The 72,089-nt window shown below is 42.8% G+C and overlaps 4 protein-coding genes across 5 annotated transcripts; 1 reads left to right on the forward strand and 3 right to left on the reverse strand.

The window, feature by feature from the left end:
* Positions 1-4,269: 4,269 nt before the first annotated feature.
* Positions 4,270-8,225, reverse strand: LOC110504390 (inositol-trisphosphate 3-kinase B-like). The gene is made up of 5 exons (XM_021583156.3): positions 8,016-8,225; positions 7,362-7,566; positions 5,051-5,149; positions 4,889-4,960; positions 4,270-4,781 (listed from the first exon to the last, which is right to left on the reverse strand). Exons 1-5 carry the CDS (start codon positions 8,150-8,152, stop codon positions 4,443-4,445), a joined length of 852 nt encoding a protein of 283 aa, XP_021438831.3. The 5' UTR covers positions 8,153-8,225; the 3' UTR covers positions 4,270-4,442.
* Positions 8,180-11,412, reverse strand: LOC149971552 (uncharacterized). The gene is made up of 3 exons (XM_090220260.1): positions 11,275-11,412; positions 9,249-11,029; positions 8,180-8,413 (listed from the first exon to the last, which is right to left on the reverse strand). Exons 2-3 carry the CDS (start codon positions 10,926-10,928, stop codon positions 8,270-8,272), a joined length of 1,824 nt encoding a protein of 607 aa, XP_090076386.1. The 5' UTR covers positions 10,929-11,029; positions 11,275-11,412; the 3' UTR covers positions 8,180-8,269.
* A 6,349-nt stretch (positions 11,413-17,761) lies between these two features.
* Positions 17,762-36,948, forward strand: LOC110504665 (cathepsin F). Of its 2 annotated transcripts, none has more exons than XM_021583434.3 (13): positions 17,762-18,688; positions 21,655-21,765; positions 22,543-22,624; positions 22,747-22,811; positions 22,915-22,996; positions 23,109-23,222; positions 23,986-24,134; positions 25,738-25,834; positions 25,944-26,144; positions 27,639-27,703; positions 27,835-27,925; positions 28,028-28,086; positions 35,523-36,948. In XM_021583434.3, exons 1-13 carry the CDS (start codon positions 18,455-18,457, stop codon positions 35,595-35,597), a joined length of 1,425 nt encoding a protein of 474 aa, XP_021439109.3. In that variant the 5' UTR covers positions 17,762-18,454; the 3' UTR covers positions 35,598-36,948. The 2 variants fall into 2 exon arrangements, with proteins under 2 accessions (XP_021439109.3, XP_021439111.3); XM_021583436.3 differs by having other exon boundaries at positions 22,918-22,996.
* Positions 36,949-45,821: 8,873 nt separating this feature from the next.
* On the reverse strand, positions 45,822-56,331 carry LOC110504664 (N-acetyllactosaminide beta-1,3-N-acetylglucosaminyltransferase 2-like). The gene is made up of 2 exons (XM_021583433.3): positions 56,170-56,331; positions 45,822-50,167 (listed from the first exon to the last, which is right to left on the reverse strand). The coding sequence occupies exon 2, from the start codon at positions 50,161-50,163 to the stop codon at positions 48,673-48,675; it is 1,491 nt and encodes a 496-aa protein (XP_021439108.3). The 5' UTR covers positions 50,164-50,167; positions 56,170-56,331; the 3' UTR covers positions 45,822-48,672.
* Positions 56,332-72,089: the final 15,758 nt, after the last annotated feature.

Raw genomic sequence — 72,089 nt, forward strand, 5'->3', positions numbered from 1 at the left:
CGCTTGAGTGCCTGCTGCTGTTATCCTTATAGAAACTATGAATGATAAGACAGCACCTGATGCACTGCAGACTGTACCATTGTCCATTAACACGGTGTGCCATAGGATCGACGTCATGGGCGTTGATATTGTTGATCAATAGGTGAAAAAATAAAAAATAAATTCCTGTCCATTTTCTCTGCGGTTGGACGAATCAACTGATGTCAGTGGGGAAGCTCAGTTGATTGCGTTTGTGCGATACAGAGACATTTCGCAAATTAATGAACACATTCTTTTCTGCAAGAAGCTAACGGAGAGAACTACAGGTGTGTTTCACGTTATTGACTGCTCTTTCTCAGAGTTCAATCAGGATTGGAAATCCTGTGTTCATGTGTGCACCGATGGTGTTGCATCAATGCACGGGAGAGTGAAATTATTAATTGCCCATAAAAAGGTCAAACCCACTGTATCATTCACAAAGAGGAATTGGCTAGCAAGAGAATGAGTCCTAGGTTACATTATGTTTTGAATGACGCAGTGAAAGTGATTAACTTTATCTCGTCCAGGCCTCTGAATCACTGACTGTTTGAAAGGCTCTGTGATGACAGTGGGACTGAGCACCAGCAGCTACTGTTTCATGCCGACGTCCATTGGCTATCAAGAGGGAAAACGCTAAAGAGGCTTTTTGAGCTGCGTGCCAAAATAAGTGATTTTCTGTCTGAGCACTCACACCCCCTTGTGGCTGTGTTCGAGGACACAGATTGGGGAGCCCTCCTTTCCTATCTTGGAGATGTGTTCAGCAAACTGCCTGCTATATTGTGGATAAAGAGTTACCTGTCTAACAGAACACAGAGGGTGTTCTTTAATGGAAGCCTCTCCAACATAATCCAGGTAGAATCAGGAATTCCCCAGAGCAACTGTCTAGGCCCCTTACTTTTTTCAATCTTTACTAACGACATGCCACTGGCTTTCAGTAAGGACAGTATGTCTATGTATGCGGATGACTCAACACTATACATGTCAGCTACTACAGCGACTGAAATGACTGCAATACTTAACAAAGAGCTGCAATTAGTTTTGAAAGGGTGGCAAGGAATAAGTTGTTCCTAAATATAAATAAAAAAAATGTAAGCATTTTATTTGGGACAAATCATTCACTAAACCCTAAACTTCAACTAAATATTGTAATAAATAATGTGGAAATTGAGCAAGTTGAGGTGACTAAACTGCTTGGAGTAACCCTGTATTGTAAACTGTCATGGTCAAAATATATTGATACAACAGTAGCTAAGATGAATGTCTGTCCATAATAATGCGCTGCTCTACCTTCTTAACAGCACAATCAACAAGGCAGGTCCTACAGGCCCTAGTTTTTACCTTCTTAACAGCACTATCAACAAGACAGGTCCTACAGGCCCTAGTTTCTACCTTCTTAACAGCGCTATCAACAAGGCAGGTCCTACAGGCTCTAGTTTCTACCTTCTTAACAGCGCTATCAACAAGGCAGGTCCTACAGGCCCTAGTTTCTACCTTCTTAACAGCGCTATCAACAAGGCAGGTCCTACAGGCTCTAGTTTTGTTGCACCTGGACTACTGTTCAGTCATGTGGTCGTGTGCCACAAAGAGGGACTTAGGACAATTGCAATTGGCTCAGAAGGGCAGCATGGCTGGCCCTTGGATGTACACAGAGAGCAAATATTAATAATATGCATGTCAACCTCTCCTGGCTCAAAAGTGAAGGCAAGGTAAAGTGACTAGGCATCAGGATAGATAATAAGAGTAAGTTAAGAACAGAGCAGCACCAGCAAATGATGAGTGTAAAAGTGTGTGTAATATATATTTATTTGTTTTGTGTCAGGTGGCAGGGAGTTTGGCCCCAGTGATGTACTGGGCTGTCTGCATCACCCTCTGTAGCTCTTTGCAGTCAAGGGCGGTGCATTTTCCATACCAAGCGATGATGGAGCCAGTCAAGATGCTCTTGATGGTGCAGCTGTAGAACTTTTTGAGAATCCGAGAATCCATGCAAAATCTTTTTAGCCTCCTGAGGAGGAAGAGGCACTGCCGTGCCCTCTTTACAACTGTGCGGGTGTTTGTGGACCATGTTAAGTCCTTAGTGATGTGGACGCCAAGGAACTTGAAGCTCTCGAACCGCTCCACTACAACCTTGTCAATGTGAATGGGGCTCTCCCCTCCCTGTATATAGCTGTACATTGATCTGGTACTGGTACTCCCTGTTTATAGCTCCACATTGATCTGGTACTGGTACTCCCTGTTTATAGCTCAACATTGATCTGGTACTGGTACTCCCTGTTTATAGCTCCACATTGATCTGGTACTGGTACTCCCTGTTTATAGCTCAACATTGATCTGGTACTGGTACTCCCTGTATATAGCTCCACATTGATCTGGTACTGGTACTCCTTGTTTATAGCTCCACATTGATCTGGTACTGGTACTCCCTGTTTATAGCTCAACATTGATCTGGTACTGGTACTCCCTGTATATAGCTCCACATTGATCTGGTACTGGTACTCCCTGTTTATAGCTCCACATTGATCTGGTACTGGTACTCCCTGTTTATAGCTCCACATTGATCTGGTACTGGTACTCCCTGTTTATAGCTCCACATTGATCTGGTACTGGTACTCCCTGTTTATAGCTCCACATTGATCTGGTACTGGTACTCCCTGTTTATAGCTCCACATTGATCTGGTACTGGTACTCCCTGTTTATAGCTCCACATTGATCTGGTACTGGTACTCCCTGTTTATAGCTCCACATTGATCTGGTACTGGTACTCCCTGTTTATAGCTCCACATTGATCTGGTACTGGTACTCCCTGTATATAGCTCCACATTGATCTGGTACTGGTACTCCCTGTATATAGCTGCACATTGATCTGGTACTAGTACTCCCTGTATATAGCTGCACATTGATCTGGTACTGGTACTCCCTGTATATAGCTCCACATTGATCTGGCACTGGTACTCCCTGTACATTGCTCCACATTGATCTGGTACTGGTACTCCCTGTATATAGCTCCACATTGATCTGGTACTGGTACTCCCTGTATATAGCTGCACATTGATCTGGTACTGGTACTCCCTGTATATAGCTGCACATTGATCTGGTACTGGTACTCCCTGTATATAGCTCCACATTGATCTGGTACTGGTACTCCCTGTATATAGCTCCACATTGATCTGGTACTGGTACTCCCTGTATATAGCTCCACATTGATCTGGTACTGGTACTCCCTGTTTATAGCTCCACATTGATCTGGTACTGGTACTCCCTGTATATAGCTCCACATTGATCTGGTACTGGTACTCCCTGTATATAGCTCCACATTGATCTGGTACTGGTACTCCCTGTATATAGCTCCACATTGATCTGGTACTGGTACTCCCTGTATATAGCTCCACATTGATCTGGTACTGGTACTCCCTGTATATAGCTGCACATTGATCTGGTACTGGTACTCCCTGTATATAGCTCCACATTGATCTGGTACTGGTACTCCCTGTATATAGCTCCACATTGATCTGGTACTGGTACTCCCTCTATATAGCTCCACATTGATCTGGTACTGGTACTCCCTGTATATAGCTCCATTCTTGTGTATTTAATTTTTTTCCTGTTACTATTTTATATTTATTTTTGAACACTGCATCGTTGGGAATGGCTCGTAAGCAAGCATTTAAGGAAAAAGTCTACACCAGTTGTATTTGGTGCTTGGGACAAGTAACATTGGATTTGATTTGTTTTTTTTTAGTTAGTGCCCAACTGACTCCCATTCACTCCTTGAAGGAGAGCTCTCCTTGTCCCGAATTGCCCAGAATGCACCGCGCGACCCATTGACGATGCAGGGCATCGTACACAATGGGCGTTAATAGAATTCCATTGGAGTTTCCCATCTCCTCAAAAGTACAGTATCTCTGATAGGGCACAGGGACATCCATTGACAAGACAATTCCTGTCAACCTTGACCTCATGAACTTTGCCAACGTGTGCCACAGATGTAATGCTGAAGAAATGTGTAATGAAAGAAATAAAAGACCCTGTTTTTGTTGGCTGCGTCTGATGTTTGGTGTTAACCTCCCTCACCTGTCCTGCAGTGATGGTTCAGGAGATAACCACCACCACAAAGCCTGGAGTATCTACTGTGGCTATTCAAATTTATTTTCCTTAATGGCACAAGCAAATGAGACAAACCAGACCATGGTCTATGGTGTAAATTTGAGTAAGAATATATTGATAACTGTCAATATGATGTCTATAGACGAGGAATTTGTACAGTAGGTTGTTTTTATTGTGAAAAATATAAAAAATATTGTCCTATTTCTAAACAGTTAAGATAATTCTATCCATTAATAGTGTCTATTGCAATTATCCACAAACATCATCCATGTAAATTAGAGAACACATTCCTGTGAATATTGTCCTGATGTGGCCTCTCTTCTTCAATCAGAAGTATCTTCATTCTGTGCTGCCTCGCCCTGACCACCCTGACTTTTAGTCTGTGTGTGTTCCTGTTCCTGCAGGGTGTGTGCGACACTGCCCAGCTCCTCTCCATGCTTCTCCTCCTGTCTGCAGGCTGCCTGGCTGATGGCCTGACCCACGAGGGAGGTGAGGGCGGCCAGCCCGATCAGGTACCCATCCTCCCGATTCCCCTCGGCCCACGGGACGTCATGCCTCAGCTGCACAGTGCTGGGCGACGGGGTGGTCTTCCCAAAGTCTATCATCCAGATGCTGGCCTTACTGGTCCAGTCGTGGACGAAGAGGAGCGAGCTGCCAATCACCTGCCAGGTGAACCCAAAACATTACTGCATGACTAGTCCTGAGGCTAAATACGTTATTATGAAGTAGAGGGAGGGTTGACATGTTTAAGTAACACATATCAACTGACCTCATGGGCTTTGAAAAATGGGGATTCCTTCAGGGCTTCATCCAGAGCCTGAAGTCTGGAATGGTAGGCCTTCTAAGGGTGAGAAACAGGAAGGGAAAGTGCAGGGTGAAAATGAGAAATATTCAGCTACATTATTAGAGCTGTTGATGGTGAATGACTGACCAGGATGTGTAGATGACTCTTGGTGAAGGAGAGGAGGGCCTCGGTGACCTGGGCTGGGGTGAGCATCTTAAAGTCCCGCTGTACGCTGCCGTTCTCCATCTAACATGGACACACAGGGACAGACGCAGACTAAGGCCTAGATTCAATCAGATCAAGTGTTAATTGGCGATAGCATACATAACCCCAGCATACATAACCCCAGCATACATAAACCCAGCATACATAATCCCAGCATACATAAACCCAGCATACATAACTCCCGCATAAAGTAGCCCAGCATACATAAACCCAGCATACATAATCCCAGCATACATAATCCCAGCATACATAATCCCAGCATATATAAACCCAGCATACATAACTCCAGCATAAAGTAGCCCAGCATACATAACCCCAACATACATAACCCCAGCATAAAGTTGCCCAGCATACATAACCACAGCATACATAACCCCAGCATACATAACCCCAGCATACATAAACCCAGCATGCATAATCCCAGCATACATAATCCCAGCATACATAACCCCAGCATAAAGTAGCCCAGCATACAGAAGCCCAGCATACAGAAGCCTAGTATACATAACTCCAGTCACAGTGCATTCGGAAAGTATTCAGACCCCTTGACTTTTTCTTAATTTTGTTATGTTACAGCCTTATTCTGAAATGGATTAAATCATTTTTTCCCATCATCAATCTAGATACAATACTCCCTAATGACAAAGCAAAAACAAGTTTTTAGATTTTTTTAAAGTATTCAGACCCTTTACTCAGTACTTTGTTGAAGCACCTTTGGCAGCGATTACAGCCTTGAGTCTTCTTGGGTGTGATGCTGCAAGTTTGACACACCTGTATTTGGGGAGTTTCTCCCATTCTTCTCTGCAGATTTTCTCAAGCTCTCTCAAGTTGGATGGGGAGCGTTGCTGCACAGCTATTTTCAGGTCTCTCCAGAGATGTTTGATCAGGTTCAAGTCTGTGCTCTGGCTGGGCCACTCAAGGACATTCAGAGACTTGTCCCGAAGCCACTCCTGCGTTGTCTTGGCTGTGTGCTTAGGGTCATTGTCCTGTTGGAAGGTGAACCTTCACCCCAGTCTGAGGGCCTGAGCGCTCTGGAGCAGGTTTTCATCAATGATCTCTCTGTACTTTGCACGGTTCATCTTTCTCTCGATCCTGACTAGTATCCCAGTCCCTGACACTGAAAACATCCCACAGCATGATGCTGCCACCACCATGCTTCACAGTAGGGATGGAGCCGGGTTTCCTCCAGACGTGACGCTTGGCATTCAGGCCAAAGAGTTCAATCAGACCAGACAATCTTGTTTCTCATGGTCTGAGAGTCTATGTGCCTTTTGGCAAACTCCAAGCGGGCTGCCTTTTACTGAGGAGTGGCTTCCGTCTGGCTACTCTACCACAAAGGCCTGATTGGTGGAGTGCTGCAGAGATGGTTGTCCTTCTGGAAGGTTCTCCAATCTCCCCAGATGAACTCTGGAGCTCTGTCAGAGTGACCATCACTTTCTTGGTCACCTCCCTGACCAAGGCCCTTCTCCCCTCAGTTTGGCCGTGCGGCCAGCTCAAGGTAGAGTCTTGGTGGTTCCAAACGTCTCCCATTTAAGAATGATGGAGCCAATTGTGTTTTTGGGGACCTTCAATGCTGAAGAAATGTTTAGGTACCCTTCCCCAGATTTGTGCCTCGACACAATCCTTTCTCTGAGCTCTACGGACAATTCCTCGACCTCAAAGCTTGGTTTATGCTCAGACATGCACTATCAACTGTGGGACCTTATATATAGACAGGTGTGTGCCTTTCCAAATCATGTCCAATCAATTGAATTTATCAAAGGTGGACTCCAATCAAGTTGTAGAAACATCTCAAGGATGATCAATTGAAACAGGATGCACCTAAGTTCAATTTCGAGTCTCATAGCAAAGGGTCTGAATACTTATGTAGTTGTGATATTTCATTTTTAAACATTTTTAATACATTTGCAAACATTTCTAAAAAACCTTGTTTTTGCTTTGTCATTATGGGGAATTGTGTTTAGATTGATGAGGGGAAAAAACAATTAAATACATTTTAGAATAAGGTTGTAACGCAACAAAGTGGATGCTTTCCGAATGAACTGTATATAACCCCAGTATATATAATTCAGAGAAGTTAGTAGCCTGAGAGACACAGGGGTCAAGAACAGTCAGGACTTTTAAAACATCAATGATGATGTCAATAAATAAAGACTTGCACAAAATAAGATTTTTTATCATTTAGCCAATCAGAGGACAGAAGAGGTTTGGGCGTTGAAGCCGTGTCTCTCACCATGATGCCCTCAATCCTGAAGCCTAGTGTGGAGGTGGAGCTGGTGTTATCCCTCCACTGCAGGTAGCGCCACTTCGTCACGCCTCGCTGCTCATGTTCCTCCACAGTGAGAGCCGTTGGATCAACCTTTACCATCTTCTGGTACATATCAGTCCTCAGGGTGGGCTTGGTGTGTGATTTGGTTAATTCCTCCTCCTGATATGTCCTGAGAGGAACCATTATGGTCAACAATAGTTCTTATTACAAACAGTTACACACACACACACACACACACACACACACACACACACACACACACACACACACACACCAGTGGTGGCTGGTGGCACTTTATATGGCGAGGACAGGCTCATAGTAATATCTGGAACGGAATTAATAAAATGCCTGTTATCAAACACATCAAATACATGGTGCTCCATGTGTTTGACACCATTCTATTCACTCCATTCCATCCATTATTATGAGCCGTCCTCCCTCACCAGACTCCTCTCTCTCACACACACACATACACACACACACACACACACACACACACACACACACACACACACACACACACACACACACACACACACACACACACACACACACACACGCACACACACACACACACACACACACACACACACACACACACACACACACAGACAGTACCTCACGCCCATCTTGCAGTCCATGATGACAGGGTTCTTCAGGCCACTCAGTAAGTCCTCCAGGCGGATGTAACTGTTACCCCCCCTGTTGACCGAGCCATGGTACTGCGGTACAAACGGACGCAGGGGGTCAGCCATGAGGGCCTGCAGACACACAGCCTCCACCTCACTGAAACGCTTCAGCACCTCGCCCCCCTCACTCAGCTGGAAGTTACCTAGCAACACAGAGGCAGGGGAGAGATGTGATAGAGTGAGTTATACAGTACATATAAAGTGCGATAGCGATGTGTTTGTGTTGTTAAATGGACACATGCCTTGATGTCCTGCTAGCTGGACCCATGAACTCTGCCGACGCACTGACCACTGCATCATGGTCAGGAAGGTCCTCCAGGAGCGACACTGGAGTAAAGAGAATTTCCATTGTCTTATTCACATAAAATAGCCTGCCTTTTGTGATCTCTCTCTTTAGCTTCATAATGGGCATAACTTGAGTCAAAATACTGTAGGTCCACACTAAGGGGAGTGGGAAAGCACTGGTGGAACTCCCATCACCCCCCTCTCCGGTCTCCCCTATCTCCATCAGTAGGACCCATGCAAATCCTATTCAAATGTGCCTGGCTCAAGGCTCGCTTTCAAACTCATGCAAATCGCAGACTGCAGTTAGACAGAGGGGTTGAGAATGGGATGGAAATTACACACATTCTTTCATGGAGAATAAAGGCATCAACTGAAATAATCGATACAGTTACATATATTTTTAACGATGTATTGTATCGATTTGATAATATTGCAATATTATTTTTGCGCTAGTTGGCTGTACCTGCACCAAAATGACAGTACTTATCCTTCATAACTGGTTTTCTTATGCTCTCTCGTGTCTCTCTGCAGCAGACAATATGTCAGGACCACGGAATCGGAATAAAATCTCAGAATTGATTTGCAATACATATAGAATCGCAATACATATCATATCGGCACTTAAATATGGTGATAATATTGTATTGTGAGGACCCTGGCAATTCCCAGCCCTAATATTTACAGTGTAGGCCTACAGTGGATGAAACCAGTGATAATATTGTATTGTGAGGACCCTGGCAATTCCCAGCCCTAATATTTACAGTGTAGGCCTACAGTGGATGAAACCAGTGAGATATTGTCTATTTAAGATATGATCTCCAAAAGTATGTAATAGGCCTACACTCTTTCTCTTTTCGTGTTCAGTTCTCAATCTCACCCTCCTCATGGTACTCCTCTTGCTGGCAGTGTCCTCTCCTTCGCTGAAGACCTCATCGCTCTCCGCTGAGGAGCAGTTGAATGAGGAAGCAGAGGAAGAGACGGAGGAATGCATAAGCATCCTGGAGAGGATGGGATGGGGTGAAGGAGACCAGTGGGTTTCACTACAGCTCCCCTCAGAGCTAAGGCTGCTGGCACCTTCCTTCTCTCCACCCTTCTCTCTATCCCTGACACTTTCCCCTTCTGTATTTCTATCCCCTGATCTTTCTCCTTCCATCTCTCTATCCCCTATGTCCCCTCTATCTGTCTCTCTATCCCCTATGTCCCCTCTATCTGTCTCTCTATCCCCTATGTCCCCTCTATCTGTCTCTCTATCCCCTATGTCCTCTCTGTCTGTCTCTCTATCCCCTATGTCCCCTCTGTCTGTCTCTCTATCCCTTGTGTCCTCTCTGTCTGTCTCTCTATCCCCTATGTCCCCTCTGTCTGTCTCTCTATCCCCTGTGTCCCCTCTGTCTGTCTCTCTATCCCCTGTGTCCTCTCTGTCTATCTCTATATCCCCTATGTCCCCTCTGTCTGTCTCTCTATCCCCTATGTCCCCTCTGTCTGTCTCTCTATCCCCTATGTCCTCTCTGTCTGTCTCTCTATCCCCTATGTCCCCTCTGTCTGTCTCTCTATCCCCTATGTCCTCTCTGTCTGTCTCTCTATCCCCTATGTCCCCTCTGTCTGTCTCTCTATCCCCTGTGTCCTCTCTGTCTGTCTCTCTATCCCCTATGTCCCCTCTGTCTGTCTCTCTATCCCCTATGTCCCCTCTGTCTGTCTCTCTATCCCCTGTGTCCACTCTGTCTGTCTCTCTATCCCCTGTGTCCTCTCTGTCTGTCTCTCTATCCCCTGTGTCCCCTCTGTCTGTCTCTCTATCCCCTATGTCCCCTATGTCTGTCTCTCTATCACCTGTGTCCCCTCTGTCTGTCTCTCTATCCCCTGTGTCCTTTCTGTCTGTCATTCTGTCCCCTATCCTCTCAAGCTTGGTCTCTTTATCACGTGTCTGCTCTGTACTCTTCCTCTCCTCGCTCCTCTCATTCAGCACACCTCCATCTTGCATCCCCTCTTTCTCTTCCATCTTTCTCATCCTCCCTGACCTGCTCCATCTCTCTCTTTTCTCCATCTTTTCCCATCCCTTTGTCTTTGCTGTTGGCATGTTCTCTCCCGACCTCTCCCTTTTACTCAGTCTCCATCTCTCATTTGCGCTCCTTCTGTTCATCCTTGAATCCTTTACTCTCTCACTCTCTGACCCCTCCTCCTCTACATGTTCTTCTCCCCTCTCCCGCACTCCACTGTCATATCTTTGAATATCAAACAAAAGGCCTTGAGTCAAATGCAGTTCAGAGCCTGGTTCTGTGTCACCCATTTGCCTGGGTCCTCCATCGTGGTCTTGTAGTTCCAGACTGTTAGATGGTGAGTCCGGGCTAGAGAGAAGTTTGGTTTGGGGTTTCACCCCACTAAACACACTGGGTGTCCTGTCAGCAGTGGGCAGATGTTGGTCAACATCCTTCAAGAGTCCAATAAATCCATCCTCATTGTCATCGTCATGTTCTCCGTTCCCCAACTCTCCTTCTACCGTCTGCTTTTCTCTCCCTACATCCTTCATTTCCTCCAGAGCTGGGGGTGTTGTGTTGTCCATCATTCCCAGGTGAAAGGGTGATATTCCAGGGGATGTAGCTATCCTGATAACTTCACTCCAATGTTCGTAGATCTAGTCCTCTTTGTGAGTGTTCGATAAGTCTCCTGAGTATAGATGATATGTTCCATATGTGAAAACATCTTTATAAAATCATATACAGCACAAAACACAATGAAGGAATTTGAATGGTTAAGAAATAATTGTTTCACTAACAATAAGATACATGAATAAGCTATAGATATAACATTTTTTTTTTAAACACGTACAGGACTGACAATGCAATGTCTATTTAGGTGTTGCAATAAGGATGCTGAAATACATATATTAAAAGGTGCTAGCAGTAGCCTACCTTGTGCATCCAACAGCATCTCCTTGATAAATCTGTGGAACCCTTTATGGACTCTAGGGGTTCATTTTGTCTATAGAAATGACACATGTACAGTCGGAGGACTGTAGTAGAATGGGATAGGCTCTAGCTCTGTCTCCCTGCGTTATCCCTGACGTGGCCCTGACAGTATTTTGCATGCTGTGACGCAACAAAGTTTTCAAAACACTGTGGTGAGTGAGTGTGACTGGCAGTATGGCTGTGAACTGCAGGTTGACAGGAGTCTCTCTTGTTTGTGTGTTACTTAGGAAATGCATCTGTGTCATCTGAATGGGGTGCTCTGTCTAGTATCCAAATACATAGGGGTTTTACTAACAGGCCTATGCTACTATAGGACATTTTAAAACATCTTAGGTGGCTTAATAATTACATAAAATCAAACGGTATACGCAGACATTTTTGGACAGATTGTGCTGTGAGCATGTTTTTGAATGACATAATGACAGAATGTGAAATGTAGGATGTAAATGCATAAATTCTATACAAACACCAATAAAAACATGTGTAATATTTTTTAAATGAAATGATGAGGAGAACATGGGAGACATAGGAATGTTTGTCTGTAACATGCAAATATAAAGGCCAGCGCTAGCCTTTTGAGGGCCCTCCATCTCGCGGGCCGCCTCTTGATGCTGTTTTAAAGTTCATTAGAGACATTTCTGTTTTAAAGCACGTTTTCAGCAATTCCACACATTTCGCAATGGGGCGGAGAGAAAAAGTAGCAATTTTATAAAGAATGTCATGTCATTAGCGGCTGGGGCCCTAAACAACCTTTTATGTCTCCTATACCTGGAACCGGCCCTGCAAATATATGAACATGAGGAAGGCACTTTGTTTGTGTTGTCATCCACCCTGGATGTTTCATAATACTCAGATAATCTGATTTAACCCTTACTCCATTTGTGCAATACTGTAGGCTACAGTAAAATGGCCATCTTAGGTGGAGGCATATGGTGAAATATTTCAACATTGTCTGGTTTTTGCATGAATTATCACACAACTTTAAATAAGTGAAATAAAAGAAGACACAAAAAGTAGTACATTCACACAGATTTAAACATATAAGCAGGTGTTTAAATGTAACAAATCTTCCTATTGTTTTACGGTAACAAAATACATGAGGGCCGCCCCTAAAGATAATACTTTGGCGCCACCTATTGGTCATTACTCCACTGGAGCTCTCCATCAGGATATCACACAGGTTGAAGTTCCAGTCAGTGTGCTGGGGATACTGTCTGGCTGCTTTGCTGTCTCAGATTACCGTTCCATCTCAGATTACCATTCCATATTACCGTTCCATCTCAGATTACCGTTCCATATTACCGTTCCATCTCAGATTACCATTCCATATTACCGTTCCATCTCAGATTACCATTCCATATTACCGTTCCATCTCAGATTACCGTTCCATATTACCGTTCCATCTCAGATTACCGTTCCATATTACCGTTCCATCTCAGATTACCGTTCCATATTACCGTTCCATCTCAGATTACCGTTCCATCTCAGATTACCGTTCCATCTCAGATTACTATTCCATATTACCGTTCCATCTCAGATTACCGTTCCAGATTGCCGTTCCATCTCAGATTACCTTTCCAACTCTGGGTCAAGAGACATGCCCATATTCCCCACCCCTTCCTCAGCAAATATTTATTCTTCGTCTATCTCACTCTGAAACGTTCTGATGTCTATCTCACTCTGAAACGTTCTGATGTCTATCTCACTCTGAAACGTTCTGATGTCTATCTCACTCTGAAACGTTCTGATGTCTATCTCACTCTGAAACGTTCTGATGTCTATCTCACTCTGAAACGTTCTGATGTCTATCTCACTCTGAAACGTTCTGATGTCCATCTCACTCTGAAACGTTCTGATGTCTATCTCACCCTGAAACGTTCTGATGTCTATCTCACTCTGAAACGTTCTGATGTCTATCTCACTCTGAAACGTTCTGATGTCTATCTCACTCTGAAACGTTCTGATGTCTATCTCACTCTGAAACGTTCTGATGTCTATCTCACTCTGAAACGTTCTTATGTCCATCTCCCCCTCATGCCATGAGAATGGACTCTTCCTCCTGGCTCAGATGGGTTGCTGTAATCTGATGTGGCTCCAGTAGTGTATCCGATGAAGAATTTCAGATGCACTACTCGATTTCTGAGTGAAAAGCACACCCAAACACAACATCATGATATAGGAAACACACAGCACATGATACGTCTCACACAGGTGTGTGTACAAGTGCGTACTTACCTGTAGTCAGTGGTGGAAAAAGTACCCAATTGTCAAACTTGAGTAAAAGTCAAGATACCTTAATAGAAAATGAAAAAGTCACCCAGTAAAATCATACTTGAGTAAAAGTATTTGGTTTTAAATATATTTAAGTATCAAAAGTAAAAGTAGAAATGATTTCTAATTCCTTATATTTAAGCAAACCAGACGGCACCATCTTCTAGTTTTTTAAATTTACGGATAGCCAGGGTTACGCTCCAACACTCAGACATAATTTACAAACAAAGCATGCATTTAGTGAGATCAGAGGCAGTAGATATGACCAGGGATGTTCTCTTGATACGTGTGTGAATTAGACCATTTCCCTGTCCTGCTAAGCATTCATAATGCAACCAGTACTTTTGGGTGTCAGGGAAAATGTATGTCCTCGCTCTCGTCCATCCCAGCTAGCCTTTGATGAAGACGAATCTCTCACCTCATACATATGCGCCCAAACAAACACACACACACATGAACACACACATACAGTCAAAAGTTTGGACACGCCTACTCATTCAAGGGTTTTTATTTATTTTTACTATTTTCTGCATTGTAGAATAATAGTGAAGACATCAAAACTATGAAATAACACATATGGAATCATGTAGTAACCAAAAAGTGTTAAACAAATCAAAATATATTTTATATTCTTCAAAGTAGCCGTCCTTTGCCTTGATGACAGCTTTGCACACTCTTGGCATTCAAATCAAATCAAAGTTTATTTGTTACGTACACCGAATACAACAGGTGTGCTTACTTACAGGCCTTAACCAACAGTGTGATTTTTAAGTAAAAATAGGTATTAGGTGAACAATAGATAAGTAAAGAAATAAAAACAACAGTAAAAAGACAGTGAAAAATAACAGTAGTGAGGCTATATATGGTAGCGAGGCTATATATAGTAGAGAGGCTATATTCGGTAGCGAGGCTACATACAGACACCGGTTAGTCAGGCTGATTGAGGTAGTATGTACATGTAGATATGGTTAAAGTGACTATGCATATATGATGAACAGAGAGTAGCAGTAGCATAAAAGAGGGGTTGGCGGGTGGTGGGACACAATGCAGATAGTCCGGGTAGCCAATGTGCATGTTGGAAATGCCATTTCATATAAAACAACATTTTAATGGTGGCAGTTGTACATGTTTAATTTGATTTAAGATCTAGAACACACCATTCAAAACCTCAAAAAACAATGATACATGCCTCAAGAACTTAAAGCACCTTTTAGAACAATTTTGGGATTCAAAGCATTAGGCAGAAAGGTTGGAAACACTGCTTGACATTAAACAAATGATTGTTCACTGGCTGTAGCCTATTGATTCAGACTCATGAGACAGGTGTGTACTCACTCGAGATTAGGTTTTGCCCTTAATAATGCTCTATATTGCTTAATGAGAGAGCAAATTTCCTCCCAGACTGCACCATCAAGCATCATATGCCGTTTAGTCACTGGATGAGGCTCAGGGACAAGCCCAAGCACATTTTCTGGTTGGTACCATACAGTGTCCTTTGTCATTGGCCAAAATAATTGATTGGCTCCCATACTACTCATCGTCTTGACTAGAGCACAGCTTTCTGCATCTTGTATAATACCAGGGTAAGGGTCTTCCTCATATTTCACAACACACCACTTTCCAATCAGTCCCTCATGTACGTTTGCAATGGGCTGTATTGTGCAAGGAGATGGCTGTGGTGCAGGTTGAAGTGTAAGGTTGTCCTTTGTCTGCCTCTGTCTGTTGAATTATCATGGTATGTGGGCCAAAACAATCGCATATCATTCTGTAGCTGGAAGACTTTAGGTGGGTGTGGTGGTGTGTTCCTTGACAGGTATCACTTCATAACCACTATTTTCTGGATAGTTGATCTTCCGTTTCTTTGGTTTATTTTCCATTGCCTCCTTTTTATTCCTTTGGGAAAGTTGTGAGATGGGTTTCAGTTCACCACTTTCTTTTCACTTATTTGCTGAATAAGACCATTACATGTTGTATAATGTTAGGATGACTGAGTGATTTTGATGTCTATTCGTGTGATTTACTATGGTTGTTGCTGACTTTAATTATTTATTTTCATTTTCTATAAGACGCCCCCTAAATAAACCAAAGGAGAGGACAAGGACATACAGTGGGGCAAAAAAAGTATTTAGTCAGCCACCAATTGTACAAGTTCTCCCACTTAAAAAGATGAGAGAGGCCTGTAGTTTTCATCATAGGTACACTTTAAATATGACACACAAAATTAGAAAAACAAATCCAGAAAATCACATTGTAGGATTTTTAATGAAGTTATTTGCAAATTATGGTGGAAAATAAGTATTTGGTCAATAACAAACAAGCAAGATTTCTGGCTCTCACAGACCTGTAACTTCTTCTTTAAGAGGCTCCTCTGTCCTCCACTCGTTACCTGTATTAATGGCACCTGTTTGAATTTGTTATCAGTATAAAAGACACCTGTCCACAACCTCAAACAGTCACACTCCAAACTCCACTATGGCCAAGACCAAAGAGCTGTCAAAGGACACCAGAAACAAAATTGTAGACCTGCACCAGGCTGGGAAGACTGAATCTGCAATAGGTAAGCAGCTTGGTTTGAAGAAATCAACTGTGGGAGCAATTATTAGGAAATGGAAGACATACAAGACCACTGATAATCTCCCTCGATCTGGGGCTCCACGCAAGATCTCACCCCGTGGGGTCAAAATGATCACAGGACCAGTGAGCAAAAATCCCAGAACCAACTGGGGGGACCTAGTGAATGACCTGCAGAGAGCTGGGACCAAAGTAACAAAGCCTACCATCAGTAACACACTACGCCGCCAGGGACTCAAATCCTGCAGTGCCAGACGTGTCCCCCTGCTTAAGCCAGTACATGTTCAGGGCCGTCTGAAGTTTGCTAGAGAGCATTTGGATGATCCAGAAGAAGATTGGGAGAATGTCATATGGTCAGATGAAACCAAAATAGAACTTTTTGGTAAAAACTCAACTCGTCGTGTTTGGAGGACAAAGAATGCTGAGTTGCATCCAAAGAACACCATACCTACTGTGAAGCATGGGGTTGGAAACATCATGCTTTGGGGTTGTTTTTCTGCAAAGGGACCAGGACGATTGATCCGTGTAAAGGAAAGAATGAATGGGATCATGTATCGTGAGATTTTGAGTGAAAACCTGAGCATGACAATGATCCCAAACACACCGCCCGGACAACGAAGGAGTGGCTTCGTAAGAAGCATTTCAAGGTCCTGGAGTGGCCTAGCCAGTCTCCAGATCTCCACCCCATAGAAAATATTTGGAAGGAGTTGAAAGTCTGTGTTGCCCAGCAACAGCCCCAAAACATCACTGCTCTAGAGGAGATCTGCATGGAGGAATGGGACAAAATACCAGCAACAGTGTGTGAAAACCTTGTGAAGACTTACAGAAAACGTTTGACCTCTGTCATTGCCAACAAAGGGTATATAATAAACTTTTGAGATAAACTTTTGTTATTGACCAAATACTTATTTTCCTCCATAATTTGCAAATAAATTCATAAAAAATCCTACAATGTGATTTTCTGGATTTTTTTTCTCATTTTGTCTGTCATAGTTGAAGTGTACCTATGATGAAAATTACAGGGCTCTCTCGTCTTTTTAAGTGGGAGAACTTGCACAATTGGTGGCTGACTAAATACTTTTTTGCCCCACTGTATATATTTAAAGCATATGTATATATACATATAAACATCTTTACTTAAATGGATGTGAAATTTAAAAACAAATCTAAATTAATATTTTATCTTCAAAATCTAAGGCCTGTGTTTGCAAAATAACCCATCATTAAACAAGAAGTAAACAAGAATACAAGCAGTTAACTGGCAAAACAGAACACTAAACTGATATCAGTATCACCCATACCAGCACAAGTTATTTCTCCTTTATCTGCATAAGGAATAGTTCATCACAGACTTCAGAGGTGTTGAGTAATATTTTGGATGTTGAAATATTTCAAAATTTGGCACCAAGTCTGAGCCAGTCTCTTCACAATAGGATATTAACAATTTATTGTCTCTGGAATGGATATTAATTCAAATATTATATGTATTAATATCTTATTATTATTATTCTTTTTTTTAACCCTTAATTTACCAGGTAAATTGACTGAGAACACGTTCTCATTTACAGCAACGACCTGGGGAATAGTAGATTATTAGGTGACCGTGATGGTTTGAGGGCCAGAATGAGAATTTAGCCAGGACACCAGGGTTAACATGCATACGCTTACAATAAATGCCATGGGATCTTTAGTGACCTCGGAGAGTCAGGACACCCGTTTAACTTCCCATCCGAAAGATTGCAATCTACACTGCCCTGGGGCATTGGGATTATTTTTTAGACCAGAGGAAAGGGTGCTTCCTACTGGCTCTCCACCACTACTTCCAGCAGCATCTGGTCTCCCATCCAGGGACTGACCAGAACCAACCCTATTTAGCTTCAGAAGCAAGGCAGCAGTAGGATGCAGAGGGTGGTATCTGCATATTTCCAGTCCCTGTAGCTCCGCGCACCATTGTTCCGTCGTTGTTTCAGACAACAATGGCCGTGTTTCAGAGCATCAAAACGATTGCAGGCTACTGCCGACTGACTGATCTACAAATCACCCATCAATGACTACTAACTATTGTAGCTCGGTCAGTCAGTCAGAATTTACCCATGATACATTGCGGGTTTGATCCTCTCGAACACGGCCATTGTAACCATTGTGTAACCATTTCTATTTGGGGCGGTCTTCTGATTTGTTGTGGCATTGATAGGTAACTAGGAAAACAAAAATCCCATTTTATAATCTCACCGTCCACCCTCGGTTGGAGTTTTACTGCTCTACAAACAGACGAGTCAACATGGACGTCGGATTTCGCCACCCTGTTCTTCTTTGCCTAATCCTAGCGGTTTTGGGCTCGGTTCTGGCCGATTTGGATGGCCCTTTGATGGGGGCACCCGGGTCTGCCGTCCGTTTGTCGGAAAACGACCCAGGTCTAAAGAAGGCACTGAAGTTTGCAGAAGAGCGCTATAACATGGGGTCCAATGCGATGCACGTTCGCAGAGTTAGCAAGATCCTCTCTGCCAGTAAACAGGTAGACTACAGTCTTGTGAAAATTAATATTTGTTTATTGTAATGTCATAACTTGTGCTATGTAAATAATTACATGTTATTAGCCTACAATGACGTTTATGTCCATTATGATTGTAGGCCATAATATGTGGCGAATAGGCCATCACAGATTTGATTTCGTTAGATAATACCGCCGCCTACGTCAGAGCGCACCAACCTGTGCTAGTGCATCTGAACTGCATGACATCTGTGTAACTCAGCCTAAATTGTTCTACTGCAGCCCAACCAAGCACTCTTAATATTTAACAATGCTTTCAGTGAAGTTTTCCACATGGTTAGCTAAGCCTATTCATACTGCCTAATGAACAGTGGCGACCCGTCATTCAGGGCAGGTGGAGCCCCACATTTTTTTGTGGCTTTGTTGGCATGCATTCCACCCACCAAGATTTACATGCTAAAATCACCACTGCTAATGACTATAGCCTGAAAGGCCTCTCTATATCCACATGACATTTTATGTCCACAGGAATAATGCCAGTGTCCCATGACTCCTATCCACTGGCAATTTTAGCATGTAAATCTTGGCATGGCAAAAATAAATACATGTGGGATGATGCCAGCAAAGCCACAACACTAAACAATACATTCATTGTACTATAATGGTGACAAACAGTGCCCACAAACAGGCTATCAGCTCAGTCTTGTCTGGCAGCGAAACAATTCATTCAGCCTCATTTACTGACTTTAAAAAAACATGGTTGACTTGCTTAAACAAATGTGCTTTCTACAGATAATTGAGATGTACAAACTATGGCATAAGGGGATAACAAGCAGATAAGAGGCAATTCGTAATTTCAATTAAGCCATTAATGAGTGAGCTAGGACGGACGAAGTCAATATAAATATTTGATCAGCACTTTTGAAATGTACAGCGACAGAATTCAGAACATGGGCCGTTCTTAGTGTTCTCCCTGTACACCAAGTCAGAACCGTAGGATAAATCAATGGGGCATATAAGCAGACAATAAAAGGTCTTACAATATTCAATGATTACATTTCGCTAAAACAGGTTATAGGCTACATGTGCACCACCAAGTCAGAACAGTACACGAAATTAAGAGGAAAAAATGGACCAAATTATTAGGGTGAGGCACATGGGCTACTAGCAGCTTAATACACAACATACACTTAGTATTACTTTCTTAGCTACAGTATACATATCTCTCTGGCATATTACATCATTTATGCAGCAGCATACAAGACATTTTTGGACTCTCCTAGTTGTGGCGTGTTGGTCCTTTTGTGGGCAAATTTAGTCTGGCATTCTCTGCATTCTCTGGGGGGGTTGAATCATGATGACGTCAGTGATCTTCAGGTCGTAGCTCTAGAAAGAGGCCAGAGTTCCCGATTTACAATTCGGAGTTGGATGAAAGTTCAAAACATATTTTCCCAGTCGTACTCGTTTTTCCCAATTCCCAGTTGTCTTGAACTCCCTAAAGTTAGATTTTGCAGTTTCGAGTTAAGTTGTTTTGGGCATTGCATGGTTCAGTGACAGCATGGCCAATGTTGAATGTTTATCATTTTAAACTAGGAAAAGACACCCTTAAATTTGGCTTGGGACAACACAGCTACTCCACTGAACAGCAGGCTAATGATTGCGTTGCAATGCTTGCAGTTAGCCAGTGATTCCTTCCAAACCACTCATTGTTGATTTCAAACTTGTTGTGTAATATTTATGGCCGATGAGCACCGATACGTTTTATCTATAATTTCTCTTTATTATTTATCTTCATATGACAAGGATTAAAAAGTATTTGCCAGTGGATTGTCAACTTGATTCATGATGATGACTGCTAGCTAAGATTTTGAAAGTATGATGTTGACATGATCAGTCCAATCAAAGCTACTGTAGCTATAACGTGATTTTATTTTTTATCTGTGACCAATGACCTTGAGCCTTCTTGGATGGGCACTTCTAATGTATGGCAGCATCCAAGGGGCTTGAATTTCCGACCTCTACCCTTTGACTTGGCGGTGACGTAGTGTCCCCATGAGTGACTGAACACTGAGCCAATCACGGCGCAACATTCCGTATTTTCTGCTGGCTTGCGCCACCGCCACAGAAAGCACGGAGCTAGGCTGAAACACCTGCATTTTGGAGCTCCCTTACTCAAGAAAACAAAAAAGATTCCATGTTTGTATGCGGCTTTATTAACTCAATGATATATATATTTTTTTACATTGTTTGCAAAATGATATGTGACACGTATTAATGCCAAAAAGCATTTTTATTTATTAAGTTATTTTATAAACGTGGGGCTCAACTAATCAAACTACATTTTGCAGTAGTTTGGTGGTAGTTAAGGTAGTGCTTTCAAGTAGTTAACTACTTTTTTTGCCATGTAGCTAACTACTTGAACTACACACTACTCTTTTTGCAAAAATAAAATATAGGTGAAGTAGGCAAGAATTTTCTTGCTTTTTCAGCATCAGATCTGCCAAATGATCACTTGAAACAGTTTGTGTTTAATAGGCTGTTACACATTCTGTTAACATGTGATCTGTTCTTGCAATTTGTAGTCTGACATTTCAGATTTACATATTATCACGAAGTAGTTTGGATGTAATGAACTACTTTTCCAGGGTAATTTTAGTTCAGTAAACTATGTTTCTTAAGGGTACCTTTTTAGTTTAACGTCTTTCAGTGTGAAGTAATTGGTAGCGTGATAAACTATCTTTTCAGAGTAACTTCCAACACTGGTTTCAACAAAACTATTGTCTCAGCCAGACAAGCTAACTAAGATACCTGTAATTTCCAGCATAATCAGCCCGTTTAGCCAGGCCTATAAATGCCATAATTACTGGATTAGGTCTTGAAAGTGACGTCAGAGCTAAATGGTATGCTAGATGGCAAAACAAAAACCGCGGAGTTGATGTTGTTTCTTTTTTCAAAGAGGCCACCTTCACTGTGTATTTCCTGCCTTGTAGCAGGTGAAGGGTATTCGATACAGCATCACGGTGGAACTAAGTAACACCCAGTGTAAAAAGGCTGCCAGACTGAGGATCTGTGACTTCTACCCAGAGGAACAAAACCTGAAGGTGAGGCCAGTATGTGTGTGTCTGTTTGTTTTTCTGTTTTAGGATGATAACGGTGTGGGTTGTTGGAGAGAGGGTTGCAGAGAAAGTACAGCTAAACTAATATCAGAGGCCTCCTCATCAACTCAAATAAAACCCCAATGTTTTGCAATAGTGAACATTGGCAATACCTAAACCACTCATTAAAAATAAACTGGCAACACTGAAGAGTGCCCAGTATCAAGGCCATTGTGTGTGTATCAGGGTCTACTGTAGGTTATTATAAACGTCTGTTCAGCTGTCCCTTCCACTAGTCATGTGACCAAGATAAATAACTTCTCATGACTTGGATTTGACACAGTGTTACTGCAGCTATGGGCACAAGCAGACCGCTACCGTTCCCTCTTTGTTCTGCCTGCTGTATTTGTTTTCATGACTTAGCAGAAACTTAATCAGAAATGTCTCCAAGGTCAAGGGAACGAAGTGTCTGTGGTGTTCACTCCTGTGCTTCACTTCTGTATAGGTTCAGAAATGGACTGTTGTTGACAGGAAATGAGTTATTATTGTTAACATTACACTACATATCCTTTGTATGTGGCCTGTGTGCTGTACCATTCCTCTGTTTAAACAGCTCATTTCATTTGACGTGAATCATTTAAACAGGCATTTCCCTAAAGTGCACATAACAATACATTACGTTTTAATATACTGTATATAAAGAAGTCATGAACACAGTAGCTAAATAAAATAAACAGGTTATCTCACTAACCATGTTCTCTCCGCTGATGTGTTCTCTGTCAGACAGAGGTATGTGTGTTTGAGGTCTGGGACATTCCCTGGGAGAGCAAGTCCACCCTTCTCAAACAGAAGTGCCAGCCAGCAGGTTAGTGTCATTGGTTCAACTGTGGAACTAAAGTTACCTTTGTGCATTTATTTGTTTCGGGATTGTTTGTATAAATACTCATAGCTACATCCTAATTGTTTTTCATGATCATTGGTTTCCAGTTGATCCCAAACCAGTTGAGACCAACAAAGTTGAATTTCTGCCCCTCTCCACCAAACCAGTTGAGGTAATAGAAAACATAGCGTTTGTGTGTTTTTGAGTTTCTCTTTTATTCTGTATGTGTAAATATTTAATCTACTTGTGAATAATCAACTTGTCTTTTGTGACAGGAGTCAGTGGATTCTGTGGAGCTTCTGGGTCAGTTCAAAGAGTTCATGGTCAGATACAATAGGACTTACAGCAGCCAAGAGGGTGAGAGAGAAATGTCAATCCATCATTTTACACAATACCATCCATCCACCTCCACAGATGAGATGGTAAAACATCTAAACATAACATTTTTGTCTGACCTTTGCTGCTACAGAGGCTGACCGGCGGCTGCGTGTCTTCCATGAGAACTTGAAGACTGCCGAGAAGCTCCAGTCTCTGGACCAGGGCACAGCCGAGTACGGGGTCACCAAGTTCAGCGACCTCACAGGTGTGTGTGTGTGTGCACGCACATGTGTGAGAATGCAGATTAACAAGCCTGAAGCAATTCCAGAACAACCACTGAGCGTGCTGGAGAGCTCACTGTCTGCCCTCTCTGGAGCAACAGCACTTCCTGTGTGTGATTCTGTGACAGTTTAAAACATGTTCCCTTGCAAAGAGAGCTAATCTGTTGAGTAATTTCTCTTCTACGTAGTTGATTTAGAGCCTTGCATAGGAATGGATTTGAATCCAGAGCCCTACCCATGCCTGTGGCGCTCAGGCCCCACCCTACCAATGGCCCGATTACTTCTGCCAAATTTAAGCCCCGGCTCAAAACCCCAAATCAGAAATAACCTCCTCCGTTAGTAAATCTATTAGCTGCTCCTCTCTGTCTGTCACTCACTCCCTGCATGCAGCTTGTTCTGCATGCTCTCTGAGTGTCTCCTGACTTGTATTTGACGAGGTTGAAACACCTCTGACACCATGTTTGACCTTAGTCGGCAGCAGAGCATGAGCAAATGGCTCAGCTTCAAAATGTTAGTGATCAATTTAATGACACCCGAGTCCTGACCGTACCCTAGTTATTAATGAAAAAACAGACCCTACCCAGCCCTAACCCAATGTATAATGTCGGGGCCCGTCGGGCTCTGGTCGGGTAGCAGAGCTCTAAGCTAGTTCCACAAAGCTACAGTACAACTCCTCAGCTGTACACTGTGAATAATCCTTCTCTCTTCTTCCTCTCCTCCCTCGACCCTCTTTTTCTCTCCCTCCAGAGGAGGAGTTTAGGACTCTGTACCTGAACCCCCTGCTGAGCCAGCAGAACCTCCAGCAGTCCATGAAGCCTGCAGCCATGCCCCGTGGCCCCGCCCCGCCCAACTGGGACTGGAGAGAGCATGGAGCGGTCAGCCCCGTCAAGAACCAGGTAGGACCGGGTTTAGAGATTGTCTTACAGACTAGAAATGACTACAGGTACGACTGTAAATGTTTACAGTGGGGCAAAAAAGTATTTACTCAGCCACCAATTGTGCAAGTTCTCCCACTTAAAAAGATGAGAGAGCCCTGTAATTTTCATCATAGGTGCACTTCAACTATGACAGACAAAATGAGAAAAAAAATCCAGAAAATCACATTGTAGGATTTTTAATGAATTTATTTGCAAATTATGGTGGAAAATAAGTATTTGGTCAATAACAAAAGTTTATCTCAATACTTTGTTATATACCCTTTGTTGGCAATGACAGAGGTCAAACGTTTTCTGTAAGGTTTTCACACACTGTTGCTGGTGTTTTGGCCCATTCCTCCATGCAGATCTCCTCTAGAGCAGTGATGTTTTGGGGCTGTTGCTGGGCAACACAGACTTTCAACTCCCTCCAAAGATTTTCTATGAGGTAGAGATCTGGAGACTGGCTAGGCCACTCCTGGACCTTGAAATGCTTCTTACGAAGCCACTCCTTCGTTGCCCGGGCGGTGTGTTTGGGATCATTGTCATGCTGAAAGACCCAGCCACGTTTCATCTTCAATGCCCTTGCTGATGGAAGGAGGTTTTCACTCAAAATCTCACGATGCATGGCCCCATTCATTCTTTCCTTTACACGGATCAGTCGTCCTGGTCCCTTTGCAGAAAAACAGCCCCAAAGCATCATGTTTCCACCCCCATGCTTCACAGTAGGTATGGTGTTCTTTGGATGCAACTCGGCATTCTCCATTCTTCCCATTCTTCTCATTCTCCAGTCCTCCAAACACGACGAGTTGAGTTTTTACCAAAAAGTTATATTTTGGTTTCATCTGACCATATGACATTCTCCTAATCTTCTTCTGGATCATCCAAATGCTCTCTAGCAAACTTCAGACAGAAGCTGCCTTTTGCAGATTCAGTCTTCCCAGCCTGGTGCAGGTCTACAATTTTGTTTCTGGTGTCCTTTGACAGCTCTTTGGTCTCGGCCATAGTGGAGTTTGGAGTGTGACTGAGGTTGTGGACAGGTGTCTTTTATACTGATAACAAGTTCAAACAGGTGCCATTATTACAGGTAACGAGTGGAGGACAGAGGAGCCTCTTAAAGAAGAAGTTACAGGTCTGTGAGAGCCAGAAATCTTGCTTGTTTGTAGGTGACCAAATACTTATTTTCCACCATAATTTGCAAATCAAATCATTAAAAATCCTACAATGTGATTTTCTGGATTTTCTTTTTTCTCATTTTGTCTGTCATAGTTGAAGTGTACCTATGATGAAAATTACAGGCCTCTCTCATCTTTTTAAGTGGGAGAACTTGCACAATTGGTTTCTGACTAAATACTTTTTTGCCCCACTGTATGTATGATTTGTATTTCTGATCGGGCAAATAAACTTAAGGCTTTATATAGCATTCATAAAGTATTAATGACTCTGCTTTGATGGTTCACTAAACATTTATAGGTACGCAAAAGTCATACTTTCATTCATACTGTAGATATGACACAATTCATGGAAAATGTGGAGGTAGGTAAGGCCTGTGTGTTTATGACTGATTGTGTGGTTTGTATTGCAGGGCATGTGTGGTTCTTGCTGGGCATTCTCAGTGACAGGAAACATTGAGGGCCAGTGGTTTGTGAAAACGGGTAAACTAGTGTCTCTCTCTGAGCAAGGTAAGCACAAGCATTTGTAGGTATCATACACTTACCTGTACAACAGTACTGTTTCCCTTTTCTCCATAAGAGCCTTGAATTGATTGGTTCAATGTCCTGTCACCCACAGAGCTGGTGGACTGTGATACTGTGGACCAGGCCTGTGGGGGCGGGCTTCCATCAAATGCATATGAAGCTATCGAGAAGCTGGGTGGTCTGGAGACAGAGACTGACTACAGCTACACCGGCAAGAAGCAGAGCTGTGACTTCACCACAGACAAAGTCACCGCCTACATCAACAGCTCCGTGGAGCTGTCCAAGGACGAGAACGGCGAGTGGAAGGAGAACAACACTTTGAAAAAAGTAGTGTGAGAGAGAGCCGAGTGGATAGGGTACACCGAGAGAAAGACACAGATGATAGGTTGAAGGTTTGGATGAAGATTGAACAATGTGGTACAGATGATAGGTTGAAGGTTTGGATGATGATTGAACAATGTGGTACAGATGATAGGTTGAAGGTTTGGATGAAGACTGAACAATGTGGTACAGATGATAGGTTGAAGGTTTGGATGATGATTGAACAATGTGGTACAGATGATAGGTTGAAGGTTTGGATGAAGATTGAACAATGTGGTACAGATGATAGGTTGAAGGTTTGGATGAAGATTGAACAATGCGGTACAGATGATAGGTTGAAGGTTTGGATGATGATTGAACAATGTGGTACAGATGATAGGTTGAATAATGTGGTACAGATGATAGGTTGAACAATGTGGTACAGATGATAGGTTGAAAGTTTGGATGATGATTGAACAATGTGGTACAGATGATAGGTTGAAGGTTTGGATGATGATTGAACAATGTGGTACAGATGATAGGTTGAAGGTTTGGATGATGATTGAACAATGTGGTACAGATGATAGGTTGAAGGTTTGGATGAAGACTGAACAATGTGGTACAGATGATAGGTTGATAGGTTGAACAATGTGGTACAGATGATAGGTTGAACAATGTGGTACAGATGATAGGTTGAACAATGTGGTACAGATGATAGGTTGAACAATGTGGTACAGATGATAGGTTGAACAATGCGGTACAGATGATAGGTTGAACAATGCGGTACAGATGATAGGTTGAACAATGTGGTACAGATGATAGGTTGAACAATGTGGTACAGATGATAGGTTGAACAATGCGGTACAGATGATAGGTTGAACAATGCGGTACAGATGATAGGTTGAACAATGCGGTACAGATGATAGGTTGAACAATGTGGTACAGATGATAGGTTGAACAATGTGGTACAGATGATAGGTTGAACAATGCGGTACAGATGATAGGTTGAACAATGCGGTACAGATGATAGGTTGAACAATGCGGTACAGATGATAGGTTGAACAATGCGGTACAGATGATAGGTTGAACAATGCGGTACAGATGATAGGTTGAACAATGCGGTACAGATGATAGGTTGAACAATGCGGTACAGATGATAGGTTGAACAATGTGGTACAGATGATAGGTTGAACAATGTGGTACAGATGATAGGTTGAACAATGCGGTACAGATGATAGGTTGAACAATGCGGTACAGATGATAGGTTGAACAATGCGGTACAGATGATAGGTTGAACAATGCGGTACAGATGATAGGTTGAACAATGCGGTACAGATGATAGGTTGAACAATGCGGTACAGATGATAGGTTGAACAATGCGGTACAGATGATAGGTTGAAGGTTTGGATGAAGATTGAACAATGCGGTACAGATGGAAGAGGGTTGGCTTCATGTGTTAATCTTGGTTTCCTTCCCTTTTTATGTTTAGAAATCGCTGCTTGGCTGGCTGAGAACGGACCAGTATCTGTGGCCCTGAACGCATTCGCAATGCAGGTAACAGGCCTCACTGCAGTATGCTCCTTATTGATACTTAAATTAGCATCACTAAAACACAACTGAACAATGAAGTGACTAGTATCTATCTATCTAATCCCACCTGCTTTTCTCTCCTTGTTTCTCCTCAGTTCTACAGGAAGGGCGTGTCCCACCCTCTGAAGATATTTTGCAACCCCTGGATGATTGACCATGCAGTGCTGCTCGTGGGCTACGGAGAACGTGAGACTGACTACTTATTTACCTTACATTAGCCTAGCGTAATAACAACACTGATGAGTCAGAATGTGTGAGTCATGTGTGTCTGGTTGTTTCTGTGTACAGGTCAAGGCAAGCCTTTCTGGGCCATCAAGAACAGCTGGGGAGAGGACTATGGAGAACAGGTAAGAGGAAGCTGTCACAGTGAATCTCTATGACAAGGAGTTATGTGGGGATTTGCAAACAGTGTATTTGTTTACAATGCATGCATAAAACCTACTCTTAGAAAAAAGGTGCTATCAAGAACCAAAAAGGGTTATTTCGGCTGAACCCCCCTTTGGTTCCAGGTAGAATCCTTTTGGTTCCAAATAGAACCATTTTGGGTTCCATTTCAAAACAAATGTTATTTGTCACATGCGCCGAAAACAACAGGCAGTGAAATGCCTACTCACAAGCCCTTAACCAACATTGCAGTTAAAGAGAAATAAGTGTAAAAAATACAAGTAACAAATAATTAAAGAGCAGCAGTAAAATAACAATACAGGTGGTACCGGTACAGAGTCAATGAGCTGGGGCACCGGTGAGTTGAGCTAATATGTACATGTAGGTAGAGTTAAAGTGACTATGCAAAGATGATAAACAGAGAGTAGCAGCAGCGTAAAAGGGGGGGGGGGGGGGGGGGGCAATACAAATAGTCTGGGTATCCATTTGAAAAGCTGTTCAGGAGTCTTATGACTTGGGGGAAGAAGATGTTAAGAAGTCTTTTGGACCTAGACTTGGCGCTCCGGTACCGCTTGCCGTGCGGTAACTGAGAGAACAATCTATGACTAGGGTGGCTGAAGTCTTTTTGACAATTTGTAGGGCTTTCTTCTGACACCGCCTGGTATAGAGGTCCTGGATGGCAGCTTGGCCCAAGTGATGTACTGGACCATATGCACTACCCTCTGTAGTGCCTTGCGGTTCGGAGGCTGAGCAGTTTCCATAACAGGCATTGATGCAACAAGTCAGGATGCTCTCAATGGTGCAGCTGTAGAACTTTTTGAGGATCTCAGGACCCATACCAAATCTTTTCAGTATCCTGAGGAGGAATAGGCTTTGTCGTGCCCTCTTCACGACACTCTTGGTGTGTTTGGACTAGAGGTCGACCGATTATGATTTTAATGCTGATACCGATTTTATTGGCGGACCAAAAAAGCCGATACCGATTAATCGGCAGATTTAAAAATAAAAAAACATTTAAATTTAAAAAAATGTTTGTAATAATGACAATTACAACAATACTGAAAAAAAAACACTTATTTTAACTTAATATAATACATCAAAATCAGCTTAGCCTCAAGTAGATAATGAAACATGTTCAATTTGGTTTAAATAATGCAAAAACAATGTTGGAGAAGAACGTAAAAGTGCAATATGTGCTATGTTAGAAAGCTAACGTTTCAGTTCCTTGCTCAGAACATGAGAACATATGAAAGCTGGTGGTTCCTTTTAACATGAGTCTTCAATATTCCCAGGTAAGAAGTTTTAGGTTATAGTTATTATAGGACTATTTCCCTCTATACCATTTGTATTTCATTAACCTTTGACTATTAGATGTTCTTATAGGCACTTTAATATTGCCAGTGTAACAGTATAGCTTCCGTCCCTCTCCTCGCTCCTCCCTGGGCTCGAACCAGCAACACAACGACCACAGCCACCACATCGAAGCAGCGTTACCCATGCAGAGCAAGGGAAACAACCAACCCAAGGCTCAGAGCGAGTGAAGTTTGAAACGCTAACTAGCCAGCCTCATCTCGGGAGTTGATAGGTTTGAAGTCATAAACAGCGCAATGCTTGACGCACAACGAAGAGCAGCTGGTAAAATGCACTAAAGTGTTGTTTGAATGAATGTTTACGCGCCTGCTTCTGCCTACCACCGCTCAGTCAGATACTTAGATACTTGTATGCTTGTATGCTCAGTCAGATTATATACAAAACAGGACACGCTAGATAATATCTAGTAATATCATCAACCATGTGTAGTTAACTAGTGATTATGATTGATTGTTTTTTATAAGATAAGTTTAATGCTAGCTAGCAACTTACCTTGGCTTACTGCATTTGCGTAACAGGCAGTCTCCTTGTGGAGTGCAACGAGAGAGAAGCAGGTCGTTATTGCGTTGGACTAGTTAACTGTTTGTGACAGGTTGCAAGATTGGATCCCTGGAGCTGACAATGTGAAAATGTGTCTTTCTGCCCCTGAACGAGCCAGTTAACCCAACGTTCCTAGGCCGTCATTGAAAATAAGAATGTGTTATTAACTGACTTGCCTAGTTAAATAAAGATTTAAATAAAGGTGTAAAAAAAAAATTGTCGCCCAAAAATACTGATTTCCGGTTGTTATGAAAACTTGACATCAGCCCTAAATAATCGTCCATTCTGATTAATCGGTCGACCTCTAGTTTGGACCATGTTAGTTTGCTGATGTGTACACCAAGGAATTTGAAGCTCTCAACCTGCTTCACTACAGCCCTGTCAATGAGAATGGGGGCGTGCTCGGTCCTCCTCTTCCTGTAGTCCACAATCATCTCCTTTGTCTTGATCACATTGAGGGAGAGGTTGTTGTCCTGGAACCACACGGCCAGGTCTCTGATCTCCTCCCTATAGGCTGTCTCATCATTGTTGGTGATCAGGCCTACCATTGTTGTGTCTTCGGCAAACTTAATGATGGTGTTGGAGTCGTGCTTGGCCATGCAGTCCTGAGTGAACAGGGAGTACAGGAGGGGACTGAGCATGCACCCCTGAGGGGCCCCCGTGTTGGGGATCAGTGTGGCGGATGTGTTGTTACCTACCCTTATCACCTAGGGGTGGCCCATCAGGAAGTCCAGGATCCAGTTGCAGAGGGGGGTGTTTAGTCCCAGCGTCCTTAGCTTAGTGATGAGCTTTGAGGGCACTATGGTGTTAAACGCTGAGCTGTAGTCAATGAATAGCATTCTCACATAGGTGTTCCTTTTGTCCAGGTGGGAAAGGGCAATGTGGAGTTTTTTTTTCTCTTGCTCACAGATTAAACTGAAGAAATGCTAAATGTACATTACTAATAACTGCAAAACACTCTTTTAAAATACATAACGCATAATACGTGACAAATAGAATATTGAACAATTGTAAACATTACAGGATATTTTTCATGATGGAAATTTTAAATATTAAAATGGTTTTAAAAATATATATTTTTTGGGAGAACCATTTAAGAGCTAGAGTTATTATACAGTCTGATAGCAGTGGGTAGAGCAGTGGTTCGTACAGGGAGTAATACAGGACAGTTCTTGGCTGTTTCTCAGGAGCCTGGTGGTGCAGTTACCTCTTTTTGGAGGGAGCAGGTCATTCAGTGGATGGTCGAGTGTGCATGTCCTTCACCAGATGCACTGCAGCCTTGCTCTCGCCTGCTCTGCAATATCGCAATAGAGATTGCATCATCTGTTGATCTGTTGGGGCGGTATGCAAATTGGAGTGGGTCTAGGGTTTCTGGGATAATGGTGTTGATGTGAGCCATGACCAGCCTTTCAAAGCTACAGACATGACTGCTACGGGTTGGTATTCATTTTAGGCAGGTTACCTTGGTGTTCTTGGGCACAGTGACTATGGTGGTCTGCTTGAAACATGTTGGTAGTAAAGACTCCGTCAGGGATAGGTTGAAAATGTCAGTGAAGACACTTGCCAGTTGGTCAGCGTATGCTCTGAGTACACGTCCTGGTAATCCGTCTGGCCCTGCGACCTTGTGAATGTTGACCCGTTTAAAGATCTCTAAGAAGTAATTTAGCTTGTCTGGTAGGCTTGTTTCACAGGGCAGCTCGCGGCTGTGCTTCTCTTTGTAGTCTGTAGTAGTTTGCAAGCCCTGCCACATCCGACGAGCGTCGGCGCCAGTGTAGTACGACTCAGTCTTAGGCCTGTGTTTGATGGTTCGTCGGAGGGCATAGCTGGATTTCTTATAAGCTTTCATGTTAGAGTCCCGCTCCTTGAAAGCAGCTCAGTGCGGATGTTGCCTGTAATCCTTGGCTCCTGGCTGGGGTATGTACGTACAGTCACTGTGGGGACGACGTCGTAGATGCACTTAATGATGAAACCATTGACTGATGTTGTGTCCTCATGAATGCCATCGGAAGAATCCTGGAACCTATTCCAGTCTGCTAGCAAAACAGTCCTGTAGTTTAGCATTACTTTTCTGCTCTTTTGCACACCAATATATCTACCTGTACATGACCATCTGATCATTTATCACTCCAGTGTTAATCTGCAAAATTGTAATTATTCGCCTACCTCCTCATGCCTTTTGCACACAATTTATATAGACTCCCCTTTTTTTCTACTGTGTTATTGACTTGTTAATTGTTTACTCCATGTGTAACTCTGTTTGTTCACACTGCTATGCTTTATCTTGGCCAGGTCGCAGTTGCAAATGAGAACTTGTTCTCAACTAGCCTACCTGGTTAAATAAAGGTGTTCTCAACTAGCCTACCTGGTTAAATAAAGGTGTTCTCAACTAGCCTACCTGGTTAAATAAAGGTGTTCTCAACTAGCCTACCTGGTTAAATAAAGGTGTTCTCAACTAGCCTACCTGGTTAAATAAAGGTGTTCTCAACTAGCCTACCTGGTTAAATAAAGGTGTTCTCAACTAGCCTACCTGGTTAAATAAAGGTGTTCTCAACTAGCCTACCTGGTTAAATAAAGGTGTTCTCAACTAGCCTACCTGGTTAAATAAAGGTGTTCTCAACTAGCCTACCTGGTTAAATAAAAAATAAATAAAATAAAAAATCTGCTTCATCTGACCACTTTTTTTATTTATTTACTGAGTCATTGGTGCTTCCTGTTTTTAGTTTTTGCTTGTAAGCAGGAATCGGGAGGATGGAATTATGGTCTGATTTGCCAAATGGAGGGCGAGGGAGAGCTTTGTGTGTGTGTGGAGTAAAGGTGGTCCAGAGTTTATTTTATTAAATAAATAAAAAATTGCCCTCTGGTTGCACATTTAACATGCAGGTAGAAATGATGTAAAACAGATTTAAGTTTCCCTGCATTAAAGTCCCCGGCCACTAGGTGCGCCGCCTCTGGATGAGTGTTTTCCTGTTTGTTTATGGCCATATACAGCTCATTGAGTGCGGTCTTAGTGCCAGCATCGGTTTGTGGTGGTAAATAGACAGATACGAAGAATATAGATGAAAACTCTCTTGGTAAATGGTGTAAAGTATAACTTATCATGAACCTTGAGACGTCCTTAGATAACGTGCACCAGCTGTTGTTTACGAATATACATAGACCGCCACCCCTGGTCTTACCAGAGGCTGCTGTTCTATCCTGCCGAAGAAGCATTAAACCCGCCAGCGGTATGTTATTCATGTCGTCGTTCAGCCACAACTTGGTGAAACATAAGATATTACATTGTTTTATGTCCCGTTGGTAGGATATACAGTGAGTGAAAAAAGTATTTGAACCCCTGCTGATTTTGTACGTTTGCCCACTGACAAAGAAATGATCAGTCTATAATTTTAATGGTAGGTTTATTTGAACAGTGAGAGACAGAATAACAACAACAAAATCCAGAAAAACGCATGTCAAAAATGTTATAAATTGATTTTCATTTTAATGAGAAATAAGTATTTGACTCCTCTGCAAAACACGACTTAGTACTTGGTGGCAAAACCCTTGTTGGCAATCACAAGGTCAGATGTTTCTTGTAGTTGGTCACCAGGTTTGCCCACATCTCAGGAGGGATTTTGTCCCACTCCTCTTTGCAGATCTTCTCCAAGTCATTAAGGTTTCGAGGCTGACGTTTGGCAACTCGAACCTTCAGCTCTCTCCACAGATTTTCTATTGGATTAAGGTCTGGAGTCTGCTAAGCCACTCCAGGACATTAATGTGCTTCTTCTTGAGCCACTCCTTTGTTGCCTTGGCTGTGTGTTTTGGGTCATTGTCATGCTGGAATACCCATCCATGACCCATTTTCAATGCCCTGGCTGAGGGAAGGAGGTTCTCACCCAAGATTTGACGGTACATGGCCCCGTCCATCGTCCCTTTGATGCGGTGAAGTTGTCCTGTCCCCTTAGCAGAAAAACACCCTCAAGGCATAATGTTTTCACCTCCATGTTTGACGGTGGGGATGGTGTTCTTGGGGTCATAGGCATCATTCCTCCTCCTCCAAACACGGCGAGTTGAGTGGATGCCAAAGAGCTCCATTTTGGTCTCATCTGACCACAACACTTTCACCCAGTTGTCCTCTGAATCATTCAGATGTTCATTGGCAAACTTCAGACGGGCATGTATATGTGCTTTCTTGAGCAGGGGGACCTTGCGGGCGCTGCAGGATTTCAGTCCTTCACGGCCTAGTATGTTACCAATTGTTTTCTTGGTGACTATGGTCCCAGCTGCCTTGAGATCATTGACAAGATCCTCCCGTGTAGTTCTGGGCTGATTCCTCACCATTCTCATGATCATTGCAACTCCACGAGGTGAGATCTTGCATGGAGCCCCAGGCCGAGGGAGATTGACAGTTCTTTTGTGTTTCTTCCATTTGCGAATAATCGCACCAACTGTTGTCACCTTCTCACCAAGCTGCTTGGCGATGGTCTTGTAGCCCATTCCAGCCTTGTGTAGGTCTAAAATCTTGTCCCTGACATCCTTGGAGAGCTCTTTGGTCTTGGCCATGGTGGAGAGTTTGGAATCTGAGTGATTGCTTCTGTGGACAGGTCTTTTATACAGGTAACAAACTGAGATTAAGAGCACTCCCTTTAAGAGTGTGCTCCTAATCTCAGCTCGTTACCTGTATAAAAGACACCTGGGAGCCAGAAATCTTTCTGATTGAGAGGGGGTCAAATACTTATTTCCCTCATTAAAATGCAAATCAATTTATAACATTTTTGACATACGTTTTTTCTAGATTTTTTTTGTTGTTATTCTGTCTCTCACTGTTCAAATAAACCTACCATTAAAATTATAGACTGACAATTTCTTTGTCAGTGGGCAAACGTACAAATCAGCAGGGGATCAAATACTTTTTTCCCTCACTGTACATGCTTGTAGCGCATCTATTTTGTTATCCAATGATTTTATGTTGGTAGAGGCAGATTACACACTCATCGTCGGTTCCTTACAAGGCACCCAGACCTACGTCCCTGATATCTCCGTCTCCTTTTCATGCCAATGACAGGGATTAGGGCCTTGTCTGAAGTAAATCCTTTGCGTCTGACTCGTTAAAGAAAAAAATATTCTAGTACGGGGTGAGTAATCACTGTCCTGATAATATCTAGAAGCTCTTTTCGGTCATAGGAGACGGTGGCAGAAACATTATGTACAAAATAAGTTACAAATAACGCGAAAAAACAGACACTAGCACAATTAGTTCGGGGACCGTAAACCGGCAGCCATCTCTTCCGGCGCCATTACCTGCTCCTTTCCACAGAGGGTTCTACGTGGAACCCCAAATAATTTTACTTGGATCTAAAATAGCTTCTGTGGGGACAGCCGCCGAACCCTTTTGGAACCCTTTTTTTCTGAGTGAAGTCAAGCCTGAACTCTTGGAACATATTGTGCAAATAGAAGTTTTGACGTGTATTTTTGTGTTCATGTCTTGTTGCCTGTTCCTTCCTTCCAGGGTTACTACTACCTGTACAGGGGATCCAGGCTCTGTGGGATCAACAAGATGTGCTCGTCTGCCATTGTGAACTAGGCGAGAACACACACACACATTTATTTCAACATGCATATACACACACACACACACACACACACACATGACCGGAATAATAGTTGATGCCAATCTTTTCCTGGCACAAAAAACAAACTCAACACCCTCCCCCAAACATGTACACACACACACACACCTACAAACTGACCAAACTGCAATGCTACTCACCCTGCCCCCATAATTGTGTAGTCAGAACAGTGCACTGGAAGACCTGTTGACACCTTGAAATAGAAGAGGCAGTATTCATTCATACCTCACCTCATTCTTCTTTACCAAAACAAGCCAGCTCCGATTAAGTTATAGTTTCAAGGTAGTACTGATCTTTTGTTGTGATTTTACTATAGGTTTTTACATTTTAGCTAGACTGAACAAAAATATAAACAAAACATGCAACAATTAACAACTTTACTGAGTTACAGTTCATGTAAGGAAATCATTCTATTGAAATAAATAAATTAGGCCCTAATCTATGGATTTCACATGACTGGGCATGGGCACACCCACTTGGGAATAGGTGGTCCTATGACCAAGTGGGAGGGCATAGGCACACCCACTTGGGAGCCAGGCCCACCCACTGGGTAGCAGTCAGCATGCCAATTGCACACTTGCTCAACACTTTAGACATCTGCAGCATTGTGTTGTTTGACAAAACAACACATTTTTTTGTGGGTGTTTATTGTCCCCAGCACAAGGTGCACCTTTGTAATGATCATTCTGTTTAATCAGCTTCTTGATATGCCACACCTATCAGGTGGCTGGATTATCATGGCAGAGAGAATTGCTCACTAACAGGCATGTAAACAAATGTGTGCACTCAATTAGAGAAATAAGCTTTTTATGGAACATTTCTGGGATCTTGTATTTCAGCTCATGAAAGATGGGACCAACACTACATGTTGCTTAAATTTTTGTTCAGTATAGTAGTCTTTTTAGAATATTTTATTTAATTGTTGTGTTTTAGGCAGAGGTAAATTCTGGCATCTATCTCTTTACAATAACAGAGTCTAAATGAGTTCAGTAATGCTTTTTGGTGTCCGTTATGTTCCCCTGAATGTGACCACTGCTGATGCTCTAGAATTAATGCTTGTGCATTTTTGCTAGTTTCCCCTCTGTTGTAACTTGTTCAGTGCAATACCATGTAATGTCAATCTCTCCCTTGTTTACCATTTACAACTTCACTGTACAAGTATTTAGAATGAGTGGGTTTGCAATGGTTTCTGGGATTGTAAAAGGATCATACATTGGCTGATGTGTAGCCTATTAACTGTGTTACATATTGCTGTGCTGTGTAACTAGACAAACTAAGGTTGAATAAAACATATTTTAGCCTTTATCTTTTGTGAGCTGTCATTTCTGACGTCAATATCTATGTTGTCTGGCTCATTGGAGAAACACATACTATCTATTCACAGCAGCATTCGGTTCTTGAATGCTCCCCAGACAAGGAAAATAATACAACTACAGACAGAAGGGTTAGTTATAAATATATTTGCTAGCTTTAACTCTTTGCTATAAGTCCCGTAGTGAAACTGGGGTAAGAGCTGCTGAAAAGGAAAGAAAGCGCATACGTTTTTTCCGTTTCTTAGCCGCTATAAACACATTCGAGATATAAAATATTTTTTTCATAGTTCACATGCCATTCGACAACCCAGAATCTTTGACCTACAGTGAAGATGTACATCTGAACTGCAAAAATGTGTAAGGTATGTAGCAAGTGGCTAATTTCAAGTGTATGTGGGTGTGGACAGCTTGCCACTTGGCCCAAAACAAAACTTGTTCATTTTATGGCATCACCTTGCGCTGGCTGACATTGTTTAAAATGTATTACTAGTTAGCCTGTTGTTGGATATGTATGCCACCTACAATGTTATGCTCATTATATTTTTGCTATCTGTTAACTCGGAGTACCACAACATGAGTCAATACCCAGTGGTGATTTTAGCATGTAAATCTTGGTGGGGAAAACTCAAATGTTTTTAGATGCATGCTGGCAAAGCCACAACGCAACACTTAACCGTACGTTAATTGCACTATAACATGCTGACCAAACCGGACACGAGCACGTTGATTTTGTTCATCCACACTAGAAGCGATGGGCACACACAGGTTGAAATATCAGAACATACTCTGAACCAATTATATGAATTTGTGGGCAGGTTGAAAATTATTACACATTTATGGAAATTTAGCTAGCTAGCTTGCTGCTGTTAGCTAATTTATCCTGGGATATAAACACGGGGTTATTTTACTTGAAAGGCACAAGGTCCTCTACATCGACAATTAATCCACAGATAAAACTGTAAACTGAAATAGTTTCTCATCATCTCTCCTCCCTACGGGCTTCTTTTTCTTCTTTGGACTTAATATGGAGGTAGGCAACACACTTTACAGTGCATTACTACCGACTGAAGTGTGGTCAGACACTTGAGCATGTGGTCAGCATGTGATGGTGACTACAAACTTACATGCTGACCAGACCGCACTAGCGCCATTACGCACAGGTTGATTTTGTCTACCCACACCAGACGCGGTCAGGACACGCAGGTTAAAATACCAAAACAAACTGATAACATGATTTCACCTATTTATATTTTTGTCAGATGTTACTATGGAATACTGAAGTATAATTACAAGCATCTCATAAGTCCCGTAGTGAAACTGGGGTAAGAGCTGCTGAAAAGGAAAGAAAGCGCATACGTTTTTTTCTGTTTCTTAGCCGCTATAAACACATTCAAGAAATAAAATATTTTTTTCATAGTTCACATGCCATGGCATGCTGTCAATTAACTTCTGGGCCACCTCCTGACTGATGGCAGCCCATTCTTGCATAAGCAATGCTTGGAGTTTGTCAGAATGTGTGGGTTTTTGTTTGTCCACCCGCCTCTTGAGGATTGACCACAAGTTCTCAATGGGATTCAGGTCTGGGGAGTTTCCTGGCCATGGACCCAAAATATCGATGTTTTGTTCCCCGAGCCACTTAGTTATCACTTTTGCCTTATGGCAAGGTGCTCCATCATGCTGGAAAAGGTATTGTTCATCACCAAACTGTTCCTGGATGGTTGGGAGAAGTTGCTCTCTGAGGATGTGTTGGTACCATTCTTTATTCATGGCTGTGTTCTTAGGCAAAATTGTGAGTGAGCCCAGTCCCTTGGCTGAGAAGCAACCCCACACATGAATGGTTGGCATGACACAGGACTGATGGTAGCGTTCATCTGGTCTTCTCAGGACAAGCTTTTTTCCGGATGCCCCAAACAATCGGAAAGGGGATTCATTGGAGAAAATGACTTTACCCCAGTCCTCAGCAGTCCAATCCCTGTACCTTTTGCAGAATATCAGTCTGTCCCTGATGTTTTTCCTGGAGAAGTGGCTTCTTTGCTGCCCTTCTTGACACCAGGCCATCCTCCAAAAGTCTTTGCCTCACTGTGCGTGCAGATGCACTCACACCTGCCTGCTGCCATTCCTGAGCAAGCTCTACTGGTTGTGCTCCGATCCCGTAGCTGAATCAACTTTAGGAGACGGTCCTGGCACTTGCTGGACTTTCTTGGGCGCCCTGAAGCCTTCTTCACAACAATTGAACCGGTCTCCTTGAAGTTTTTGATGAGCCGATAAATGGTTGATGTAGGTGCAATCTTACTGGCAGCAATATCCTTGCCTGTGAAGCTCTTTTTGTGCAAAGCAATGATGACGGCATGTGTTTCCTTGCAGGTAACCATGGATGACAGAGGAAGAACAATGATTCCATGCACAACCCTCCTTTTGAAGCTTCCAGTCTGTTATTCGAACTCAATCAGCATGACAGCGTGATCTCCAGCCTTGTCCTTGCATGGCAAATAGGAACTTTGCAATTAATTGCAATTCATCTGATCACTCGCCATAACATTCTGGAGTGTATGCAAATTGCCATCACACAAACTGAGGCAGCAGACTTTGTGAAAGTTAATATTTGTGTCATTCTCAAAATGTTTGGCCTCGACTGTAGATTTCTGTGGATATGTATTATGGTTAAAAGCAGGGTTTAGATTGAGGGGGTATGTGAGGATATAGGCCTAACCCTTGTTAAAGCGACAAGCAAAAAGCATACAGTGCCTTGCGAAAATATTCGGCCCCCTTGAACTTTGCGACCTCTTGCCACATTTCAGGCTTCAAATAATTTTTCTTGTCACTGAATACTTTTGCACGCCCAATTTTTCAGTTTTTGATTTGTTAAAAAAGTTTGAAATATCCAATAAATGTCGTTGTTGTTGATTCTTCACAAACAAATACAGTTTTATATCTTTATGTTTGAAGCCTGAAATGTGGCAAAAGGTCGCAAAGTTCAAGGGGGCCGAATACTTTCGCAAGGCACTGTATGCTACCATGCTTAGCCATAGGAAAAACAATGGTTCAGATTATATAAAGTGATCTAGGCTATAATAATGATTAACTCCACGATTATTTCTGCATTGTCTACTAGCCTATGGAAGGTCTTGCTCAGCCTCAACATCACAGGATAATGTGGTTGGTTATTAAATGCTCTGCAATTTAGAGCTATGCCTAGCGCAAAATACCAAAAAGTTAGAATCGCTATGGGTCTATGAATAGACCAAACATCTGAACAGATACAAATTATTTATTATTCAGGAGAATCCCATTGAATCAGGCTATTCATTTCAGTGCAGTTGCGTGCTTACGCATAACCTTAGACTAAATGGAACCGAAAACACCCCAGCCTGTTTTGATCACAGATCAGGATGAAGCCTGAACATTTCAGCTGTTTGTTATTGATTTAGCCCACAGTAGCCTACAGATTTGATCCACATGAAGACCTAAACTCTCACTGTCAACTGCATTTATTTTCAGCAAACTTAACATGTAAGTTTAAATATGTATGAACATAACAAGATTCAATAACTGAAACATAAACTGAACAAGTTCCACAGACATGTGACTAACATAAAGGGAATAATGTGTCCCTGAACAAAGGGTGGGGTCAAAATCAAAATTAACAGTCAGTATCTGGTGGCCACCAGCTACATTAAGTATTGCAGTGCATCTTCTCCTCATGGACTGCAACAGATTTGTCAGTTCTTGCTGTGAGATGTTACCCCATTCTTTCACCAAGGCACCTGCAAGTTCCCGGACATTTGTGGGGGGAATGGCCCTAGCCCTCACCCTGCGATCCAACAGGTCCCAGACGTGCTCAATGGGATTGAGATCCGGGCTCTTCGCTGGCCATCGCAGAACACTGACATTCCTGTCTTGCAGGAAAACACGCACAGAACGAGCAGTATGGCTGGTGGCATTGTCATGCTGGAAGGTCATGTCAGGATGAGCCTGCAGGAAGGGTACCACATGAGGGAGGAGGATGTCTTCCCTGTAACGCACAGCATTGAGATTGCCTGCAATGTCAACAAGCTCAGTCCAATGACGCTGTGACACACCGCCCCAGACCGTGACAGACCCTCCACCGTGACAGACCCTCCACCGCCCCAGACCGTGACAGACCCTCCACCGCCCCAGACCGTGACAGACCCTCCACCGCCCCAGACCGTGACAGACCCTCCACCTCCCCAGACCGTGACAGACCCTCCACCGCTCCAGACCGTGACAGACCCTCCACCGCCCCAGACCGTGACAGACCCTCCACCGCCCCAGACCGTGACAGACCCTCCACCGCCCCAGACCGTGACAGACCCTCCACCGCTCCAGACCGTGACAGACCCTCCACCGCTCCAGACCGTGACAGACCCTCCACCGCCCCAGACCGTGACAGACCCTCCACCGCCCCAGACCGTGACAGACCCTCCACCGCCCCAGACCGTGACAGACCCTCCACCGCTCCAGACCGTGACAGACCCTCCACCGCCCCAGACCGTGACAGACCCTCCACCGCCCCAGACCGTGACAGACCCTCCACCGCCCCAGACCGTGACAGACCCTCCACCGCTCCAGACCGTGACAGACCCTCCACCGCCCCAGACCGTGACAGACCCTCCACCGCCCCAGACCGTGACAGACCCTCCACCGCCCCAGACCGTGACAGACCCTCCACCGCTCCAGACCGCTCCAGACCCTCCACCGGTCCAGACCGCTCCAGACCCTCCACCGCTCCAGAGTACCGGCCTTATTGTAACTCTCATTCCTCCGACGATAAACGCGAGTCCGACCATCACTCCTGGTGAGACAAAACGGAGCACTTTTTGCCAGTCCTGTCTGGTCTAGCGACGGTGGGTTTGTGCCCATAGGTGACGTTGTGCCGGTGATGTCTGGTGAGGACCTGCCTTACAACAGGCCTACAAGCCCTCAGTCCAGCCTCTCTCAGCCTATTGCGGACAGTCCCCCCCCCCCCACACATTAATGTTATTTATTTTTACAAATTATTTAACCTTTATTTAACTAGGCAAGTTTATTTAACTAGGCAAGAACAAATTGTTATTTACATCGACGGCCTACCAAAAGGCAAAAGGCCTCCTGTGGGGGCTGGGATTAAAATACAAATAAATTAAATACAATTTTTACTTACCTTACAGATCACAAAGTCAGCTAATTTCCACTCCATTCGTATGCAAATACCTTTGATTCATACACTGCATTGTCTGTCTGGCATGTTTTCATTTTAAACAGGCCTTCCTTTATCTACACTGAAATAGTATTATTTCAGTAGTCCTCTATTATGATTTATTTTTATCATAGCTCATTAGTAGACCCTTGTGGTTAAATATATCTATTTAATGTCTTATGATACAACAATTAATAATGTTGAACTAACAAACACCGTCAAGGGATGCGTTACAATTCACAATAATGAACAATTTATGAAACAGCTGTGAAAACCAATCTGGCAATATTTTGGATTTAAATACATAAACGTCTCCAAGGAAACTATCTGGGGAAGAAACTCCAGAATCACTTCAGAATCACTTCAGAATCACTTCTGAATCACTTCAGAATCACTTCAGAATCACTTCTGCCGCTTGTAAAAAACAAACAAATTAATGTCTGTGTCGCCACTGCCCGTCTCTCACTCTATGAACAGTCACTGCTTTCCGGATTCCTTGGGATATCCTTACTCTGAACCTTAAACTAAGACTAAACTTAACCATTTTACATGTATACTTGATAGAGGTAGGGACATCCTAAGGATCCAAAATAGATCTAAAATGTCAGTCAAAAAAATGAACACCATACCTGTTAACAAAGGTGTCAGCTAGAGATGACGTCCTTCCCCAAAATGTTGCCACAAAGTTGAAGCACAGAATCATCTAGAATGTCATTGTATGCTGTAGTGTTAAGATTGCCCTTCACTGGAACTAAGGGGCCTAGCCCAAACCATGAAAAACACCCCCAGACCATTATTCCTCCTCCACCAAACTTTACAGTTTGCACTATTCATTCAGGCAGGTAGCGTTCTCCTGGCATCCACCAAACCCAGATTCGTCCGTTGGACTGCCAGATGGTGAAATGTGATTCATCACTCTAGAGAACATGTTTCCACTGCTCCAGAGTCCAATGACGGCAAACTTTACACCACTCCAGCCGTGGACGGCAAGCTTTACACCACTCCAGCCGTGGACGGCGAGCTCTACACCACACCAGCCGTGGACGGCGAACTTTACACCCCACCAGCCGTGGACGGCGAACTTTACACCACTCCAGCCGTGGACGGCGAACTTTACACCACTCCAGCCGTGGACGGCGAGCTTTACACCACTCCAGCCGTGGACGGCGAACTTTACACCACTTCAACCGTGGACGGCGAACTTTACACCTCACCAGCCGTGGACGGCGAACTTTACACCACTTCAACCGTGGACGGCGAACTTTACACCACTCCAGCCGTGGACGGCGAGCTTTACACCACTCCAGCCGTGGACGGCGAACTTTACACCACTTCAACCGTGGACGGCGAACTTTACACCTCACCAGCCGTGGACGGCGAACTTTACACCACACCAGCCGTGGACGGCGAACTTTACACCACTCCAGCCGTGGACGGCGAGCTTTACACCACACCAGCCGTGGACGGCGAACTTTACACCACTCCAGCCGTGGACGGCGAACTTTACACCACTCCAGCCGTGGACGGCGAGCTTTACACCACACCAGCCGTGGACGGCGAACTTTACACCACACCAGCCGTGGACGGCGAGCTTTACACCACACCAGCCGTGGACGGCGAACTTTACACCACACCAGCCGTGGACGGCGAACTTTACACCACTCCAGCCGTGGACGGCGAACTTTACACCACACCAGCCGTGGACGGCGAACTTTACACCACACCAGCCGTGGACGGCGAACTTTACACCACTCCAGCCGTGGACGGCGAACTTTACACCACACCAGCCGTGGACGGCGAGCTTTACACCACACCAGCCGTGGACGGCGAACTTTACACCACTCCAGCCGTGGACGGCGAGCTTTACACCACACCAGCCGTGGACGGCGAACTTTACACCACTCCAGCCGTGGACGGCGAACTTTACACCACACCAGCCGTGGACGGCGAGCTTTACACCACTCCAGCCGTGGACGGCAAACTTTACACCACACCAGCCGTGGACGGCGAACTTTACACCACTCCAGCCGTGGACGGCGAACTTTACACCACTTCAACCGACGCTTTGCATTACGCATGATGATCTTAGGCTTGTGTGCGGCTGCTTGGCCATTTTTACGCACTTCAGCACTCGGAAGGCCCGTTCTGTGAGCTTGTGTGCCCTACCTCTTCGCGGTTGAGCTGTCGTTGCTCCTAGACATTTTCACTTCACAATAACAGCACTTACAGTTGACCAGGGCAGCTCTAGCAGGACAGAAATTTGACCACCTGACTTGTTGGAAAGGTGGCATTCTATGACGGTGCCACGTTGCGAGTCACTGAGCTCTTCAGTAAGGCCCTTCTACTGCCAATGTTTGTCTATGGAGATTGTATGGCTGTGTGCTCTAGTTTATACACCTATCAGCAACGGGTGTGGCTGAAATAGCCGAATCCACTAATTTGAAGGGGTGTCTACATACTTTAGTACATATAGTGTAGCTTCACCTATAGAAGTAACATACCAGTAAACCCCATTTTGCCAGCACCTGCATTACCATGGTAACTGCAAGGCCAACACACTTGATAAGCTATTGTTTGTCCTGCTGTTGTTCAAATATAAAAACAATTGTTTCAAATAATCCTAACCCCCCCCCCCCCAAGGGATGTAATTTGACTTCTGACACACACACACACACACACACACACACACTAAGGAAGGCACAAGCTGAAAGCAGTGTGTGCATGTTGCCTGGAAAGGGGGACTCAGAGGATGACGAGAGCGATGTCTTCGTCAACACCAACCGCTGTAATGTCCACTACAGTGAAAGTGGGGAAGACACTGAGGATGAGAAGAAGGAAGAAGAGGACAGAGTGTAGAGCAGCTTGTATTGTTGAGATGTTTATGACAATCCCCTGGACAGATGTTCACACCAATGTCCCCCTCAGAATACACTGGTGCTGAAGAATATATTGTGGATTGTACTCTCCCACCCCATGAATCCAATCAAACATCCTGCTGTTTTAACATGTATTTGGGGGTTGGACTTAGCATCCCATGGACATAATGTAGGTTAGGTATATCATACAGTACTTATACCACCTGTCCTAGAGAGGAACATGAGCAGGCTTTGCTAAGCTATGTTGAAAAAGAGGTGAATGGTGGAAATATTGAACTGGTCCATGACACCCTGACTGAGGTTGTGTCATAATATATGTACATAATGATTGTGTCATCAGAAAAATACTTACAATATAATTAACCCAATGAGTCCCATTGCAACGCTGGACTTCTAACCCATTTTAAACATGGTGTTTGTGAGCTACATTCTGGGTTGTATCGTTGGATTTGTCTATTTCTTTTGTATCCATAGATACCAACTGTGTAAATTATGGGGGCTGACCTAGAGTGGTGTTTGTCAGACAAGAGTGGATCCCGAATGGCTTGAGGTACAAACTCAACAAAAGCTGAGAATCTCACTCTGATGTCCACAAGCCATACAAGTCGGTAGAAGGTACGTCGATCAGAGGAAATCCCAGGACATAGTGTCTATAATACTGTAATAAACTCACATACTTGCGGTCACAACTCCAAACTCCACATAGTTATCACTGACTAGTTGGATATTCATTTCTCACTGAGCAAACCATTTCTATACTTATAGCATTCATAAACATTCATTTTTATAAGGTTTTTGCTTTGACAGACATTTTTTATTGACATTTGCAAATAAAACTCATGTTTGTCAAATTGTTTTGTGTTATTTTTGTAACCCTGGTTATCCTGAAAAGAAAATGGTAAAACATATCACTATGAGGTTAAATATAAGGTCTGGACATGCAGATAAATTAAAAGCAGATTTTTTTTGGGGGGGGGTCTCAGGACTGATAGGTTTAAGAGTTTTGTCCAGATGTCTGATTCAAAATTAAATAATCAAATATTAAAATGGTTATTGTTCAGAGAAACATTGAAAGTGCACAACATTTGTCAGAGAGGTTCATTTACACACTTATTTACCTACTCATCTGTTGGTTTGGGATAACCAAACCTCAGATCTAACTCAGCCATTATGCAGTGGCAGTGGTCAAATCAATGAAATGTAATTCATCTTAACATGTTTGTTGCACCTCATGATTCTGACTTTGCTCATAACTAGCCCCCGAGCCCAAAAACTGAGCATGACAATTCCTGCCCACAGCATGGGACCCAAACCTGTTCAACAGGAGGCAGTTGAGCAATGTATGCAGTATATGGCCTTCACAGTTGACTGTGTACCAAGTAGGTCATTCTGTTTAATACTTCATCAAATACTTACATGCCGTCACAAACAAACAGTTCTTCAACATCAGTAAAAACAAACGACATCCAGTATTTCTGTCAAACGTAGGTTCACGTTTATCACACTGTGGGGCCTTATTACAGGGCAGTTCTCAGCTGAGAGGATACCTTTCTCCATCACCATCTATAATTTGAGTCAGTTTTAAAACAACCAGTCTAGTATTTCCTCAGGTTCCTCACATCGTTGTGTTTACAGTAATAATAGGTTTACAGTAATAATGGGTTTACAGTAATAATGGGTTTACATGAATAAATCGGTACTGTTCCCCATTCTCATGCTCCTCTCCATTGTCAAGTGGCAGCACACCTTCTCTATAGACAATCACCATCACGTCAGCTTTACATAATAGGATAGCCAGTCAGTGAATAGCTCTCTTCCCCATAGTCAAGTGGCAGCAGAGCCGTGGGGTGCTAAGAGTGCTGCAGCACCTCCTGATAAATCATAATAAAAAAAATATTACTATAAACATTTCCTCAGAATTTCCAACATGCTTTCAATGACGATGACAGCTCTACGGTGTATTCGGAAACTATTCAGACCCCTTGAATTTTTCCACATTTTGTTACGTTACAGCCTTATTCTAAAATGGATTAAATAGTATTTTCCCCCTCATCAATCTACACACAATAACCCCATAATGACAAAGCAAAAACAAAAATGATATCACATGTACAGGTTTCTCCCATTCTTCTCTGCAGATCCTCTCAACCTCTGTCAGGTTGGATGGGGAGCGTTGCTGCACAGCTATTTTCAGGTCTCTCCAGAGATGTTCGATCGGGTTCAAGTCCGGGCTCTGGCTGGGCTACTCAAGGACATTCAGAGACTTGTCCCGATGCCACTCCAGCACTATCTTGGCTGTGTGCCAAGGTCATTGTCCTGTTGGAAGGTGAACCTTCACCCCTGTCTGAGGTCCTGAGCGCTCTGGAGCAGGTTTTCATCAAGGATCTCCCTGTACTTTACTCTGTTAATCTTACCCTCGATCCTGAATAGTCTCCCAGTCCCTGCCACTGAAAAACAGCACTATGCTTCACCGTAGGGATGGTGCCAGGTTTCCTCCAGATGTGACGCTTGGCAATCAGGCCAGAGTTCAATCTTGGTTTCGTCAGACCAGAGAATCTTTTTTCTCATGGTCTGAGTCCTTTTGGCAAACTCCAAGCGGGCTGTTATGTGCCTTTTACTGAGGAGTGGCTTCCGTCTGGCCACTCTACCATAAAGGCCTGATTGATGGAGTGCTGCAGAGATGGTTGTCCTTCTGGAAGGTTCTCCCTCAAAAAATCTAATCTTTTAAAAAATATATATATATTTCACCAGGTAGGCCAGTTGAGAAGTTCTCATTTACAACTGCGACCTGGCCAAGATATGCTTGTGTTCCTAGCTCCAACAGTGCAGTAGTATCTAACAATTCACAACAATACACACAATCTAAAAGTAAAAGAATGGAATTAAGAAATATATATATATTCGGACGAGCAATGTCTGAATGGCATTGACTAAAATACAGCAGAATACAGTATATACATATGAAATGAGTAAAGAGGTATGTAAACATTATTAAAGTGACTAGTGTTCCATTATTAAAGGGACCAGTGATTCCATGTCTATGTATATAAGGTGCATGGTTGAGTAACCGGGTGGTAGCCGGTTACTCAGAAGCTGTTTTTCAGTCTCTCGGTCCCAGCCAGGGAACCTCACATCTCCACAGACGAACTCTGTCAGAGTGACCATGAGGTTCTTGGTCACCTCCCTGACTTAGACCCTTCTTCCGCCGGGCCAGCTCTAGGGAGAGTCTTGGTGGTTCCAAACTTCTTCCATTTAAAGAATGATGGAGGCCACTGTGTTCTTGGGGACCTTCAATGCTGCAGACATTTTTTGGTACCCTTCCCCAGATCTGTGCATCGACACAATCCTGTATTGGAGCTCTACGGACAATTCATTCGACCTCATGGCTTGGTTTTTGCTCTGACATGCACTGTCAACTGTGGGACCTTATATAGACAGGTGTGTGCCTTTCCAAATCATGTCCAATCAATTTAATTTACCACAGGTGGACTCCAATCAAGCTGTAGAAAAATCTCAAGGATGATCATTGGAAACAGAATGCACCTGAGCTCGTATAGCTAACATTTGTGAATTTGGTTGGGTCACTCACAAAGTTGCATATTGCAGCTTTAAGTCAGTTTCATACCAGTCAGTGATTACTTCTCTATAGAGCTGAATTTTCAGAACTACCCCATGGATCCGTCAGAAGTTCCTGTCCCTTGTTGTCTTTCACACTAAATGAATCTATCAGAAATGTATTCTTGTTCTCCTTCTCAGTTCTCAGGATGGTGCTGTTGCACTCTGTCTGGTTCCTCATTATCTCTGACCACAGCTTCATCACCTGAGCAGGGCTGCGTTTGTGTACCAGTAAGATAGTGTGGTACGCACACCGCTCTTCCCCCTCTTTCTTGGGGAAGTCGAAGGTGAGGAAGGCGGGGTGGTGGATGGGGTGGACCCCGAGCCTGTGGAGGCACATGCCCACGTAGACATCATCAATGGGGTACAGGTGAACTCTCCGGGAAATACGGTTGAGCCTCAGGGCCAGCTCCCCTGAGTACACCACCCCTCCCCCACCCCCGTACGGAGGGTACAGACCATTATAGAAACTAGCAGGAATAAAGTACTTGGTAGTGTTGACTCTGTTGGGGCTGGCTGCTCCTATCACATCCCCTACCATGAATCCCTTCATAAACTCTGACCCAGGCGCACCTGACAGGATCGTCTGCTCCCGGAGGTAGTCTAAGAGAGCAGGGGTCCGCAACAGGACGTCGTCGTCCCCTTTAAAGACGAAGCGTGCCATGGAGCAGCGGGTGGAGAGCCAGTCCCACAGCAGCACGTCCTTCAGGGTGAGGTTAAAGAAGGAGTCGTGGAAGTCCCACTGGAGGATGTCCCTGTACCGGCGGCTCTCCAGCTGCAGCAGCTCGTTGACGTCAACTCGGGACTCTGCGTGGTTCTTCCCCAGGAGGAAGACCCTCCGCACCACACCGCCGTTCCCTGTCGCCCCTGCCACCCATCCCGCCCGGCCCCATGTCTGCCGGATGGCTTGACGGTTCTCAAAGTTCAGAGCCTTGGTCTTAATGGCCAGCACTAGGAAAGGCCCCTGTCCCTTCCTTGGCCCACGCCCACACAGTTTAGCAGGCTCAATGAGGACAGGGTAGTCCCTGAAGTGCATGGAGCGCACAAACATCTGCATCTGCAGGGGCAGCTCCGGGAAATCCGCCATTTGAGACGTCAAGTTCCCAATCTCAGAGAACCCTGCACTCAAGGTGGGGAAGGAAAACCGCAAATAGTTTTTATTATTGTTATTATTGGTATCAAGATGGTAATTGTACTCTCTGCTGGGCATCAGGATGGGGTTGTAGTGGCGGTCAATGTGTAACTGGAGCAGGTTCCAGAGAGCTCCTCCGTGGGGCTTGGGGTCCCAGAAGGAGCTGGTGGGATGGGGGGCCACGGTGCCATTACTAGTTAACCCCAGTGCAATGAAGCGCTCTGGTGGAGTTTGTGGGATAGGGGCAGCAACGCCTGGGCCTGTGGTGGTGGTAGTACCATAGCACACAGCCAGGGTGACGTACACACAGAGAGATCCCACCAGGACACCTGGAGTACAGCACAGGCATAGGAGAACACGCCGCCACCGCCAATGGTAGCACGCCATTTAACTACAGAAAGAGAAGGAGCAAGGGAGAGAGAGCAGGCAGTGGAGAGGTGGCGGGATACATTTGGAGAAGAGTAGGGAAGAAATGGGGAAGAGATGTAAGGAGAGAGAGGGAGGAATGATAAGGGGAGTGAGAGAGGAGGGGAGGAGAGAGGTGGGAGATTTTATTATTGCAATCTTTTGTCACTTAAATCAATACAGCTACATGACTAACTAAGAATAATGACTAGGGCCCTGTGTTTTGGACAATCATGTGACATGCCTGGATTTTTACCTTTATTTAAAGCTTTTTCATCAACAGTCCTCATTTGTTTTTATGTCAGATGGTCCAGCACCGTCCTCAGACAATTGCTTTAATGTAAAATATTTAATTTCAAATACCGGATAAGAATACATCTTATTTTAAGTAATTTATTAGTGCTTGACTTGGGCACGTCGCCGAACAGGTGTTGTGCCGAAAATCTCCCCCCTGAGGAAAATCTCTCCCTTGCCAGAATCCCCCCCCCCCTCTAATTTCCTTAATTTTGTGACTAGAGTCAAATACTTTCTGTGACACACATCAGAGTCAAATACTTTCTATAGAACAAACTTCACGATAGGCAACCAAAATTAATAATTAATGTACAGATAAAGTTGGAAGTTTACATACACTTAGGTTGGAGTCAATAAAACTTGTTTTTCAACCACTCCACAAATTTCTTGTTAACAAACTATAGTTTTGGCAAGTCGGTTAGGACATCTACTTTGTGCATGACACAAGTAATTTTTCCAAAAATTGTTTACAGACAGATTATTTCCCTTATAATTCACTGTATCACAATTCCAGTGGGTCAGAAGTTTACATACACTAAGTTGACTGTGCCTTTATACAGTTTGGAAAATGTCAGAAAATTATGTCATGGCTTTAGAAGCTTCTGATAGTCTAATTGACATAATTTGAGTCAATTGGAGGTGTACTTGTTCAATGCTGAATTGTTTCAATGAGCACTTTGTATCATCTGGTAGGCTGTTTGATTCAGTGTCCTCTGTCTCTGTACAACCCCGTGTGGGTGAACCAGTGAGAGCTGGTCAAACTTTTAGCTTTTTGCCATTCTCAGTGCAGGTGGTACATAAAGCCCTGAAATCCTTAGATCAGAGAAAGCCTGCAGGTCCTGATCTTTTGGATCCCTGCTTTTTAAATCTGGCAGCTGATTTCGTAGCTGAACCATTTACATCTCTATTCAATCTAACCCTGGAATGTAATGACATTCCAAAGATCTGGAAATCAGCATTTGTCCTACCACTTTTAAAAGGGGGAGATCCAACTCTTTTAAATAATTATAGGCCAATCTCAAAGCTGTCACCCCTGGTGAAAATACTTGAAACCCTTGTAAGTGAACAGCTAAAAGAGTTTTTATTTACTAACTCTATTTTATCAATGTACCAATCGGGCTTCAGGAAGAAGCATAGCACATTTACAGCAGCCATGAAGGTTTTAAATGATATCACTGAAACCATTGACAAAAAACAGCACTGTCTCACTTTTTATTGATCTCTCTAAGGCTTTTGATACAGTTGATCATGCTATACCAAGGCAGAGATTGTTGAGTGTAGGTCTTTCGGAGCATGCAGTTGCATGGTTTTCTAACTATCTGTCTGATAGAACTCAGTGCACTCAATTTGATGGGCTTATGTCTGTTAAATTGTCTGTCTGGACATTGAATGGTGTGCCCCAAGGCTCTGTACTTGGTCCTCTATTATTCACTATTTATATAAATGATTTAGACAAAAATGTCCAAAATGCACAACTTCATTTTTATGCTGATGATTCTGTTATTTACTGTTGTGCCTCATCTCTTACAAAAGCTTTCCAGAACTTACAAACTGCTTTTTATAGTGTTCAACATACCTTGTGTCAATTGAAGCTTATTCTCAATACTGACAAAACTAAACTAATGGTGTTTTCTAATGCAAGAAATAGACATCTGAACCTTTCACCTATTACTACCTGTCAGGGCAAGGAGATTGAGGTTGTAACCTCATATAAATGTCTTGGAATTTTAATTTAGCATATTCAACAACTTACAAAAAAATTGAAGCTGAAATTGGGATTTTATTTTAGGAATAAGGCCTGTTTTTCTTTTGAAGCCAGAAGGAGGCTAGTATCAGCTACATTTATGCCTTTACTAGACTATGGGGATATTTTATATATGAATGCTTCCTTCCGCTCAGTGTTTGAGATCAATGGACACTCTTTACCATGGCACTTTGAGATGTATTTTAAACTGCAAAACCCTTACGCACCACTGTACTTTGTATACCAGGATTGGCTGGCCTTCTCTAGTCACTCGTAGGCTCAGTCACTGGTATGCTTTTATCTACAAAGCCATTTTGGGTTTACTACCTTTTTATTTGTGCATTTTTATTGTTCAGAAATGTGGTGGGTACTCTCTTCGTTCGCTGGACTTTATCCTGCTAACTGTTCCAAATGTCCGAACTGAATTTGGTAAAAGGGCTTTTATGTACTCTGCGCCATCATCTTGGAACACCTTACAAAATACTTTTAAATTGGAAGAACTTGTCCCGATTGGTGTTTTTAAATCACTGATGAAGGATTTTGAGGCTGAATGCCTGATCTGTCAATGTTTTTAATTAGCTGTTTTATACTCTTGTGAATTCAATGGTTTTTACTAGATTACTTGTAGTTTTTCATGTTGTCTGTCTGTAATTTTTTTGTAATGGTGCTGCCTTTCTTGGCCAGGGCGCTCTTAAAAAAGAGATTTTAATCTCAATGAGCCCTTTCTGGTTAAATAAAGGTTAAATTAAATTAAATTAAAACTTGTGCATGTCTTTCAAGGCCTACCTTCAAACTCAGTGCCTCTTTGCTTGACATCATGGGAAAATCAAAAGAAATCAGCCAAGACCTCAGAAAAAAATATGGAGACCTTCACAGGTCTGGTTCATTCTTGGGAGCACTTTCCAAATGCCTGAAGGTACCACATTGATCTGTACAAACAATAGTATGCAAGTATAAACACCATGGGACCACGCAGCCGTCATACTGCTCAGGAAGGAGACGCGTTCTGTCTCCTAGACTTTGGTGCGAAAAGTGCAAATCAATCCCAGAACAACAGCAAAGGACCCTGTGAAGATTCTGAAGGAAACAGGTACAAAAGTAAAATTAGTCCTATAATCGGCAGAACCTGAAAGGCCGCTCAGCAAGGAAGAAGCCACTGCTCCAAACATCCATAAAAAAGACAGACTACGGTTTGCAACTGCAAATCATACTTTTTGGAGAAATGTCCTTTGGTCTGATGAAACAAAAATATAACTGTTTGGCCATAATGACCATCATTATGTTGGAGGAAAAAGGGGGAAGCTTGCAAGCCGAAGAACACCATCCCAACCGTGAAGCACGGGGGTGGCAGAATCATGTTGTGGGGGTGCTTTGCTGCAGGAGGGACTGATGCACTTCACAAAATAGATGGCATCATGCGGCTGGAAAATGATGTGGATATATTGAAGCAACATCTCAAGACGTCAGTCAGGTAGTTAACGCTTTGTCGCAAATGGGTCTTCCAAATGGACAATGACCCCAAGCATACTTCCAAAGTTGTGTCAAAATGGCTTAAGGACAACAAAGTCAAGGTATTGGAGTGGCCACCACAAAGCCCTGACCTCAATCCTATTGAACATTTGTGGGCATAACTGAAAAGCGTGTGCGAGCAAGGAGGCCTACAAACCTGACTCAGTTACACCAGCTCTGTCAGGAGGAATGGGCCAAAATTAACCTAGCGTATTGTGGGAAGCTTGTGGAAGGCTACCCGAAACATTTGACCCGAGATAAACAATTTAAAATCAATGCTACCAAATACTAATTGAGCGTATGTAAACTTCTGACCCACTGTGATGAAAGACATAAAAGCTTAAATAAATAATTCTCTCAACTATTATTCTGACATTTCACATTCTTAAAATAGTGGTGATCCTAACTGACCTAAAACAGGGACTTTTTACTAGGATTAAATGTCAGGCATTGTGAAAAACTGAGTTTAAATGTATTTGGCTAAGGTGTATGTAAACTTCCCACTTCAACTGAATGTGTGTTATATTAAACATAGAGGAGGGAGTAAAATGTTGGCAAGCAATAAACATTTCAGAACAACTGTGGTTGAATTATTATCCTTACACTTTAAAAATTACTCTCCGAATAAGACATGGGAGAGATGACGAATTATGGCAAAGATATTTATTTATAGACTAATACAAAATCAGTAGCGGAGCTTGCGGTGCTGGTGTTGTGCCAAAAAGCTCCCCCCTGCCAGAAAAGCAAAGAGATTTATTTATCGACTAATACACCTGAAACAAATAGCCAAACCGAAAACTGCAGACATTACTAGTGCCTCCCACGCGATCAAACCGACATAAAAAAAAATAATGAAATGCAGGCCAGAAATCCCAACAAGCAAGCAAGTCGCAGCAATGAAGAATTGAGTGCGTGCGAGTTCACGCGAGACGGGGGGGATTCTGGCAAGGGGGAGCTTTTCTGCACAACACCGGAACCGGGGGCTGAGGGGGGGTCACCAAGAGCGCCATACAAGCTAGAACCGCCACATACACTTGAAACAAATAGCCAAACCGAAAACTGCAGATAAATTGCTTTCTGCTACTAAGATCAGTGAAATATAGGCTAAACTGACAACGGAGTGAAGAGCAGAAATATCAACTAGCAAGCAAGTCACAGCAATGAAGGACGTGAAGGGGCGGATAATTCTGACGGGGGAGACTTTCGGCACAACACCGGCTCTAATCATTTTTGGGGAAATTGCGTACTGACTCCTCTATAAAACAAAGTAGTTTATCGCCGGCCCAAATTCACAAAGTTGATCAAAGCTGAATGAAGGTGGGATCTGCATTGATCTGAAATGGAGAGTGGGCATTCATTTCCTGATTCCGTTTTGTTCAAGTTTATTTGCCGCTAGTCTGTAACATTGCATATCAAGGGTGGCAACCATCCTCCAGGATAGCTACTGGGTGTGCAGGCTTTTGTTCAAGCCCTAGTCTAACCACATTATAGCCTAAACATCAGCTGCTCAACATGACCTTGATAAGCAGACTTGGGTGTTTCAGGGCTGGATCAAAAGCTAAGCACAAACAGGATCTCTCCAGGTGGAAGGTTGACCACATCTTGATAACGTGTGACTAACAGTACAGTTCTACTTTCTGGGGGTTTAAGTTCCTTGATAAAGGGCACAATGGCAGGAGATGGTAGGCCTACATGGGATCAGACACAGCTGCCTTTCAGTGTCAATAATGGTTACTTTTTCATGTAGGCTATAATAATAGTCATGAAAAGTTGGTTAAGTCATGGAAAATGTGTATGTACCCATCAGAGGTTTCTATAGCATAATGTAATTTGTGAATTTTGGTGAACAGTCTAATGGATTGACTTGGAAAAAGACAGACCCTGCACTTATTTAATCCCAAGTCAAGCACTGCCATTTATGAGTATGTAACAAACATGGCACAACAAGTGTGATGTGTATTGGGATATACAGTGGAAAATAAAGTAGGGCTATAGATTCCTTATCAATAATGAAATATCTAAAAATTATATGATATTCAAAATTCATTGATCGTCTATTAGGCATATCTGACCACATCCTACCTTGATTTTCCCCTTTGAAACAAATGTTTTTCCATATGACTATTATAGGCTAATATAAGCGTTGACTTGGATTTGTATCCATCGTGTGTGCCAATTGATATAAAAATTAGCTTGCCAAAACGTAAATTATATAATCACATAATAGCCTATAAATCAAAGGTATGATCTTTTCTTTGGTCTTCTCAGACGATCCGGAGACCAAATGATCCCCTGAAGTGTTCTCCACCAATACAAACTACTGTGAAACAGCATAGCGGCAGAGCAAGAATTTACCTACAGTTTACAGCAAAACCAGTTGCAGGTATATACATGAAGGACACTCCCCTCTATTGTCAGAAACGAGAACAGAGATACCTTACCTGATCGATCACTCAGTTTCAATCAATCAGCACCATACATGTTACTGTTGTTTATTTACTTTTCAGTCCCACTCCATTTTTGCACATTTCCCGTTGAAAAATGATCATTCAAGTATACATACAGTAAGCAACACCGTGTATTTCACAATTGCGAAAGTCAAGGGTTTGGCTTTATTGAGTCAAGGTTTGGCTTTATTGAGTCATAATACCCATAAAACCTAGCAATGAGAAACACACTTAACAGGCTCAAAACAAGGTAGCCATGACTAAATGCAGCTAAACAAACGCCCTTCTTCATGAAAACTTTTTTAAATTGAAAACCAGCCCAGCCAACATTTCCATGTGGGGCACATAAGTGTTAATAAAGGGCTGTTACATGGGCCACATTAGGTAAACCCAAAAGGGACCTACAAAGTTTTGTCCTCAGTATCCAAGCTGACCCCAAGTGTGGTTGCCATGTTGGGATTATTAAGGGACCCTAGTGGGCAACTGTGTGATAACCCACATGGGATCCAGGTTTTATCCCAGGTGAGTTAAAGAATGGTTACCACTTGGACCCCATCTAGGATAACCAGAAGGTTCTCATAAAGTTGTCCTCAGTATCCATGTTGGCCCCACATGTGGTTGCCATGTTGGGATTTATGTGGGTTCATACATTTTGAAGTCCAAGATGGCAACATTTCAACCACACCCATGTCGACAATGAAGATGAGCAATGCTGCAGCAGCATCAGTTTCTACTTCTATTAGTTCATCCTTTTCCAGATATGAAAGTAGACATCCCTCAGTTACACAAGATGGTTGTTACATGCTGTGCTTTGGTCAATCTGAGAGTTCTGTTGTGCCATTTGAGGAGAGCACTTTCACCTTGTCATCATGACAAATGTGCCCCCTTAAACCATATCAATATATAAAATGTAATTTGGAACATGTAAAAGACTATTGTTTGAAACTATAAACATAGTGTACTTTAATAATGTTGTTGTATGGGTGAAATGAAAAGTATTGTGTAATCTCTGCTCTGCCTAGCCCCATTGAATAAAAAGTATTGTGTCATCTCTGCTCTGCCTAGCCCCATTGAATAAAAAGTATTGTGTCATCTCTGCTCTGCCTAGCCCCATTGAATAAAAAGTATTTCTTATAGCCTAACTTTTCTTTCTTTACAATTTAAACATTTAGCATAGACAATGTAATTGTTGTGGGAGTCTTAGGCAAAACATCTTCATTATCACAGTGGCACCTCCAAGTGCCACTCAGACCTTGGGAGAAAAGTATCTGTCATTGAACTTGGTGGTAGTAGTTGTGTGTTTTCAGATAAGGATCCCCATCATCTTCTGATTCCAACCTAGATCACAAGAGTTGGATATGCTAATCATTTCATGTCAGCACAAGGCAGGTACAAAAAAAGAACAGTATGTAAACAATGTGTGAGTTAAACTATTCTCTGCTTCAGATGCACAGTGTCAAGGAGTGCATTGCAAATGCCCATAAGGCTAATGCCATCATACTGTAGGCCAGTGGTTCCCAACTCCAGTCCTCGAATATACCCCCAAAGGTACAGTTTTACTGTAGCTCTGGACAAACACACCTGATTCAACTTGCCAACTAATCATCAGGCCCTAAATAAGTTGAATCAGGTATGTTTGTCTGGGGCTACAACAAAAATGTGTGATGTTGTGGGTACTGGAGTTGGGAACCACTGATGTAGGTCATTATCAGCTGCAAAATGGGTTCACATGGCTGTTATCCCGAAGAAAATAGTGACGATCAAATAAGACAACACAGAAATAGACTAATTAGAGACAGATGCCCTTCCCCTCTTTATTGAAAGATTGTGATCTGGGATTAATCAACATCAACACTAGTTCATCCTGAATAAAGGTTAAGTTAATAATTACAACAAGTTAACACTTAACTTCAAATAATCAACACTTTCATATAATTTCAAAATGTACAAGTAATCTAACTCGTTTGTAAAGGTTAGACATTTCAGTAAAAACAAGGACGCGGCCAACCCCACCCACTGAGACCTGATCTACTGGTTGAGCAGAGTTCTGTCCAGCCCAGCAATAGCCCACGTAATTATAAACTAATTAGGTTTGATACATTGAATCGTGTGTGTTAGTACTTGGTTGGAACAGAAGCAAGAGCTTCTTCCAACACCGCGGTTGGTAGGTGATTTGCGATGCAACTGCAAGCCCTCTATTTTGCACGTTCTGTGCCCAGGATTCGAGACAAGCAGTTGGACATCGTAGACGTGGTGCGCAGCCTGAGAAAGCGAAGGGATGACAGATTTCCGCGGACAACCATCATGTGGTTCACAATGAGAATCAAGAAGCCAAGGAGTCCAGGTTTCTCGTGGATAATAAACTACGAATCAAATATTCTCTCACTCCAGAAGATGCTGATGCAAGGGAAAAACTTTAACCGGTGGCAAAAGAGTCTAGAGAAGAAGGGAGACATCCCTCAATTAACTACAGCCGCAGAGATGAAGGGAGACATCCCTCAGTTAACTACAGCGGCATAGATGAAGGGAGACATCTCTCAGTTAACTACAGTATTCCTTTTGCATTTATCGATGGAAAGAAGATCGATTGCCAGGACGTCATGAATGTACTGAATGTTTTGAAAACATTGTGCTCAGGTATATAGCTACATTGCTCTTTGGAGTCCACATCAGCAACAAACTAACATGGTCCAAGCACACCAAGACAGTCGTGAAGAGGGCACAACAAAACCTATTCACCCACAGGAGATTTGACATGACGGGTTGCATCACTGCCTGGTATGGCAACTGCTCGGACTCTGACTGCAAAGTGCGTATGGCCCAGTACATCACCGGGGCCAAGCTTCCTGACATCCAGGACCTCCATACCAGGCGGTGTCAGAGGAAGGCCCTAAAAATTGTCAAAGACTCCAGCCACCCTAGTCATAGACTTTTCTCTCTGCTACTGCACAGCAAACAATATCAGAGCGCCAAGTCTACGTCCAGGAGGCTTCTAAACAGCTTCTACCCCCAAGCCATAAGACTCCTGAACAGCTAATCAAATGGTTACCCAGACTATTTGCACCCCCCCCCCCCCCCCCCCCCCCCCCACCTCTTCTACACTGCTGCTACTCTGTTATTATCTACTTTAATAACTCTTCCTACATGTACATATTACCTCAATCATCTCAACACTGGTGCCCCCGCACATTGACTCTGTACCGGTACCCCCTCTATTATTTACTGCTGCTCTTTAATTATTTGTTATTTATATCTCTTACTTTTTATAGATATTTTCAACTGCATTGTTGGTTAAGTAAGCATTTCACTGTAAGGTCTACTGCACCTGTTGTATTTGGCTCATGTTACAAATAACATTTGATTTGATTGACTTGAAATCGATGTCATCCTGTTTCTTAGTCAAATGAAAATGTGAAGAGTTAGCTAAATTACTCTTGAGTAATAAGTTGATTGTCATTTTTACATTCCCCCATTTTATATCACCAGGTTTGGAAATGTGAATACGGGTTCATCGTATTGATCACAGCTACCTCTGTTTAGGGTAGTCCAGTTCTTTCTCTAAGCTCAGGTTTCCTTACAGCTACCTAGCTTACTAGTTCAACTAGTTATTAATATCACTACACTGTTTGTTTTCTTCTTATTTTTTTTTGTCAGGTTATGCAACGTTTTGAATTCAATGCACTAAATATTGTTTCTAAAAATGCCACCAAAGATTTAAAAAATGGAGCTGATGATGGGCTTGAAGTTGACATGATATAAGTAAACTGGATAAAAAGATGTATGCTTAGAGCTGAATCTATATGGTACTTCATTCCCTGTCATATTTTTGTGGAAATACAACCATTATCCAACAAAATGACCCACCAAACTGTCCAAATTTCATGAACAAGCCCTTTAGTGTGGAAAATATGTTATGTCCACAACTTCTCCCCACACAAGGCCCTGCTGTAGAACAACAAATATATGGTTTTTGTTCTTCCCTAAGTGGTTTGAAAGAAATATTATATTTGTGCTTGATTTATTTAATAAAGAAGGAAATATACTCTCTTATAGAGTTCTTAGAAACATAACTTCCCAGTACATTATAAATAATTGAATTATATATGCAAAGCAATACCTTCAGGACATATTAATTATATCAATTAATCTAATTTGTGTTTTGGAGAACATGTCAAGATAGATGCACAATTTATGTTTGAAGGGTGACCCTGCTGGGTAAGAAATGTAATAGTACATTTTTTTAACCAACATTTTGTGATATCAAATTGGCGGACAGCCAGACCCTCCCCTAACCCAGTTGACGCTTGGGCAATTGCGAGCCTCCTCATGGGTCTCCCGAGTCACGACCCAGAAGAAAGGACTTTGTTTCTGGCCAATTTAAGCCTATAATCGAACCCACAAATGCTGATGCTCCAGATACTCAACGAGTCTACAGAAGGACAGTTTTATTGCTTCTTTAATCAGAACAACAGTTCTCAGCTGTGCTAACATAATTGCAAAAGGGTTTTCTAATGATCAATTAGCCTTTTAAAATTATTAGCTAACACAACGTGCCATTGGAGCACAGGAGTGATGGTTGCTGATATTGGGCCTCTGTACGCCTATGTAGATATTCCATAAAATAAATCTGCTGTTTCCAGCTACAATAGTGATTTACAACATTAACGATGTCTACACTGTATTTCTGATCAATTTGATGTTATTTTAGTGGACAAAACATTTATCTTTCAAAAACAAGGACATTTCTAAGTGACCCCCAACTTTTGAACGGTAGTGTACATGTAGTGATATGTTTTTTTGTTACTGTATTGTAAGTATAAATGTTATTAAAAAAAAATATAAAAAAAACAACATTCCATGACATGCAGTAAGGAATTGTTGGTAGATTAATAGATAAACCCTCTCAAAGTATAGGGAAAGACAGCCTACCTCTTTATGGTTGTTTGATCAATAGGACTGTAAAGTTCCCAAATGTAAGAGGACTCCTGTGGGATTTACATATTTGTAGAAATCCATTCAGCTGTATTATGTGGCTTTTGCCAAATGCATTCTAAAGATCTAAAGTCGCACTGTTGCAACTGCCTGTAAACACACAGTCCAGTTCAAAAGTAAATGATGGCAGACCCTTGAGGAAAATTGCTTGTTTGCATAAAGGCTTGTTGTCTTTGGCGCACTGGTCTGCGTAGGCTCCAGTTCCGGAGGAGACAGATTTTATTAGGTTCTATTTACTGTAATGTCTATTAATTGTCCAAACACATGGGCACTTTCCCACTCTATATTGCAATAGAATTTTCACAAATGCCTTAGTATACTTAACTCACAAACATTCTAAGAATTTGTGAAAAACGTGAAAATGACCATATCCATATCTCGCTTGTCAGAAGAAATAAAATAAAAAGTGTGATATTGTTTGTTTTGTTAAAATGCTTTCAGTTCCACTTTAAAGGGCTGTAGTTGACATACAGTAACCTTACTTTCATCTGGAGGACTAATCTTAATATTTTTGACCATTCAGAATCAATTCAAGACTTTCTGGTCAGTCTGTTCTAACAGATTGATTTAGCTCAATTGTTTTGGGTTTGTTTCATTTTATTTTTACGAAAGTAACAACAATTCAAAAAAATATATACAATACCCCCCCCCCCCCCCCCCCCCCCCCAAAAAAGAGACAAAATTCTTGAAATTCTTTGAAATTCTTAAAAATAGTAAATTCCCAACATATTACAGCACGTGAATCGCAAATAATTTCCAAAGCAATTCCTGAACAACTCATCAGCATTCTGGCCAAAATGGCAGCTGTCAATTTGCTTCATTGTATTTGCTTGGTAGCTACGAACACGGCTTGAAACTTGGACCAAGTAGGCAAACAACCCATAAATACAGCAAGGGTCGTATACAATGGCTTACGAAAGTATTCACCCCCCTCTGCATTTTTCCTATTTTGTTGCCTTACAACCTGGAAATAAAATTGATTTTGGGGGCGGGGTTGTATCATTTGATTTATTTAGACAACATGCCTACCACTTTGAAGATGCAAATTAGAGCATGCATAACTATTCACCCCCCCCAAAGTCAATACTTTGTAGAGCCACCTTTTGCAGCAGTTACAGCTGAAAGTCTCTTGGGGTATGTCTCTATAAGCTTGGCACATCTAGCCACTGGGATTTTTGCTCATTCTTCAAGGAAAAACTGCTCCAGCTCCTTCAAGTTGGATGGGTTCTGCTGGTGTACAGCAATCTTTAAGTCATACCATGGATTCTCAATTGGATTGAGGTCTGGGCTTTGACGAAGCCATACCAAAACATTTAAATGTTTCCCCTTAAACCTCTCAAGTGTTACTTTAGCAGTATGCTTAGGGTCATTGTCCTGCTGGGTTGTGAACCTCCATCCCAGTCTCAAATCTCTGGAAGACTGAAACAGGTTTCCCTCAAGAATTTCCTTGTATTTAGCGCCATCCATCATTCCTTCAATTCTGACAAGTTTCCCAGTCCCTGCTGATGAAAAACATCCCCACAGCATGATGCTGCCACCATCATGCTTCACTGTGGGGATGGTGTTCTCGGGTTGGTGAGAGGTGCATTTTCCTTGATGGACAAAAGCCTAAATTTTAGTTTCATCTGACCAGAGTACCTTCTTCCATATGTTTGGAGAGTCTCCCACATGCCTTTTGCCGAACACCAAACGTGTTTGCTTATTTTATTCTTTAAGCAATGGATTTTTTTTTTGGCCACTCTTCAGTAAAGCCCAGCTTTGTGGAGTGTACGGCTTAAAGTGGTCCTATGGACAGATACTCCAAACTCCACTGTGGAGTTTTGCAGCTCCTTCAGGGTTATCTTTGGTCTCTTTGTTGCCTCTCTGATTAATTCCCACCTTGCCTGGTTTGTGAGTTTTGGTGGGCGGCCCTGTCTTGGCAGGTTTGTTGTGGTGCCATATTCTTTCACATTTTTAATAATGGATTTAATGGTGCTCCGTGGGATGCTCAAAGTTTTTTATATTTTTTTGTAACCCAACCTTGATCTGTACTTCTCCACATCTTTGTCCCTGACCTATTTGGAGAGCTCCTTGATCTTCATGGTGCCACTTGCTTGGTGGTGCCCCTTGTTTAGTGGTGTTGCAGACTCTGGGGCCTTTCAGAACAGGTGTATATATAATGAGATCATGTGACAGATCATGAAACACTTAGATTCCACACAGATGGACTTTATTTAACTAATTATGTGACTTCTGAAGGTAATTGGTTGCACCAGATCTAATTTAGGGGCTTCATAGCAAAGGGGGTGAATACATATGCACACACCACTTTTCTGTGTTTTTTGTTGAATTTTTTAAAACAAGTTATTTTTTTCATTTGACTTCACCAATTTGTACTATTTTGTGTATGTCCATTACATGAAATCCAAATAAAAATCTATTTAAATTACAGGTTGTAATGCAACAAAATAGGAAAAATGCCTTGGGGTATAAATACTTTTGCAAGACACTGTAATTAGCTACTGAGAAATGTACACTTACAAAGAACTACATAGTCAACTCAGTGTTTCAAGCATGAATGTTTTCTTTACTAATAATGCAAGCTTGTTCAGCAAGCATACTATTTTGCTAAAGTTAGCTCCCATGCAAAACAAGCTAGCTAACATTAGCTAGCCAACATTAACTAGCTTAACAAGGCCGGTTATAGTTTGTGCGAACTGACGCGGCTAGCTCACTCGACATCAGACATCCTATCGCGCAACAATAAGCCAAGGCCTAGTTTGTTAGTGACACAGCTAGCTAGCTAATTTGTAGCTAAGTAGCAAGCGAGCCATGAAATGTTGCTAATTTAACAGGAAGTTTACCCACAGTATCAGGGCATTGGAGTAAAATAATTAAGCCCCCCAATTTTCTGGAAAATAAAATGTTGTATTAGGTTCCAAAGACTATAAGGTTTTTTGAGATACCTCTTAATCCAGTTCACTTTTGTAGTCTGATTAAACAGCAGAAAATCTGAGACATTAGGACCACCTTAACAGATCTTGTTGGTAATGACATCAGTCCTGATCTTGCGTGGCAAATATTTCCAAATGAAATGAAATAATTTGTGGAGAGTGGTACACGTAGACTTGGGAATCTCTAAAGATGTAAAAAGATAAAAGCCTCTGCCTTTGACAGGACAATACTACCCTGAAGAGATAAAGCTCTTGCCAACCATAAATTACATTTATTTTTTATAGATTCAATTAAGGGACTGACAGTCATTTATTTCAATTTGGTAATATTGACAGCTAAGTAGGTTACAACATATTTGACATAATGTCACATATTCTAGGACTCACTGTATCTTTCAGTGCAAAACTTTCACATTTTGCAATATTCTGTCACACCCTGATCTGTTTCACCTGTCCTTGTGATTGTCTCCACCCCGCTCCAGGTGTCATCCATCTTCCCCATTAGCCCCTGTGTATTTATACCTGTGTTTTCTGTATTTCTGTGTCAGTTAGTCTTGTTTGTTCAAGCCAACCAGTGTTTTGTGTCTCAGCGCCTGCGTTTCAGTTTCTCTTTTCGCACCCTCCCAGTTTTGACATTGAGCCTGCCTGCCTGTCTCTGAGCCTGCCTGCCTGTCTCTGAGCCTGCCTGCCTGTCTCTGAGCCTGCCTGCCTGCCTGCCTGTCTCTGAGCCTGCCTGCCTGTCTCTGAGCCTGCCTGCCTGTCTCTGAGCCTGCCTGCCTGCCTGTCTCTGAGCCTGCCTGCCTGTCTCTGAGCCTGCCTGCCTGTCTCTGAGCCTGCCTGCCGACTGGTATTGCTGCCCCCCTCTGGATTACCCTGGATTACCGATCTCTGCCTTACCCTGAATCTGCCTGCTGTCCGGTACCATTGTCCCACCTCTGGTTTTCTAACCCCTGCCTGCCTTCACCTGTCTATTGCCTACCCCTGTTTGGAACATTCAACTATTGTTTATTTGACTTGGTCTGCACCTGGGTTTTCCCTTCATACCTGAGATTCAATGCTAAACTTGACACTTGAGAGAATTGCTCTACTTTATGTAGGGCTGCTGGAACCTGACTTTTAATTTCTCAAAAACAGGGTTGTATCGTCAGCTAACTGGGAAATCTTCACCTCTTCATCATGTACAACAATTCCTTCAAATGGACTCTTGGTGACCATTGAACACATTATTTGTGATACTAACAGGAATACAAATGGTGATGCTACAGAGCCCATGACAAAGCAAAAAACAGGTTTTTATAAATTTATACAAATGTATTTAAAATATTATTTACATAAGGAAAATGGGAATACCTAGTCAGTTGTGCAACTGAATGCATTCAACTGAAATGTGTCTTCTGCATTTAACCCAACCCCCCCTTTGACTCAGATTATTCAGACTCTTTATGAGACTCAATTGAACTCAGGTGCATCATGTTTCCATTGCGCTGTTTCTAAAACTTGATTGGAGTCCACCTGTGGTAAATTCAATTGATTGGATATGATTTGAAAAGGCGCACACACGCCTGTATAAAAGATCCCACAGTTGATGGTGCATGTCAGAGCAAAAACAAAGCCATGAGGTCGAACTGGTTTTCTGTAGAGCTCCCGGACAGGACTGTGTCGGGGTACAAAAAAATGTCCGCAGCGTTGAAGGTCCCCAAGAACACGGTGACCTCCATTCTTAAATGGAAGAAGTTTGGAACAACCAAGACATTTACTAGCCCCGGACAAACATACCTGATTTAATGTATTTAGGGCCTGATTAGTTGACAAGTTGAATCAGGTGTGTTGGTCTGGGGCTACAATAAACTGTACCTTTGGGGGTATTCGAAGACTGCAGTTGGGAACCACTGGCCTACAGTATGATGGCATTATCCTTATGGGCATTTGCAATGCACTCCTTGACACTGCATCTGAAGCAGAGAATAGTTTAGCTCACACATTGTTTACATACTGTTCAGCTATATGTTCTCAATTTAAAAATGATACCAGTAGACAATGTATATGAGGCTAAACATTATACTAGGTACATTCATTTTTTTGGTGCAAATCCAACCCTTCTAGGTGGTGAAATGTCTGGAAGCAGGAGATAATCCAAATCAAATGTATTTAGAAAGCCCTTCTCACATCAGCTGATGTCACACAGTCCTGTACAGAAACCCAGCCTAAAACCCCAAAACAGCAAGCAATGCAGGTGTAGAAGCTCGGTGGCTAGGAAAAACTCCCTAGAAAGGCCAGAACCTAGGAAAAAACCTAGAGAGGAACCAGGCTATGAGGGATGGCCAGGGTGGCTTTGCCGGGTGGAGATTATAACAGAACATGGCCAAGATGTTCAAATGTTCATAGATGACCAGCAGTGTCAAATAATAATAATCACAGTGGTTGTAGAGGTTGCAACAGGTCAGCACCTCAGGAGTAAATGTCAGGTGGCTTTTCATAGCCAATTATTCAGAGTATCGCTACCGCTCCTGCTGTCTCTAGAGAGTTGAAAACAGCAGGTCTGGGACAGGTAGCACGTCCGGTGAACAGGTCAGGGTTCCATAGCCGCAGGCAGAACAGTTGAAACTGGAGCAGCAGCACGACCAGGGGGACTGGGGACAGCAAGGAGTCATCAGGCCAGGTAGTCCTGAGGCAAGGTCCTAGGGCTCAGGTCCTCCGAGAGAGCGAAAGAAAGAGAATTAGAGAGAGCGTACTAAAATTCACACAGGACACCGGATAAGACAGAAGAAATACTCCAGACATAACAGACTGACCCTAGCCCCCCGACACAAACTATTTCAGCATAAATACTGGGGAGACAGGAGGGGTCGGGAGACACTGTGGCCCCGTCCGACGATACCCCTGGACAGGGCCAAACAGGCAGGATATAACCCCACCCACTTTGCCAAAGCACAGCTCCCACACCACTAGAGAGATATCTTCAACCAACAACTTACTAACCTGAGACAAGGCCAAGTATAGCCCACGAAGATCTCCCCCACGGCACGAACCCAAGGGGTGGGCGCCAACCCAGACAGGAAAACCACACCAGTGACTCAACCCACTCAAGTGATGCACCCCTCCTAGGCACAGCATGGAAGAGCACCAGTAAAGCCAGTGACTCAGCCCCTGTAATAGGATTTGAGGCAGAGAATCCCAGTGGAGAGATGGGAACCGGCCAGGCAGAGACATCAAGGGCAGTTCGTTGCTCCAGTGCCTTTCCGTTCACCTTCACACTCCTGGGCCAGACTACACTCAATCATAGGACCTACTGAAGAGATAAGTCTTCAATAAAGACTTAAAGGTCGAGACCGAGTCTGCGTCTCTCACATGGATAGGCAGACCATTCCATAGAAATGGAGCTCTATAGGAGAAAGCCCTGCCTCCAGCTGTTTGCTTAGAAATTCTAGGGACAGTAAGGAGGCCTGCGTCTTGTTTCCATAGCTTATGTGTAGATATGTACTGCAGGACCAAATCAGAAAGATAGGTAGGAGCAAGCCCATGTAATGCTTTACAGGTTAACAGTAAAACCTTGAAATCAGCCCTAGCCTTAACAGGAAGCCATTGTAGAGAGGCTAGCACTGGAGTAATATGATCACATTATTTGGTTCTAGTCAAGATTCTAGCAGCCGTATTTAGCACTAACTGAAGTTTATTTAGTGCTTTATCTGGGTAGCCGGAAAGTAGAGCATTGCAGTAGTCTAACCTAGAAGTGACAAACGCATGGATACATTTTTCTGCATAGTTTTTGGACGGAAAGCTTCTAATTTTTGCAATGTTACGTAGATGGAAAAAAGCTGTCCTTGAAACAGTCTTGATATGTTCGTCAAAAGAGAGATCAGGGTCCAGAGTAACGCCGAGGTCCTTCACAGTTTTGAGACGACTGTACAACCATTAAGATTAATTGTCAGATTCAACATCTTTTTGTTTCTTGGGACCTAGAACTAGCATCTCTGTTTAGTCCGAGTTTAAAAGTAGAACATTTGCCGCCATCCACTTCCTTATGTCTGAAACACAGGCTTTAAGGGAGGGCAATTTTGGGGCTTCACTGTGTGTCATTGAAATGTACAGCTGTGTGTCATCCGCATAGCCGTGAAAGTTAACATTATGTTTCCGAATGACATCACCAAGAGGTAAAATATATAGAGATGATGGGCTCCTTATCTGAAAACACACAACTACTACCACCAAGTTCAATGACAGATACTTTTCTCCCAAGGTCTGAGTGGCACCTGGAGGTGCCACTGTGATAATGAAGATGGTTTGCCTAAGACTCCCACAACAATTACATTGTCTATGCTAAATGATTAAATTGTAAAGAAAGAAAAGTTGGGCTATAAGAAATACTTTTTATTCAATGGGGCTAGGCAGAGCAGAGATGACACAATACTTTTTATTCAATGGGGCTAGGCAAAGTAGAGATGCTTTTCATTTCACCCATACAACAACATTAAAGTACAGTATGTTTACAATATCATAAACAATCCTTTTACACGTTTCAAAGGACATTTTATAAATTCATACGGTTTAAGGGGGCACTTATGTCATGACTCAAATGGCACAACAGAACTCTCAGATTGACCAAAGCACAGCATGTAACAACCATCTTGTGTAACTGAGGGATGTCTACTTTCATATCTGGAAAAGGATGAACTAATAGAAGTAGAAACTGATGCTGCATTGCTCATCAAAGTGGGAATCCAGTCCAGTCTTGATAGAGGTCAGCTGGTGAATTGTGTTTAATTCATTCAGGTTTTTTCCTTTTACCCTTTTCTGATATCCAATCGATAGTTACAGTCTGTCCTACCGCTGGAACTCCCGTACGGACTCAGGAGAGGCGAAGGTCGAGAGCCACACGTCCTCCGAAACCTGACCCTGCCAAGCCGCACCGCTTCTTGACATACTGCTCGCTTAACCCGGAAGCCAGCTGCACCAATGTGTCTGGAGGAAACAGGCCTGGCACAGGAGTCGCTAGAGCGCGATGGGACAAGGACATCCCTGCCGGCCAAGCCCAGGATCGAACCCGGATCTGTAGTGACGCTTCAAGCACTGCGGTGCCTTAGACTGCTGCGCCACTCGGGAGGCCCTCATTCAGGTGATTTAGTGTCATATAATGTTTCTATTGTTGGGCTTGAACAACCAATAGTCAACACAGCAGGTTGTCCTATCCCATTGAGGCCTTTGTCCTATGCTGTAACATCCATACATTTTCCCTCTCATGAATAAAGTTCTCAACAAATTACCATTAGGTTATCATATGAATATATGAATATGATAAGCACTGAATTTTTGGGGGGATGTAAGGGGTGCGTAACTGGTGGCAGTGAAGTCAGACGCAGGAGAGCAGAACTGGGTAATAGCCGGAGCAGTTTAAATTCAAAACCAACGGCATAAAGAAATAACCAACATGGGTCCAAAACCCGACGCGCATCAGAATACATGTGCACAAGCACTTCCAACAAACAATTCCACACAAAGACATGGGGGGAACAGAGGGTTAAATACACAGCAATTAATGAGGGAAATGAAAACCAGGTGTGTAGGAAAACAAGACCAAACAAATGGAAAATGAAAAGTGGACCGCCGAACGCCGCCCGAACAAGGAGAGTAACCGACTTCGGTGGAAGTTGTGATGGGACAATAATCTCCTCCAGCCTATATGGACGTCATATTGTACAATTTGCCTCTCCCCGTTTCCTAGCAGATTAGGTTCATTTAGGCAGCATTAGGTTAAGGTTAGGGAAAGGGTTAGGGTTAGCTAAAATGCAAAACAATCTACTTTTGACAATTTAACAAAAGCTGAATCCCTTTTAGCCAGGACCCCTTTTTCATAGGCCTAGATTACATGGTTGCATTCAAGGCAAGGTCATTTTTATTTTATTGATCTGTTGTCAGTGTCAGTAGAGCAGGCCTAGGCTACCATCGTATTAGAAAAGATTCTGCTAATTTCCCCAGTCATATGAAGTGTAGTAGAATTGCATGAAATGTTTATCAAAGGCCACATTTTCCCTTTCAAAGGAAACGTCTCTGAAACAGCCTATGCCACTACACGCTTATTAATAGCCTAAATTATCACTATCCAATCCACTCATCACAATAGGAATACTAGGCTTCCATTTGTCTGCAAATGCAATGATAGAGGCATGCAATTATTTTGTTATAAAGATACATTTTTATGGTAATAAATAGCTTCCCTCAAAAAGATACTCTTGCGACACATGCTAATTGCTAAACTACAAGATATCTAGCTAGCAAATTTTGTCTAACATAGTGTTGTTGTTAACAACTGATTAGCATAATAGCTAAACTAAACTCGAAATCAATCAGACTTGATTTAGCAGTGATGAAATGATCATAGCAGACCCGTTACTGACAGCTGTCTGGGTGCAGGTGTTGACGGGCTAAAAGGTTTCTTTGCTTTTCTGACAGTTCTTGAGTCTTATCTTGGTGTCACTAATTGTGTTTCATGGTTGCGGGGAAATCTGTAAACATCTTTTTTTACTGTTGTCTTTCCTGCCTTGTGAGAGCTGCCAAATACTGTACAGAAAAGGACCATGGTGATGAATCAACTAGTTTTAGCCCTTTTAGGGTAGCCACTTGGCTGTTGTTGTCAGAAGAATTCATGCGGTGGTCTTCCAACATGGCCACCAGGAGGCATCGTACGTCATCTGCAAGCTCTCTATAAGGCATGGTATAATTCAATGGCTTTGAGGTTAATTCTTACATATTCTGTGTTTGAGCTGCTTTTGAAAGCAAAAGTCAAATTAAAAACATTATTGGCATTGTTGAATTAGATTTTAATTCTAGCAAGCTACTGTAGGAGAACTGATGGATGGGTTAGCAATGTTAGGAGTGCTGTTAGGTTGTTTAACAAGGCAACTACTGTCACCATTGGCCTCATGGGCCTGAAGGACACCTGTATGTTTGACAGAGCTTGAAGAATTTTTTAAAGAATAATGGTCAAATGTTGCACGATCCCGGTGTGGAAAGCTTTGGAGACTCACCGATATAATCGCTGCCAAAGGTGGTTCTACAAAGCTTCTACAAAGTATTGACTCAGGGGTGCTAATTTCCTGTCACTGTGAAGTGTGTGCATGTGTGAGACCAACACCATGTCTCCTAATTATCCCCTTCGTTGATCTATTTGATGCTTGTCATAAAATAAAGATTAGCGTCTTAGTGTTGGCGCTTTGCCCAGTAGAATGGCAGATCAGATGAATCATGCCAGCAAAATGTCAGGCAATAACAATCCTACCTATTCCAAATGTTGTCCCATTTCCAAACCACAAAAAGGAAGGAAATAATTTAGGGGGAAAATCTGTTAGATCTATAAAAAGTAAATCAAATAAAATGTTATTTGTCACATGCCCCGAATACAACAGGTAGACCTTATTGTGAAATGTTTACTTATAAGCCCTTAACCAACAATGCAGTTCAAGAAATAGAGTTAAGAAAATAAACAAAAGTACAACATTTTATAAAAAGTAACAATAACATAACAATAACGAGTCTATATACGGGGGTACCGGTACCGAGTCAATGTGCGGGGGTACAGGTCAGTCGAGGTCATTTGTACATGTAGGTAGGGGTGAAGTGTCTATGCAGAGATAATAAACAGCGAGTAGCAGCAGTGTAAAGACAAGGGGGGGGGGGGGGATCAATGGAAATAGTCCGGGTGGCCATTTGGTTAATTGTCCAGCAGTCTTATTGTCACGCCCTGACCTTAGAGAGCCTTTTATGTCTCTATTTGGTTTGGTCAGGGTGTGATTTGGGTGGGCATTCTATGTTTTGCATTTCTTTGCGTTTGGCCGAGTGTGGTTCCCAATCAGAGGCAGCTGTCTATCATTGTCTCTGATTGGAAATCGTAGCCTTTTTTCCCACCTATGTTGTGGGATCTTGTCCTTGTATTGTTGCTGTTGAGCCCTACAAGGCTGTTGGTTCTCTCTTTCTTGTTTTGCGGGTTATCATTAA

The sequence above is a fragment of the Oncorhynchus mykiss genome, chromosome 25 (genome assembly GCF_057628025.1).
Source record: "Oncorhynchus mykiss isolate SJ-2025 chromosome 25, ASM5762802v1, whole genome shotgun sequence".
NCBI lineage: Eukaryota > Metazoa > Chordata > Actinopteri > Salmoniformes > Salmonidae > Oncorhynchus > Oncorhynchus mykiss.

Bases quoted from the DNA above. Each gene is read 5' to 3' on its own strand.
- LOC149971552 (XM_090220260.1), bottom strand. From the start codon at position 10,928: ATGATGGACAACACAACACCCCCAGCTCTGGAGGAAATGAAGGATGTA. The intron at 8,414-9,248 runs GTGAGATTGAGA...TCTTTACTCCAG, and splicing joins AGAGGAGTACCATGAGGAGG to TGTCGCTCCTGGAGGACCTT.
- LOC110504664 (XM_021583433.3), bottom strand. From the start codon at position 50,163: ATGGCGTGCTACCATTGGCGGTGGCGGCGTGTTCTCCTATGCCTGTGC.
- LOC110504390 (XM_021583156.3), bottom strand. From the start codon at position 8,152: ATGGCTGACCCCCTGCGTCCGTTTGTACCGCAGTACCATGGCTCGGTC. The intron at 5,150-7,361 runs GTGAGAGACACG...TGTCCATGTTAG, and splicing joins TCAGGATTGAGGGCATCATG to ATGGAGAACGGCAGCGTACA. The intron at 4,782-4,888 runs GTCAGTTGATAT...TTCACCTGGCAG, and splicing joins CATTTTTCAAAGCCCATGAG to GTGATTGGCAGCTCGCTCCT.
- LOC110504665 (XM_021583434.3), top strand. From the start codon at position 18,455: ATGGACGTCGGATTTCGCCACCCTGTTCTTCTTTGCCTAATCCTAGCG. The intron at 25,835-25,943 runs GTAAGCACAAGC...TGTCACCCACAG, and splicing joins AGTGTCTCTCTCTGAGCAAG to AGCTGGTGGACTGTGATACT. The intron at 27,704-27,834 runs GTAACAGGCCTC...GTTTCTCCTCAG, and splicing joins TGAACGCATTCGCAATGCAG to TTCTACAGGAAGGGCGTGTC.